At 42.7% G+C, this 60948-nt stretch overlaps 2 protein-coding genes across 2 annotated transcripts; one reads left to right on the top strand and one right to left on the bottom strand.

Annotated features, from left to right (window-relative positions):
* Positions 1 to 608: 608 nt before the first annotated feature.
* Positions 609 to 10875, bottom strand: LOC308299171 (GTPase IMAP family member 7-like; the record flags this gene model as incomplete). Its single annotated transcript, XM_080742889.1, has 3 exons — positions 609 to 621; positions 2705 to 3425; positions 10845 to 10875. 3 exons carry the CDS (start codon positions 10873 to 10875, stop codon positions 609 to 611), a joined length of 765 nt encoding a protein of 254 aa, XP_080599015.1.
* Positions 10876 to 19753: 8878 nt separating this feature from the next.
* Positions 19754 to 26283, top strand: LOC308299170 (Krueppel-like factor 4; the record flags this gene model as incomplete). The annotated part of the gene is made up of 4 exons (XM_080742888.1): positions 19754 to 19817; positions 20329 to 20345; positions 23801 to 24453; positions 26157 to 26283. 4 exons carry the CDS (start codon positions 19754 to 19756, stop codon positions 26281 to 26283), a joined length of 861 nt encoding a protein of 286 aa, XP_080599014.1.
* Positions 26284 to 60948: the final 34665 nt, after the last annotated feature.

Raw genomic sequence — 60948 nt, 5'->3', positions numbered from 1 at the left:
ACCCCTGAGACAACCAAATCTTATTGTAATGTTGTTTGTGAGATAATAAACACACTCCTGGGGTTCTTATGTGTTCAAAATGTGTTTTTAGAAATCTTAGTATTTCATGACATTCTGTGTTTGACTGAATAACTCCAACTCCCAGATTGCTTTGCATATCACCATTCCTCGACTCCTCTTAAATTCCCTTTGACCACCACTCCTCTGCTGTCTGCATCTATTGCACTTCCTGCTGTACTGATGAGGATCCGGGGACTTCACAATGGGAAAGGAGGCTAAACCTGTGATGAACTCAAACATACAATGCCTCAGTTGTTGATTCATCCAATCAACAACTATCAGCTTTTGACTGTCTCATCACCCAGTGCCTGCCTGCTACATTGACTTGTTTCATTTAACTGTTGTCAAAGGATGTGAACTGATTAATACAATCAACAGCCTCAGCTTTCGACTGTCCCACGACTGCTTGTTGATAGCCTATAACCTGTGTCTTTCTGTATTCGGGAGAACTTCTTTGAATAAACCATGCAACACTTTTTACCCTCCTGATATCTGGCCTGGCGTCTTTTCCTTTTCAAATAATGTTTCTGAGTTAAAGGTCTCATTTCCTAGTTATCAACTCTGCCCACACCAAAAACAAAAAAAAAACACACATGTAGTAGTCACATGGTGTCGAAGTGTGTTATGGATTGGATGGCAAAGTATTCACGTCAAAACTTAGTTTTACAACTGAGATATATGCCTTATTGTTGTGTTAAATAGGCTATTGTTTGCTCAGATGTAAATTAATTTCACTGACGACTCTGAAGATAAAACATGATGGTCCTGTCCATTGAAGCCTTCCTCTGTTGCGAGATGGCCGGCCTGGGTCCTGCACTGGAATTCCATCATGCACCGTTCAGCACACCAAAATGTATATTGTAAAATGTATATTGTATGAACCAAAACATGCTTTACTATGTACAGTATAGACAGACTAAGACTTCTAAGTCCTTCTAAATCAGTGGTTCTCAAACGTACGTGTATTTGTTGTTCCAGGAACCCCCCAGAAGCAAATATTTGAGTTACAAATGTTCGCTTTTAAAAAGATATATTCAAAGATTAGGTGCTACCTTTTTTCACTGACGAAAACAAAAACTAAGCTATGATGACTAAAACTGACTAAATATATTGACAATTTTGTCAACAAATAAAAAATGTTAGGGAGGGGCTAGTGGAGAAGAGAATACATACTGTAGAAAGGTATTTTTTCAGCATGCAACCAAGTGTAAAATCAGGCATAAGGCCCCACAAGGGCCACCAAAATACATTTTATCGACAAAATCAACTAGTCTAGAATAACACTGAAACATTTGAGACGACTAAAATGTGACTAAAACTAAATTACATTTTATTCAAAAGACCATGACTAAAAATTTGCTAAAAATAAACAGTGGTCCACAGTAGTCAAATGTGATTAAAAACCATCTAATTGCAAAGCCCTCACTGTGAATTTCAGGAGAAAGTTGATGGATCCTGTTTGGTTAATATTATTAATATAATATTAATATAGCAGTGTGTACCAATTTGTGTATAACGGTCAAATATCATAATTCTTTGTGTTCCAAAACAAACCCTTATTATGTTTAACACGGTATAGATATCATTTTCAGTGTTAAATGTCAATGCCATCCTGTGTTGGGACAAATAACTAATGTATGTGATGAGATCTGTCCACTGCAGGTCATAATGCCCAGGACACAGGATAACACAATGATATTGCCAAGCCATACTATCTGGCCTTGCTACTGGGCCCAACGACACGAAAACATCTGATATCCATTGTTATGTTTAATTGTCCAATCAGAATGTGACTAATGTCTGTGAAATGATGTTTTGTATAGGCAGAGAAGCAATGATGGGTGATTTTGCTGTACTGTACGTTGCTGTACTGTACAATTTGAACTCTGAACTATTATTTCATTACAACTAACAGAAAACGGACTTACACTGTGTGGACTCATTTCTTGTGTGCGAGTACTTTAATATTTTGGGGGAAACTGTCTATTCATATGGAATATAATAATCTTTCCATCAAAAGTCATTCCTCTTTTCCTGTGTGGCCAACGGCTACTATCATACCATGTGACAGTGTCAAAGTGAAATGTAAGATTACAACTAATTAACTAATGTGCGTAGCATGATGGTTTACAGGAGTAGGTAAGAGTTGAATAATGATAATATTTGTGCAATTCTGGGAAATAGCAATAATAATGGAACAAATACACAGAATAATGAGTTTTATTCATTTCAATACATTATGTGAAACATTGTGAACTAAGCAGTGATATGGAATCAGTTCCTGAGAAACATTTGCAAGACGATCAATACAAACAGAAATCCTTATTTGTCGCGTATACATGTGTTCAAGTAGGCTACCATGATACCATGATAAAAGCAGTTCATGAGACATCTTTGAACACAAACACACACAGCACATAATTATACTAGCCTACCGGGTACCGACATTTCCATTGCTGTTGCCGCTGTGGGATTACGACACTGCCCTTTATACATGACAAATCCAACTATGAGAGAAACAACTCCCAATAGGATTAATGTAACTCCTACATACAGGCCTATCCCTTCTACCACTACTGTAATGAATACTCCGGCGATAAACAGCAGTAACCCCAGCACAAACGCAAATTTCGCACCACCTAACCTCGTTCTCTTCTCATCTCGCCTCATTCTCTCCTCATCTAGCCACCTTTGCCTTTCCTCCGCTTTCTCTCTCTCCTTCTCCCGTACCCTCTTCTCCTCCTCCTCCCGCAGCTTCTGCTGAGCCTCCTCGAACATCTTGTGGGTGTAGTGCTTCCCGTCGTTGTCGTCGACCATTTTCCTGATCATCTCGATGAGGTCTTTGACCTGTTGGTGGTCGTCTTTGTCGTTGTTGTTGAAGGCGAGGTACCGGTTTCCAAACTTGTTGACGATCCTCTGTATTTCCTTGCACTCCCTAATAGCCTCTTTAGGAGGGTGTTGCTCTTTGCACGTGAACAGCACAATGCTGTACAGGGAGGAGTCCTCTCCAAAGTTCTCCTCGATCCATGTAACGGCATTCTGCTCCTCTTCGGTGAACCTCACCCCCAGCCTTATCACCAGCAGGAAGGCGTGAGGCCCTGGGACGGACTTCTCAACACACTCCCCTATGATTGACTTCAGGTCTTCATTGCTTATTCCTGTGTCAAACAGGCCTGGTGAATCAATGACATGCACCGTTGTCCCGTCCACTTCCCCGCTGTATTTAATACACTTTTTGGTCACAGATATTGCATTACCGCCCACTTTATAGACATTTGTTCCAAGGATTGTGTTCGCTGACGAACTCTTCCCTGTGCCAGTCTTGCCCACCAGGACTATCCTCAGCTCTTCCAGCAAATCTGAACCTGCAAAAGCAGAGCTAAAATTAATGTAGCTGGTAGTGATAGGGGAGAGTGGGGTAAACTGAGACACCGGGTAAACCGAGACGGTAACACTTTATAATAACTATTCGTTATAAGTAGTTAATAAACTATTAGTTAATGAGTTATTAATGCCTTGTTAAGCATTTGTTAATAGTTAGTTAAGGATTATTAAGAAGGCCCTATATCCAGTTAATGGATATTTTTTACAAAACATTTATTAATGATTTATTAATGTCTTTTTCAATATTTGTTAACAGTTAAGGACTTATAAGTTATATAGTAAATCACTTACTAATAGCTAGTTATGTATTTGCTACTTATTTAAGTGACTTTACCCCCTTTACTTATCTGGGCTGTCTCAGTTTACCCCGATGCTGGGGTAAAGTGAGACACACAAGACCACTTTTTGGAGCTGTGTGAAGCACAGGCTCCCTATACGTGGCTCTGTGGGTCTGTGTGTGTGTGTGTGTCTGTATGTCTGTGTGTGTGTCTGTCTGTGTGTGTGTATGTAGCCTGAACTTCCTAAAATTCGGCACGCCACTAATCCCACAGTTTTGCCACCACACACTCGCGCCATATGTCAAATCGACCGGCTTACTCGGGAATCGTGGGCTATTACTTTTCTAAGAGAAAGGTTCTATAGTTTAATTGATATTAATTTATTAGTGAATTAATTTTCCCCATTGACTTATAATGGGAATCGCAAAAACTCACATTCAATTATTTGTCTCTCGCAAACCATAGGGGCTAGAGTTTCAAGACTTGGAGAGGAGGTTCATAATGATTTCAAGGATTAAATGAAAAATAATTGTGTCATTTGGCTGCATGGTGGCGCCATAACACCCCACTTTACGCTTTGGCCTGTAACTCTTGAACCGTAGGTCGGAAAATTAAAAATATTTTTTCCCTGGATTCCTTGGGTCATGACGCATCTCCCCATATAGGCCACGCCCATTTGCGCCATGATAGATTTTCCGCCATCTTGAATTTTCTCCAAAACACACTTTTTGCTCCTTTTCCTACATATTTTCTTCAAATGTCACAAAAATCGGTACACATGATCCACACACACACAAACACACACACACACACACACACACACACACACACACACACATACACACACACACACACACACACACACACACACACACACACACACACACACACACACACACACACACACACACACACACACAGCTCCACTTCACACGGGTGTGATTTTTAAAAAACAATCATATTTTCACTGCCTTTTGACTTGAATACATTCTGATCCACATGTCGCATCTCAATGGGGGAGGGAGTTACCGAGAGTGAGCGAGAAGATGGCCGCCAGGAAAAATAAGGGTAACACTTTCTATGAAGCCTACATTTATAATGCATTATGAGGGCATTCATAATGCATTATAATGCACTCATAATGCTTCATAACTACACTCATAAACACACATAATGCTTTATGATGCACTATATCAACAGGCATACAACATTATAATGACACTTATAATGATTAAGTCCAAGTGTTCTATGGATGCTCTTGAATACTTATGAAGACCACATCTATAATGCATTATGAGGACACTCATAGTGCATTATAATGCACTCTTGACTGACTGCTTGTAATACATTATGATTACCTATACACACAACTCAAGTCAACTGTAGTAATGACTCATAGTATGTTATAATAGCCCATGAAGTATCATGAGTCATCATTGTATGTGTTAAGTAAAGTGACAAACATACGGATGCATTTATAATCATGCATAATTCATCATAACGCTTCATTGTCAGGGCTAAGTAAAGTGTGATGCATTTACATGCATTTATAAGAATCTATGCTGCATCTTAAGTGATTATTAGGCACAGATAATAATAATACCGTAAAATGTGGGCGCTGCATGTAGGAATGGAAACTCAAGGTAAGAAAAAGACCAAATACATTTTTGTCAAGTTTATTTGACACAATGGGTGATCAGACAGATAAACAGGAAAGTGTGAAACTAAAATGACAGAAACAGGAATAAGAATGATATACAACATTAAGGAGTAGATAGACAAAAATAGTATGAGGCCTACACAACATTTCACCAACACAAACATACAAGGCCTAATTAGCTGTTGTATACAAAGTGAAGTCTACAACTTCTCATAAAGACCATACTGTAAGTGTGGGTACATGTCAGCATTACAAACACTTATAATGAAATAAAAACAAACTGCCACATGAATTAGCAAGCATGATTATAGTTAGCATGGCAGCATAACAGTTAGCATATGAACCAAATATAAAACAGTGTACAGTTCACACATGAGAATGATACACCTACTGTACGAACTATCAAACAAATGCCCACTTCTATGCTAAAAATCAGCTTACAGACAATGCCATGTGTAAATGATGCACAGCAGCAGCAACATGTAGCTGCCTCTAGCAAGATCTTGAGAATGAATGAGAAGCACTTCCTGCTTGCGAGGTTATCAAAATAAAAGTATGCAAATACACAGAACAACCACCATGGGTGTCAAACATAATACAGACAAATACAATAAGAATGTTATTACATAACAAGTATAGTGCAAAATTTAAGGTATACACAACCTGCCTGCTGCTTTGAAAACCAAGTAGTTAGGTTACATTAGATTTTTTCAAGAGCTCAAACATTATGAATAGGCCTACACAAGTTTCAGTCAAATGCCAGCTTCAAATTAAATGGGCAGGAAGTTACAATTATTCTTAAAATGATGTGACAATACACACGTTTTTCTAAATCTAATCATAGCAGTCTAATTAATTAATGCAACCTTACAATCGAATGACACCCTAAATAAAGCAATACCACTAAAATGCCCATTTAATATGAAACTTCTGGAGAATACGTTTGTCAATAATTAACACTTTTATTGACAAAAGTATTGTCCTATTCTATTTTGTACGGCCAGTTTCATATTAAATGGGCATTTTAATGGTATTATTTTATTTAGGGTGTCATTAGAATGTTCGATTGAATTAATTAATTAGTTTGACACCCTCTGGTGGTTGTTCTGTGTATTTGCACACTTGTATCTTATTTTGATAACCTCACAAGCAGGAAGTGCTTCTAATTCATTCTCAAGATCTTGCTAGAGGCAGCTACATGTTGCTGCTGTGCTTCATCATTTACACAACACAAGGCATTGTCTGTAAGCTGATTTTTAGCATAGAAGTGTACATTTGTTTGATATTTCATACAGTAGGTGCATAATTCTCATGTGTGAACTGTACAGTATGTTTGGTTAATATGCTATTGCTATAACTGCTATGCTGCCATGCTAACTAGGCATGCTAATTCATGTTAGTCTACAGTTTGTTTTTATTTCATTGTTTAGCTGCATGTTTAAAAGTGGTTATAATGCTGACATGCAGACACACGTATGGTCTTTATGTGAAGTTGTAGACTTGTAGATGCTTGTGTTATAGATATCATTCTTATTCCTTTTTCTGTCATTTTACAGTTTCACACTTTCCTGAGTAAAGCTACTCAAATCAACACACCTGCCTGTTCCTTGGAGCTTGAGTAGGAACTTGTTTAACTGTCTGAGCACCCATAATAACCAAATAAATTTGGCAAATGTATTTGGTCGTTTTCTTACTTTGAATATGTATGGCTTGTTATACCATTGAGTTTCCACCCACATTTTACTGTATTATTATTATCTGTGCATAATAATCACTTAAGATGCAGCATAGATTCTTATAAATGCATGCAAATGCATCCCACTTTACTTAGCCCCGACAATGAAGCGTTATGACGAATTATGCATGATTATAAATGCATCCATATGTTTGTCACTTTACTTAATGACTCATGATACTTCATGGGCTATTATAACATACTATGAGTCGTTACTACAGTTGACTTGAGTTGTGTGTATAGGTAATCATAATGTATTACAAGCAGTCAGTCAAGAGTGCATTATAATGCACTATGAGTGTCCTCATAATGCATTATAGATGTGGTCTTCATAAGTATTCAAGAGCATCCATAGAACACTTGGACTTAATCATTATAAGTGTCATTATAATGTTGTATGACTGTCACTACCACAGACACCGGGAGTTCCCACACAGCAAACTGGGTGCTGCGGGAGCCAACACGCTGGCATCAATCATGAGGGGGCGTCATATGTGGACGGAAAGTAGTGGCGGTCCTGGGTCCATCAGCCAGATGTATGGAGGAGGATCAACATGACTGGGAAATGCCTGGGCTACTGGAGCAGCGGTCCAGGCACCTAGGCTCAGTGTAGCCTGAAAGTGTGTCGCTGGTTCGAGTCCCGATCCCAATGGCCTTTGCTGCATGTCACTCACTCCCCATCTCTCTCTCCCATTTCCTCTCTATCCCTATCAATAAAGGCATTAACAGCTGAAAGAAAATGTATTTAAAGAAAAAGGACTGGAAATGGCACGGGAGGTCTCTTACGAGGAATTCTTCAACAGGGGGTCCGGGACCCCCAGGGGCTCCTCAGAGTAATGTCAGGGCATCTGTCAAATCTTTGTGTGATGGGGAACATTAGCTGAAAAATAGCAGATCCACAAGTTCACAATGCCTCGCGCTGCGAGGTGATGTGAGCTTGTAGATTGGCTACTTTCGGAGAGTCGGTACAGAGGGGATTTGGGGAAAAGAGCAGACCAAGTGCAGAGCCAACAGTCAAGTTGACTAAATGTTGAGTGTTATGGACGCTAGGTTGAATATGGACGCTAGGGTTCAAGTGGTTAATATAAAAAACACACACGTTTCTATCACTCAAAGATTTGGAGGACCCCCTGTAGTAACTCTGGGGACCCCGGACCCCCTGTTGAAGACCCCTGCTCTATATATCTTGTTTTGTTTTGTTTTGTTTTTTTTACAAATATGTCACAAAGTCCTGTAAAAAAAACTTAAATTAAAAACAAACTATTAAGAAGAGTGAAAAGTGATTTACTCCAGCCGATGGCCAAAACGTAATCATAGCCATGTTTCTCGTCCTGCGTATGCATGTATTTATGTGGAAAGTTTTAGCAGTTAAATAATAATATAACAGTACTATCAAGGTTTTTCTGTGTTTGATTACAGTACTGTAGTTTACAAGCAATAGCATGAATAGTCATTAATTGCTGGTGAAATGAGTTTAGTTCCTTCAAAGCCCCCTATTGATCACAGTTGGTATGAAATCAAAAGTCTCTGATGTCTGTTCAAAAAACCTCCACAAATGAAGAGGGTTTTTCCTTTTTCCTTTTTTTCCCTCTCGATGTGGCAAAACTCCCATCAGGGTTATAAAGACGTCCATGTGAACTTACTAATTTAACGTTTCTAACAGCCTGTGCTCCTTTCACACACATTAAACCCATGTGTCTAATGAACTGTGTGTGTGTGTGTGTGTGTGTGTGTGTGCGTGTGCGTGTGCGTGTGCGTGTGCGTGTGTGTGTGAGCGTGCGTGCATGTGCGTGGTATGAACACAAATCTTTAAGGAACTATAACCTTTGTGACACATTTTTTACAACATTTGATATGAATTTGTGGTTTGAAAATGAAAATAAATTGATACTTAAAGTGGATCCATTAACGAGAATTTGAAGAAATGCTCAGGTTTCATGAGCTTTTTCTTTTCTTTTTTTTTTTACATTGTTACAATATTTCATGGAGACCGCTCTCATATTATCACTATGGGTGGAAACCTTGAATGTAAAAAAAAAAGAAAAGATTATTGTCATTTAAAAATCTTTTTTAAAGCTCACAAGGCATCGCATTGCAATGCCTTGTGAGCTGGTATCTGCTATATTTTCACTACTTTTGTGCGACACTCTTGTATGATGGAGTAGGGCATTAATTTACCAAAAAACACGAGTTGAAATATGGATATGCTGTACGAGGTCTCTGACAGCTATACGATATACTGTATGTATGGAATAATTAGAATGGTGTGTGATGGAAAGACAGACAGACAGACAGACAGACAGACAGACAGAGAGCGAGCGAGCGAGCGAGTGTGTGTGTGTGTGTGTGTGTGTGTGTGTGTGTGAGAGAGAGAGAGAGAGAGAGAGAGAGAGAGAGACAGAGCCAGAGAGAGAGCGAGCTGAAAGGAGGGGGGGGGGGGGGGGTTGTTGCTAGTTCCTGGGCTGGTGGCCCATCTGGTTTTGGTTATGTAGTCCCCCCCCCCCCATCCCACCCCAACCCCCCTCTCCTCAATTAAACTCAGCATGATGTCAATAAAATGTCAGACTGGAGAAGCCATCACTTATATTAGGCCTGTCGTGTATTGTTCTTTTCCTTAACATTCCAGCTGGGCTAATCAATTTTGCAATGATTTGTAGTTTGATTAAGGTTACCACAATATGCCATTTGTGATTTCATTTGGTCACTTGGGCCTTGAAAACGTCCTCCCCCCCCCCCCCCCCAAGCTGTGAACCTGATGATGATACCACGTCTAAATGAAGGACAAATGTGTTGAGAGAGAGAGACAGACAGACAATATATCGTTGTTGACGGGCGGAAACCTTGTATGTCCAAAAACCTTGTATTTATCATTTAAAATGATTTAAAATAGTCACAATAGACGATCGACAAGCACACGACGCCTCGCACCGCAAAGCGTTGTGTGCTTGTAGATCTGCTTTTTTCCACTACAGTTTTGTGTGACAGTCTTGTATGGTGAAGCAGGTCTTCACTTACGAAAAATAGGTACAAATTTTGAAACTATGTGATACGAGGTTTCTGTCCGAGAGAGACGATATGTATGTAATGTAAGTACAGTACCATATATACAATATGTACTATGCATATAGGCTGTATATAGATGTATGTAATGTAAATACAGTACCATATATACAATATGTACTATGCATATAGGCTGTATATAGGTTACACTGTTTATTGTCAAAAAACCGTCTTTTTTGATGCATTGTGAGCTTGGAGATCTACTATTTTCACTACTTTTTTTGTGACACTCTTGGTATGATGAATTAGGCAATTAATTTACAAAGAAAAAAAAAACATGTTGAAATATGGAAAGAATAGATTTCTCCCCGACTACGATATACACACTGTGTATAACAATTTCTCAACTGAACAACATTTTCCATGCCTTTTCTTGTGGTCCTTCACTTTTCATAACGTTCCTTTTTCCCCCCCCACGCTTCACCTTTTGTCGTTTTTTCTCTTTCCACCAAGACATGCATGAAATGGTCCAAGGTTCACCCTCATACCGGAGCAGAGCTTATACAAACTGTGGTGACATTTCTATTGCTCCTCGCTCATTAAACCACTGATTTATTAGGAGTTCCCTTGTCTGAGTTTGAGGGAGTTTCTCAACAGGGTAGAAAACCATGGATCATCCAGAAAAACCTCGACGTGTTGATGTTTGGGATTATTATTGTCATCTTACATCTCTGGATGGTTGCACCGAATCCAGGCATGTTTCCAGCAGTGGTGGAAAATGTACACACATTCTTTACTTATAAGTATAAGTACCAATACCACATTGTACAGTGGAAATACTCCTTTAGGGTGCCCTCACACCAAAATGCTATGAGAGTGGAATCCGCGTTCCACCAATGCATTTCAATGAGAAGGGAGCGTTTTTTGCTGAAATCCTCTGCTGGCATGAAACCGCTTCACTCTCATTGGAATGCATTGGCGGAACGCGGATTCCACTCTCAGTCATAGGTATTTTGGTGTGAGGGCACCCTTATAAGTAAAGGTCCTGAATACAACATGTACTTGAATAAAAGTTCAAAAGTATTGGCATCAACATACTGTACTATACTTAAAGTACCAAAAGTGAAAGTACTCATTATGCATAATGTCCTGTTTAAATCTTTTTGGAAAATAGCATATCTACAAGCTCACAATGTGTCGTATTGTGAGCTTATATATCGTCTATTTTCAAATGGCCGAAATGTATATACTGTAGGGCTGAAGTGGTTTTGTGATAATAATCAAAATCTACAAAGTAACTAGTAACTAAAGTTGTCAAATAATTGTAGTGGAGTAAATGTATAATATTTGCCTCTGCAGGTGTAGTGGAGTTGAAGTAAAATTGTGAAAATCAGACAGACTCAAGTAAAGTAAAGAATACCTAAAAGTTTTACTGAAGTACAATACAAGAGTACATGTACTTGGTTACTTTACACCACTGGTTTCCAGATATTTGAGTGCGGGCCTGAAAACCGGTGGATCCCCATACAGTAAAAGGTCACACATTGTGCACCTCTCCCAGTGGGAAAACTAGGAGAGCTCCACACCTTCTCCCAGGCAGGAACGCACGCCTGGTACCCAGAAATCTGACAACAATTACCACGCGCATTTCAGCAAATTATAACGCCAAGCTCTATATGTGTGGACCTCAGTCAGCGCACTGTTCTTCTGTCTGGAGTTCATCATGACAGACAGGGTGAAGAACGACGTATTATTGGTTATTCACTGTTCCAGAACCACTGGAACAAACTGTAGCAAATGCTCTATAATCACTTTTGACGCAACCAAATAACCAGTGGCGTCAGTTCAGCAAAAGCTAAAGTATGGCAACATGACTGGTGTCTTGCACACAAGGCTTCGCGCGCGTGCAAGACGCCATACCGTAGCAACATGCATGATGAATTTATTTTAAGAAGCACATTTTTTTTTCTTGTAGCCAAGGTATTGCAGCTTCCATACCTTGCCATACCCAATTGACGCCTCTGCAAATCACCCAATTGATTGACTGATTGATTGAATACTTCTCGTCTGAGAAGTCAACAGCACGTGGTACGTGGTAATTGTTGTCAGATGGAGATATCTGTCTATTTGCGTCCATTTCACGCCCATATATGGAGATCTCTGAATCTGTTATGCCCATATATGCCCATATATGGAGATATCTGTCTATTTGCGTCCATTTCACGCCCATATATGGAGATCTCTGAATCTGTCTGTCTGTGTCCCTTTATCCATTTTATGCCCATATATGGGGGCATTCATTTTATGCCCATATATGGAGAACGCACGTGCCCGTGGGACGAACGGTTCTCATATGGGGGCATTCATTTTATGCCCATATATGGAGAACGCGCGTGCCCGTGGGACGAACGGTTCGTCTCGACCCGACCCGACGCGCGGTTTTCCCGAACCGGCGCGAAACGTTCGGAATCTCCTTATGCGGGGTTGATTGTTGACATCAGGCTGTTCCGGAGGAATCGGCGAAAGCTCTGACTCATTGTGACATCACTTCTCCATATATGGGCGTGAAATGGACGCAAATAGACAGATATCTCCATCTGACAACAATTACCACGCGCATTTCAGCAAATTATAACGCCAAGCTCTATATGTGTGGACCTCAGTCAGCGCACTGTTCTTCTGTCTGGAGTTCATCATGACAGACAGGGTGAAGAACGACGTATTATTGGTTATTCACTGTTCCAGAACCACTGGAACAAACTGTAGCAAATGCTCTATAATCACTTTTGACGCAACCAAATAACCAGTGGCGTCAGTTCAGCAAAAGCTAAAGTATGGCAACATGACTGGTGTCTTGCACACAAGGCTTCGCGCGCGTGCAAGACGCCATACCGTAGCAACATGCATGATGAATTTATTTTAAGAAGCACATTTTTTTTTCTTGTAGCCAAGGTATTGCAGCTTCCATACCTTGCCATACCCAATTGACGGCTCTGCAAATCACCCAATTGATTGACTGATTGATTGAATACTTCTCGTCTGAGAAGTCAACAGCACGTGGTACGTAGACATTAAAGCGAAAAGGATAACACAAAAAACTCCTGATGACTTTTTTCAATCAACATCACAGACAATTGGGTATGGCAGGGGTATGCAGCTGCCATAACCTGGGTCCAGGGGGGGAAATAAAAGTAACTTTTAAATATAAATGTCTATTGTCTATCTGCGCTGTTATTATCTATCTATAAATGCGAGAAGTCTCTGCGTGTGTGCGTGTGTGTGTGTCTGTAATCCGCGTATCTCGAGAACCGTTCGTCCCACCGGCTTCAGATTCGGCACGCGCGTTCCCCGCCGCGGCACGGAGTGCAGTGCCGGGTCTCGACCCGACCCGACGCGCGGTTTTCCCGAACCGGCGCGAAACGTTCGGAATCTCCTTATGCGGGGTTGATTGTTGACATCAGGCTGTTCCGGAGGAAATCGGCGAAAGCTCTGACTCATTGTGACATCACTTCATAAAAGGCTCTGACATCACGTACGCCACATGAGTCAACAAAAAATCTCTGTGAGTGTGTATGTATGTATGTATGTAATCCGCGTATCTCGAGAACCGTTCGTCCCACGGGCACGCGCGTTCTCCATATATGGGCATAAAATGAATGCCCCCATATGAGAACCGTTCGTCCCACGGGCACGCGCGTTCTCCATATATGGGCATAAAATGAATGCCCCCATATATGGGCATAAAATGGATAAAGGGACACAGATAGACAGATTCAGAGATCTCCATATATGGGCGTGAAATGGACGCAAATAGACAGATATCTCCATATATGGGCATATATGGGCATAAAATGGACCCAGAACTATATGGACGCAAATGGCATATATGGGCATAAAATTTACGCAGAATCACAAAGATCTCCATATACGGGCATAAAGGGACACAGACAGACACACAGACAGACGGATACAGAGATCTCCATAAATGGGCATAAAATGGACGCAAATGGCATATATGGGCATAAAATTTACGCAGAATCACAAAGATCTCCATATACGGGCATAAAGGGACACAGACAGACAGATTCAGAGATCTCCATATATGGGCGTGAAATGGACGCAAATAGACAGATATCTCCATATATGGGCATATATGGGCATAAAATGGACCCAGAACTATATATGCAGTGATCTCCATATATGGACATAAAATGGACGCTGACAGACAGACAGACAGATAACAGATATCTCCATATATGGGCATAAATGGACACAGGCAAACAGATGGTCAAAACGGGTCCTATGACAACAGGTATAATGGGGTTTGCATTAAAGGGCGGGGCATTCATTCCCTATTTACATTGTTCCGAGTTGGCCAGGTCGCCGACTAGACGCTGGGCCGCCCAAAGGGCGGCCCAGCTTCTAGTGTTGTTAAATTACAGTAAAACTACAAATGCACAATTTAACAAAACGGTCACTTTAACAAGTATTATAATTATATTCTCCACACTTGTATTCTCCCCATCTTACAAAATGGTGTTGGAACAACAGAAGTTCAGGAGAGAGAGAAACACACCATGACTCCTCCCCCCTCTCCACCTACCTGCTCTCACGCCACCTACCTGGCCTACCTGGCCCTTGGCTCCGCCCCCCAGACTTCTACCTAGCTCTATTTATCCTCACTCTAACTTCCCAGAACCCCTCTTGCTTTTTCGTATGAGGCTCAACAAGCAACAACGTTCGCTCTTACCTGCCTCGCCATGAGCTTGAGTTTTTCGCCTCGGATGGGAACCAGCCCGGTCGATTCCCCCGACACCCAGCCATGCCAGCCTCCCGTCCGGACAGCCCAACAACTCCTCCAGCCAGCCCAGCCATTCCCGCCGCTCCGGCACCGCCATCAACCCAACCGGCCAGTTCGCCTCTTCCCGCGCCTCCGGTTACTCCCGCCGCTCCTCCATTCCTGCCATTCCATCCATCCAACCCAGCCCGGTCCGATCAGTCCCATACAGCCACCCAAAACCGCCCGCTTCGCGGGACAGGGGCGATCAGACAACAACCAGCGACCGGCACGACGCTCCACGACCCGTAGCCGGCTCAGCCAGCGGTCCCAGGCTAGCGAGCGCCGCAACAACGGCCGCCGCTCGTCCCCACTCTCCTCAGGGGCTTCCCGCCAACAGCCACAAATCCCGCGCCACCGAACATCGGTGACCGGACCGTACCAGGACTCTAGCGGCAGCTGCAAGCCCGCAAATCTTCTCCACACAGAAGCTGGCCACCACAACAACAACACCGGGGCATCATCCAGCCGGGCGCGCAACGATGACGTCACCCGCCAACCCGAAGGACCCGAAGTTCCCACGGCTGCCCAGGCCGCGCCCGACCAGAAACAACAACCAAGCCACCATATCCTTTCATTATCATCCCTTCCTCCCTTTCCTATTCATTATCGTCCCTTCCTCGCATTTCCTTTATCATCATCCCTTCTTCCCATTTCTTTCCTTTCATTATCATCCCTTCCTCCTATTCCATTATCGATTCACCATTCATTGCTCATAATCTATTCACTAATTCCCTACAGCAACCTACTACCAATACCATTACTACCAATCCTACTTCTAGCTATTATCATTCCAACTAATTAACACCTGAATTAATGTAATACTCGACAATCAATCTATAACATTACTAATCCTTGCATACATTTCAAATGTATTTTCAAGTATTTTCAAACTACAAAATATGCATTCGATTTCAAATACATTTCTCTGGCCCGTATTTATATTTTGTATTGATACATTTCGACCCAGTACTCGTACTTGCATCAAAATACTTTCAATGTCTTTGCCATTATTACCATTCCACTTCTACTTACCATCCCCACCTCAATGTCTAATGCCATTTTTCCGTCTCATGACATTATTATCATTTCTACTTGCCATAGTATGGTCAATTTATTCTCAGACATACTGCCAGGCATTTAATTTTATACTTGACAATCAATCTATAAATTACTCATCATTGCATACATTTCAAAAAATGTATCTTCATGTATTTTTATAATACAAAATACGTATTTGAATCTCAATACATTTCTCTGGCCCGTATTTATATTTCGTATCTTGATATCATCCTTTCCTCCCATTCCTTCCTTATCGTCCCTTCCTCGCATTCCCTTCATCATCATCCCTTCTTCCCATTTCCTATTCATTATCATCCCTTCCTCCTATTCATTATCGTTTCATCATTCATTGCTCATAATTTATTCACTAATTCCCTACAGCAACCTACTACCAATACCATTACTACCAATCATTCTAGCCATTATCATTCCAACTTCCGTGTCTAATGTCATTATCCTGTGTCTAATGCCATTATTACCAATTCTATATATCAAAATTAATTTAATACTTGACAGTCAATCTATAAAATTACTCATCATTGCATACATCTTTATAAAATGCTCTTTAATGTATTTCACAATACAAAATACGTACTTGTTTTCAAATACATTTCTCTGGCCTGTATCTATATCTTGTACCTTGATAAATATTTGACCCAGCTTGTATTTCGTACCAAAATACTTCAACGTATTCGCCCACCTCCGACCTCTACCATTCCTACTTCCGTGTCATGTCTTTAACCCCGTGCCTGCCACCCACCCATTAACATCTCTTGTCTATCTTATCATCCCTTATCCAGCAGGTTGCACTTTCATCCCCTACCTGCACCCTCATCCCTACATCCCACTCAACTTTCCTCTTTTCTGTCCTCCCCTTCAACCGGCAACAACAACAGCACTGCCGTGGCCACACCTGGCACCAGCGCACCTCAGGCCCCGCCTGCTTCACTTTCCCTTCTCCCGGGCATGCCATCCCACAACCAGCGATGGCACTGCCCAACCCTCCCCCCCTGTTCTTTCCTGTCCTCCTCTTATCACCCCACCCCCCCTATCCCCCCCCCCCCCCCCCCCCCCCGTTCTCTCCCCACAGCCCGCCCACCATCCAACGCCACCACCCGGAACCCACAACCCATCCCAGCATCCCTCCGCAACCAGAACCTACAGGGCATTGACACAGACCTGGCTTCCCTCCTCCGTCCATCCGCTGCAAACACCGAATTCCGCTTCCTGGACTGCTGATACATCTCCATCCAGCCCCGCAGCTCCACCCCCACCAGATCATCATTCCTCACCGTAGCCCTGGCTTTCTCCATCCTCCGAGACGTCACCTGCTCCGCATTTCCCAACAGACGTCAGGACCTGGAGGACGACCTGGCGGTGGTGCTTGACCTGTCCGTCAGGTTTGGAGGGTCCCTCCTCCAAGAGTACCACCGCCAGTCCTCTGCCATGGCCTCCGCGAGGTTAAGGCAATGGAACCTGGCCACATACCGGGGCTACCTAGACCAGCCCACCAAGCCAGTCAGTGCAGCTTTGCCGCACCCCGCCCCTCCACCTCCCGAGACACCACTTCCCCTGCCCCAGCCAACAACCCACCCTCCCTACTAGGCGCTCAACACACAGCACTCCCCTAACAACGCTCAACACACATCAATCAGCACACTGCGTTCCCTGTGCTGATTGATGTGCGAACGCTGTGTACAGCTCAACACACAGCGTTCCCTACTACAGCGCTCAACACACAGCGTTCCCTACTACAGCGCTCAACACACAGCGTTCCCTACTACAGCGCTCAACACACAGCGTTCCCCCCACAGCGTTCCCTACTACAGCGCTCAACACACAGCGTTCCCTACTACAGCGCTCAACACACAGCGTTCCCTACTACAGCGCTCAACACACAGCGTTCCCCTCACAGCGTTCCCCACTACAGCGCTCAACACACAGCGTTCCCCCCACAGCGTTCCCTACTACAGCGCTCAACACACAGCGTTCCCTGCTACAGCGCTCAACACACAGCGTTCCCTACTACAGCGCTCAACACACAGCGTTCCCTGCTACAGCGCTCAACACACAGCGTTCCCTACTACAGCGCTCAACACACAGCGTTCCCCTCACAGCGTTCCCCACTACAGCGCTCAACACACAGCGTTCCCTACCACAGCGCTCAACACACAGCGTTCCCCTCACAGCTTTCCCTACTACAGCGCCCAACACACAGCGTCCCCTTCACAGCAGTCCCCACAGCGTTAAACACACAGCACTCGACACATAATGCTCAACACGCATCGCTCAACATCCTTCAACGGCCATCAATCAGAGCATCTGAGCGTCCACAACCTCAGAACCGCCACAACGCCGTAGTCCAGCAGTGGCCCTTCGTCTCTCAGCCCACATCCCATATTACCACAATGCCATAGCTGACTCACGTTACCGCTGCATGCTTCAGAAATCCAAGACACTGGCTCCACACTCAGATCCCCATCCAGTCCCGGTCCCACCATTTTCGGACATCATCTTCCCTTAAACCACCCCTCCACCACCCCATCCCGCAGTCCCAGCAGTCCGTCCTCCAGGGCGTTGCCGACTCCACCATATCGTCCTACTGGACCGCGTGGACCAATTTCAGGTCGTTCCACCACACACAACATTGAATCCCTTCCTTGACCCCATAACATTTCAGCCTACATCAGCTACAGCCAATCCACACACTCCCCCAGAGTTTCCACAATCAGAGCTTACCCCCGTGGAATCTCTCCTTTCACCAAACTCATCACTGGCTCGTCCCATCTGTTCACGCATTACCCACAAATCACCCTCTAACTGAAAGGCCTGCAGCGCCTCAACTCCCAACTCGAAATCTCGACCCCAGCATCGATCCTTGCTTATCAGACCTAGCTATCCACGACCACAACACCCCCGTGTTTACAATCAAAAAGAGCAAAGCCTCCCAGTGCCGTTTAACCCCCTTCTACCTATTCCGCCTCAACCCCCCCAACCAGCCCATACGAACCCCTAGCCAACCATATCCAAGCCAGTCTCTCCCTTAATGCCTGACCCTCAGACCCCTTGTTCACTACCGAAAACGGAACAGTAGCCACCAGCAGCTGGTTCCACCTCCGCCAAATTCTCACCATATCAGGGTTCTCGGCAGAGACCTTCCCGGGCCACCCTTTCCGCATCGGCGCCGCATCCACAGCCGCTAGCCAGCTACAAGATCACACCGTCCAACTGCTAGGCAGGTGGACCTCACAATCCTTGCGCTACACATGCACTAGCGTCCACGACCTCAGAGCAGCCGACCATGCCCTAGCGTAGTCCTGAAGTTGCCCTTCGTCTCTCCTTTTGGGGGTCAGTCCACACCGTCCCAACATCCAACGTAGTGGCCCTTATGTTTACTTTTTGGGGGTTCAGTCCACGTCGCCACTGACGCCGACGGTGCAGACGATTACGCTATACGACCCCTACCCCAAGACTCCAGGGTCTGCGACCCTCCCCGGAACCTACGCCCTCCCCAATCCCCCCTTTCCACTACTGACTCATTACTGCTTGATTTCATTATTATCATTGATCGATTTCATGATCGTTTACACCATAGATCCATGTCTGCTCATCGATCACTGCTCATTACTTATCTGCCCTTACTTCATTAAAACCCTTAAACCTTCATGGTGTGTTTCTTGTTTAGCTAGTGAAATGGTGTTGGAACAACAGAAGTTCAGGAGAGAGAGAAACACACCATGACTCCTCCCCCCTCTCCACCTACCTGCTCTCACGCCACCTACCTGGCCTACCTGGCCCTTGGCTCCGCCCCCCAGACTTCTACCTAGCTCTATTTATCCTCACTCTAACTTCCCAGAACCCCTCTTGCTATATTCCCAGGTTCCGCAGGTCAGCTGCACAATGCATTATTGTTAATTGTGGCACTTTTACTAATATGCCAAGTGTAGCTGCACTTGTGCACTTGAACAACCGTTCCAGGCTGCCATATCCAGCCCAAGAAACTGTAGAAACCCGGTAAAAAACGGACAAAACCCGATTTCTCGCGTACTCCCATCTTTGCCATACGCTAGCTTTTGCTGAACTGACGCCACTGCAGATAACATAGATCTACAAGATCACAACGCATTGCAACGGCTATTTTCACTGAAGATATTTAGTGTGGAGACAAAACCGGAGCGGGCCCACTAGTTTAGATCCCTGGGGGACTCTGGTCAAGTACTATCTATAAGTTCAAGTGGTTAAAGTTACATTTAGGCTACATTTCTATAGCAAGCGAACCGCTGAAACTCTCATACAGCGTCTCGTGTTTCAGTGTGCTTGGAAAGCACGGTGGGATAAAAAATGAAAATGTAATGGCAGTGGTCTAAAGGCAATGTGTTGAGCATGGGGAGGGACATGCTGGGCCCCTGATTCAGCCCGGGAAAAAGAGTTGGAGAGGCCCTCATTGCACGCTATAGAGAGAGATCTATCTCTATAGCGCTGCTGCTACTCAAAGATTTGCCATTTCAGATCATGACAAGTGACAAGCCAGTGGGCCAATTACATGAGTTTTATTTCGTTGTTGTTGGGTTGAAACCTTATATGTCCAAAACCGTTTGTTTTGTATTTATCATTTAAAAAATGATTTAAACTAGTGAAAACAGCCGATCTACAAGCACACAACGCCTCGCGGTGCGAGGCGTTGTGTGCTTGTAGATCTGCTGTTTTCACTACTTTTGTGCGACGGCCTTGTATGATGAAGCAGGGATTTGCTTTGCGAATAAAATTACAAATTTGAAACTTGGAGATTAAGGTTTCTGCCCGACAGTGACGATTTACTTTGTTGGCCGCCCAGCCCCCAAAATGGAACGAAGGCCGACATTTTTTATAGATTTTTTTCCTAATGGCCGGCCTGAAGGCCGACATTTTATTTCATTTTTTTTTCCTAATGGCCCGCCTGGACCGGCCGGGAATGAACCGGACGTTTGGGAGTTGTCCGGCTTTTCCCAATGGCCAGCACGTCCCTGTCTAAAGGCAATGTGTTGAGCATGGGGAGGGGATAGGTGACCTACTGGCTGCCTGTGAATATATGCCAGCATGCTCTGGAAGACCTCACATAGTTGGTGATCGCAATAATTGCCCGTGCAGTTTGGGATCTGATTTCTGGGACTGTTAAAAACTTTAATGTTCGTTTGTTTCTCCGGGAACCTTTTCTAGGTGTAGCCTGGGAGTCATATAGAGCTGTATTTGACACTTTTAATGAAGAACTTGAGGTTTATGTTACAATCGTGACTGTATATCGTCGCTGTCGGTTGGAAACCTTGTATGTCCAAAACCGTTTGTTTTGCATTTATCATTTAAAAAATGATTTAAACTGGTGAAAACAGCCGATCTACAAAATGATTTAAACTAGTGAAAACAGCAGATCTACAAGCCCGACTTATACTATGACAGCTAGAAGATTATGTTAAACTGCAATATGAATTCATTTAGTGTGGACAAATGTTTTGGGGTTGTGTCTAGTTCTATGTTCCTTCTGTTGGCAATAGTGTATGCCGGCTGTGGTCCTCAAAGTGGACCCTCCAGGGATCCTTGAGGGGGTTCCAAATAGACCCTTAAAGGTCTGTGACTCTGAAGAGTGTACGGAGCGTACCAGTTTGTACACTCTCAGTGTTATGGAGGTCTTTGCCCTCATTACTGAACAGGGCCGGATGTAAGCTCTAGTAGTAGGTGGGGCGAGAGGAAATGCCAGGGGGGCAACCTTTTTAGGGGGTCATAACGCCAGAAATGCATAAAAACCTATGCATTTTGGCACACTTATACCTATAACACAATACAGGTGTTGCCTTTTGTCTGTCCTCTACCCTGAAAATCTATCTATCTATCTATCTATATAGTGTCATGACACTAGACTAGATACTGAGACTAGATACTGACACTGATATGACACGAGACTAGATACTGGATGGATAGATTGATACATGTATCAATCTATCCATCCAGTATCATATCTATCATCCATCTAGTCTCATATCAGTGTATCAATCTATCCATCCAGTATCATATTTATCATCTATCTAGTGTCATATCAGTGTATCAATCTATCCATCCAGTATCATATTTATCATCTATAGTATCATATTTATCCCTAGTTCCATCACTTTTAATGCAAAACCCAGCATGATCTGCTTTGTTATATTTATATTTTACCTTATTTAAAACCATTTTTGCTAGTGTATCAATTATTTCATTTTGGATGTTGTGAGATTTGTATTTTGCAAATTCTGGGATGTTTTTGTTAATTTCATTAAATTTGGGGTCCTTTGCCAGAGTGTATTCAACCATTTTTGAGCGGTGGTCACAACGCTCCTATACGTGGCCGTGTGTGTGGGTCTGTCTGTCTGTCTGTCTGTCTGTCTGTCTGTCTGTCTCCGGGTATGTAGCCTGCAGTAACCTTTTCTGACCACACATGTTAAGGGAGGGGCGCTGTTGTTCAGGATAGGCCAGGCATAGGCCAGGCACACTCACACACAAACACACACAGGGGGCACACACACACACACACACACACACACACACACACACACACACACACACACACACACAGGGGGCACACACACACACACACACACCACCGCTCAGTTCACACAAGTGTGATTTTTAAGAAGAGTCCTGCAGAGAATTCCAATTCTTGTTCATCATGTGAACTTTTCCAGAGTGCCACGAAGTGGGAGTTCATTAACTACAAGGAACTGAACTACTTCTCCTATGATTTTAATGTAGTACCTATTTTTTTCTATTTGGGTTGGCCCTAGGAGATTTTCAATGTAGATTCTCTTTTTATCATTTCAGACCAGGCGTTGGCATTTTTCACGTGACATAGACTAGATTCGTGTTTTGTGAATCCCTTGTCTTTCTCCAATGCAGTTTTCCAATTATTAAACCCTTGTTTGGTGAAAACCAAATCCCTGTCATTATTTCCTCCAAATTTGCGACAAGGAAAACAAAAGCACGCATCTAACTTCACTGAATATTCCAGCCATGGTCTTCCACGGTACCAGCCCGGGCTGAATGCGCGTGCTGTCTTGCCAAAATGACGTTTGGAAACACAAGATTAGCGGGCTGTGATGGTGCTGTTGTGCTCAACCAAGTGCTGTTAGCAGCGGCATGGACGGATTAACCCCCGCGAGGGCCCCTGGCCGATTTTTTTTTAGGGGCCCCCGACCCCCAAATTTTTTTTTTTTTTTTTTTTTTTCAAATTTTTTTTTTTTTGGGTTTTTGGGGGGGGGGGGGGGGCGCAGTTCAGGCCAAAGGTGGTACTGCAGCTGGAAAATGCTCTGAGAGCCATTCAAAAATGAGAGGCTCTCTATTCCTTGCCTATGGGGAGATCCGGCCCCGTTACTGAAGCATCATTAAAGTCCATGTGTAGGGGGCGGGGCTGTCACAATTATTACATAATAATAGTCTAATCGCAGTTATTTGAGGTAATCGCAATTATTTTGCATACTCGTCATAATCGTTTCCATGTTGAGAAATGTTCATATAGTTTCAAACACTTTCAAAAAGTTGTGGAAATAGCACATCTACAAGCTCACAACGTGTCGCGATGTGACGCGTTGTGAAAACAGCAGATCTGATGTGACGCGTTGTGAAAACAGCAGATCTACAAGCACACAACGCCTCGCGGCGCGAGACGTTGTGTGCTTGTAGATCGGCTGTTTTCACTAGTTTAAATCATTTTAAAAATGATAAATACAAAACAACGGTAATCGTGACAGCCCTATGTGTGTGTGTGTTTCGTGTAGAGATGGAAGGAGGAGCTGTGCCACCCTAAGAGGCCCAGCATGTCGACGGGGAGCAGCTGCTCGGACCCAGACCTGGCCGCCAGCAGCAGCCCTGGCATGCAAGCCAAGAAGGACTCTGAGCAAGACCTGGACCTGCTGGACTACGACTTCATCCTGTCCAACTCCATGCTGCAGCAGCAGCAGCAGCAGCAGCAACAACAACAGCAACAACAACAGCAACAAGAGGCTGCCATGGCGTGCAGCTCGTCCCAGGCCCTGTCCCCGTCCCCCGGCTACCCCTCGTCCTACGCCCTCCCGTCCCCGCAGGGCAGCGAGCTGCTCTACACCATCCCGGACATCAACGACGTCTCCCCGTCCGGCGGCTTCGTGGCGGAGCTCATGAGGCCCGAGCTGGACCCCGCGTACCTCCACGCCACCAGCCTCCAGGGCAAGTTCGTGGTGAAAACCACGCTGGACGCGGGCGGCGACTACGGCCAGGGCGTGAGCGTCGTGAGCAAGGCCTGCGTGAGCGCCGCGCCGTCGGAGCCCGGCTCGGCGGCGGCGGCGTCGCTCCCGTTCCCGTGCCACAGGATAAAGCAGGAGAGCCCCAGCGACTGCTGCCTCCCCAGGGCTTCCATCACAGCTCCCCTCAGGGCTACTCCCCCTTCACACAGGCACCGTCCATGCAGTACCAAGGTCAGTGGACTGACCTGTTGTCATAGGCTATTAAATAATAATCATTGTATCTAATTCATATTTAACCACTTGAACCGTCAATACTTAATAAAGTTGATCTTTCACTATGTACTTAGGCTTCTCTTTTTCCCCTCTACACCAAATCTCTTTGCCCAAAGAATAGTCGATCTACAAGCACACAACGCCTCGCAGCGCAAAGAGTTGTGAGCTTGCAGATCTGCTATTTTTGGCTAAAGTTCTCAGAATAAGGACACGAGGGTTCACGTGGTTAATATAAAAAAGGAGAAAAAGGTTTCTATCACACAAAGATTTGGAGGACCCCCTGTAGTAACTCTGAGGACCCCCTAGGGGTCCCGGACCCACTGTTGAAGACCCCTGATCTAATTCATGTAGAAATTGATTCAAGTGAAACCTTTCTCTCTCTCTCTCTCTCTCTCTCTTTCTCTCTCTCTCTCTCTCTCTCTCTCTCTCTCTCTCTCTCTCTCTCTCACTCTCGCTGTAACAGACCTTACACTGTAGACAGATTTTAAAAATAAAAATATCATATTTATTTACCATAATATGGTAAATAAATATGATATTTTTATTTTTCAAATTATGCTCACAACGCCTCGCAGCACGCTGCGTTGTGAGCATGTAGATCTGCTATTTTCACAAGAGAACCAACCGTGTTAACAAAATGTAATGCCTCTTTTCCATGAGGATCATCTTTGCCATACCCTAGCTTTTGCTGAACTGACGCTACTGTGTGGAAGGCTTTCACTGAAAATAGCCGATCCACAAGCTTCTGCTCTGCGAACCGTTTGTCAGCTTGTAGATCTGCTATTTTCTGTGAAAGCTTTTCCCACAATAAGGATGCATGCATTTCATTCATCAACAAAATGAACACAATGATACATGTCATCACCAAATGCAAACACTATATGAGCATGGATGTTTAGTTGACAATTCATTGTTGTATGAATAATTGCAATTAATGGAGCACTTCACCTGTTTTGAACCTCATTATTATAAGATGGCACCATTTCTATCTAGCCAAAGGAGGATTGAGGAGTGTGTATAAAAACAACATCCCGGTTCCAACAATGGAACAAGGGCAGAGCGCTTGTTTTCGGTGGAGATGACGGAGGCGTGCCGGTGTTATATTATAAACACAATCTGATCTAGCTATAACAACAATCATGACATAGGCTATTTATTATACCGGTAATCACTAATTCACTATGAAGTTATAATTAAAGTAAAAATAGTCAAATAACAAGGTCACTGAGGACAGTTCTGAAACCTTCCTACCAGTGACATCACAGATGGGTAGGGCTGTCACGATTATGACATTTTACATGACGATTAATTGTCACTCAAATAATTGCGATTAATGATTTAATTGTGTCTTTGTCTTTGACAATTACATTTCTGTTTGGCTTGTAGGCTTTGAAGTTGCACATGGCAGATATGACACATAACCTAAATATAAAGAGATTACTGACATATTTTGACAACTTAATACTTAGATAATAAACGATAATAAGAGCATTGGTAGTGGAAATAGCCGATCTACAAACCTCCATTGTGGCTCTAGCTATGTCCTGCTAGTCCTGGCTGCTGAAATATCATTTCCCTCTAGGGAATAAACAGGCTAAAATTCTAGCTAATACTTTATCTTTTCCCTTATTCTTTGAAGGTTTGGCATCCTGGACCGGTGTAAAGAGTTGGTGGATGCTGGATATGATGTAAGACAGCCTGACAAAGAGAATGTATCACTTCTGCACTGGGCAGCCATCAACAACCGCTCTGAGCTGGTCAAGTAAGCATTGGAAACTCTGGCTGCATGTTATTGACATATACGCACACACGCACGCAAACGCTTTCCTAGACAGCTCATCCCCTTGGAGCCACGAAAAGTTACCTTCCTTACATAAAGATGAGGAAACCCATTTTAGATGTTGGACACAGAGATACTGACTTTCAGATGTTCAACAAAGCAACCCTCTCTCATGGACATTAGTTCCAACTTCCATGAAATGCATGCGAAGACAACAAAGTTGTTCAATTTGGAAATCAAAATGCAAAGACAATTGAAACACCGGCCGGCCGTCCGTCGGTCGTTCGGTCGGTCACACGTCACACCTTTGCCCTGCTCGCATCACACCACATGTGTACACAAACCTTTGTGTACGTTGCTGTGGCAACAGTCTGTTGTTGCTGGTCTGTTAGTGTACGTTAGCAACCACCTTAGCAACCATGGTTTTACCCTAGCAACCAACTGTTTACCCTAGCAACCAATTGTTTACCATAGCAACCATGATGAGGTCACGATGAGTCATCTATGCCCAAATATAGATTTCTAGGATAGATGGCCCATGGAGTTTGTGATGTCAAACCTAGCAACCCAATATAAACAAACCTGATGTCAGACCTGAAGTATCCTTTTATACCCATATATGGAGATACAGAGATATCCATATATGGGCATATTAGAAAGCCCATATATGGGCATATACGGATGACATCAGGGATATCCATATATGGCTTACAGTTAAGAGATCTCCATATATGGGCATATCAGAAAGCCCATATATGTTCATATACTGATGACATCAGGAATATCCATATATGGGCATAAAAGGGACAAGGACTTACAGTTAAGAGATCTCCATATATGGGCATAAAGGGACAAGGACTGTTACAGTAGATATAGAGATGTCCATATATGGGCATAAATGAACAAGGACTGACAAACACTGAGATCTCCATATAACCTATGGGAATATAAGGGACGAGGACAATGCGTAGCATTGTGAGCTTGTAGATCTATTTTCTAAATATTGTTGTACATTAAAAACTTGAAATGGGTCGTTCTACATAGTACTTGGGATTTGTTGATGTAAATGTTCACATAGAGTGTAATAATTGGTAAAACAAACTTTTGGCCTATTTGTGGAGATAAGCGACCAACGGTCGCTTATCTCCCGATTAGGGAGTCTTGTTAGTAAAGCCATGCAGGGCATTGGCGAGTTAGGGCCTGGGTTTGATGCCTGGAGATCTCCATATATGGGCATAATGGGGTACCCTAACAGCGCATTATCTGGGAATGCCCAGTTAGGGCCGGGGATTGATGACATCAGAAATCTCCAAATATGGGCATAAAAGGGATTTTGTTTCCGGGAATGCCCATATACAGTTTATTGATTTGATCCTTTATTAATAATAATATGTGGCAATCTGGATGTCATCAGTCTGTCATATTACTGATGTCATACAGTGACCTAGACTCCATATTTGGGTATGCCTGACACAGAAATCCATATATGTGCTTTTATGCCCATATATGGAGATGTCTGTATCTGTTTGCCCGTGCTTCTTTTATGCCCATATATCCAGGCATTCTCCATATCTTGGGATTTGCGGGTGTATTTTTAAGCGGTGCTAACCGCTCCTACATCTGGCTTTGTCTGTACTAGAGGTTTGTGACTCGTGTCAGGGCAACCACGCTTGCCAGAATTGCATCCTTCTAGTTCTTCTCTCCTCCAGTTAGTTGCATCAGGCGTATCCCATTATTCTCCTCTAGTTCTTCTCTCCTCCAGGTACGGTAGTTGTATCAGGCGTATCTAGTTATTCTTTCCTCCAGTTAGTTTCTTCTTCTTTCGTGTATCATTGGCATTGATGATTGGTTGACGACATTTTATTTCACAAGATTTCTTGTTACTTAGGGGAGGCCATGGAGCTGGCTGTCGTCTCCTCCCCCTTGTATCAAGCCGATCCCATTATTCTCCTCTTTGAGGTGCATGCAGTAGAGTGCCATGGAGGAAGCCATGAGCAATGCCTCCAAAGCTGTGACAAAAGCAATCACAGATAGAGTGAAAACCGCGTTCTCATCGATCAGTTTCACTGCTTCGGGGCCCAGGAGGTCGCTCAACACCCCCGGGACCCTCATGAAGACCGCCGCTGCGACCACCTGTGCCAGGATGGCCATCAGTGCTGTGACGAAGAACAGGAGCCACAGACACCTGCTGTATCTGAAAGTTGCCACGCAGCCCAGGATGCCCATGAGGACCAGGACCGGCCCCGTAGCCTTCAGCAGGCCTGAAGCACCTAACCCTATGAGCAGGGAACTGAAGCTACACGTGAATACTCTGAGGATCCCGGTTCTGCTTTCCATCTTGGTTCTGCTTTCTTTCTTTACTGGTGCTATTTAAACACTTCGAGGTTGTAGTAGATTCTGTCTGTCTATCTGACGCTATCTACACAGCTTTTATAGTATTTTGCTTTTGTCATCATGATGATGTCACGATGAGTCACAAGTGAAGTCCAAATATGGACTCCATATTGTGTCAACAGTGGTAACCATGACAACGTGGACTCAGACTCACTCTGACATGCTGAGTAACCATGGCAGTCTGATGTCATAGTAATGACATCATACAGACCTAGACACCATATTTGGGTATGCCTGACACGGAAATCCATATTATGTGCTTTTATGCCCATATATGGATATCTCTGTATCTGTTTGCCTGTGCCACTTTTATGCCCATATATGGAGTTGTCAGGCATGCCCATATATGGAGTTGTCAGGCATGCCCAAATATATAGTCCAGGCCAGTCATGACGTCCGTTCTATGAAGTGATATTAATGACATCTGGATTGGCCACATCTTTGGATTTGTGGGTTTATTTTGAAGCTTTGTCTATAATCGAGGTTATGGCCCGCTACTAGTAAGAAGTAACCTTCTTCTTCTTCTCTGTCCTAACCTATCTCTGTCTGTGGGAGCAGTCATTGACCAGCTGAAATCTACTCCTCTGCATTGGGCTATAAGGTGACGTCGACAATAGAAGTACATGTATTTTTAGGTTCATGCACTTTTAAGGATACACAACACTGATCACCCATTTAGTTTTGTCCTCAGGATTGGCTTAAAAACAAGTAGCAGTAGTTTCATTCTTTTGTCTGGGGTGATGGACGGTGGAGGCTGATGGGAACCGCCGTGGTGGTGTCGAGCTAGCCTTCATTCCTGTGACAAAAACTGAACTTTGTTGTTTACACTTTAAGAATTATTTTCCGGAGGAATGAATGACTTTATCAACTGAAGAATTACAAATATAAAGTTGGCTTGGAAAATTTACACTGTAGCTGGTCACGCTATCTTAGCATAACTAGAAAATATTGTTCCTTCGAAACAATTGTGGGCTCGCTTCAAGCCAGAAAACAATGGCTATAAAAGTACAAAATGTCAAGATCGCAGGTAGTGCTCTCTTTGACGTTACTGATGTCAAAGATTGGTCCATTTTGTTCCAAAAATGTGTTGTGCAAAAGTTGACCAAAGTTCACAGCATGGTGCATCACTCATGCTGTTATCAATACTATGTAAAAGTCTGGAATTCAAGATTTACTTGAGTAAAAGTACAAAAGTTGTCTTAAAAAATACAAAAGTGAAAGTGAGTATGTCCCAGCCATTTCAGAAGATTTCAAATGTATAAAGTGTAAATGTATTTAGGGCTGAAGTGATTAATGTATGTTTTGTAATAATAATCAAAATGTACAACTATAGTAACTAAAGACAGTTTTCAAACGATTGTAGCGGAGTAAAAGTACAATATTTGTCTCTGAGATGTTGAGATGTGATAGTAGTAAAATAAAAGTATAACATGTGTAAATAATCCAGTAAAAGTAAAATATACCTCAAAATTATACTTGAAGGGATATTCCACTTTCAAAAAAAACATTTGGTCACTTTATCATTTAATCAGGCATTTGTGAACTCCCTGAACAGTTTTTAATTTACTTCATTCAATATTTAGATATTTGATGTAAATGTTATCTGCCCCCCAGGCTCAGGGCCTCTCCACATACACACCCATTGTAACTTCAAACCTAATTTTAACCATGATAGATTCATTAAAAACACCCATTATTTTTTCTGGTGACTCATACTACCCTCCTAATACGTGAGCAGGCTTGTGTTTTCTCAATAACCTTTTTAATTTATCTTTAATAATTCTTTATACAGAAAAAGTAAATACAAATTAAATACAAACCAAAATAATTAAAAATAAAAATGTTATGGAAAAAACACGGTCTGCTCACGTATTAGGAGTGTAGTATGAGTCACCAGAAAAAATAACAACAACAACTAATCAGGACAAATGTAGGAATATTATCATTATTTAGTGCAATAAAAGTTCTTTAATCTTAACGCAACATTACAACTGATATCATACATTAACAATTGAACAGCAGCAGCTCAACTCAACCTGTCTAGATACATTTGTCATTTAGTTTCCATTTTAATGCAAATTCTAAATGGGGGGGAAACGAGGAGAACCCACAAAGATAAGGCAACAGATACTTTAAGACACCGGAAAATCAAATAATGTTGGCATCCTCAATAAATATGTTGTGTCAATTGTTGTGGAATCTGTATTTGATCGGACCAGACTCCATCTTTCCCACACTCAAGGCTGTGATGTCAGGAGTGGAATAAGTCCACGCCTGGTAAACTCACCCAAAATCCCTGTAGACAAATACAATGATACTTATATCATCAATATACATTTAATTTAACATTTAACAGTAAAAAAGAGGAAGAAAAAGAAAAGTTCCAGAACACCTTAAAAAGAAAACAGACATTTACAATGTAAATATCGTCGTTGTCGGGTGAAAACCTTGTATGTCCAAAACTGTACGTTTTGCATTTTTCATTTTAAAAATGATTTAAACTAGTGAAAACAGCCGATCGACAAGCACACAACGCCTCGCACCGCGAGGCGTTGTGTGCTTGGGTGCGAGGCGTTGTGTGCTTGTAGATCTGCTGTCTTCACTTGTGCGGCGGCCTTTTACGATGAAGCAGGGCTTTACTCTGCGAAAGAACATACAAATTAGAAACTTGGAGATACGAGGTTTCCACCCGACAACGACGATATAATAGGCTCATGTGATAAGTACTGTCAATACAGTATGTACACCTAGCAACGTCCTCCACTCACAATGTCATGATTATTCTTTTCAGGACTTCATTCATTTCCATATAATTGTATATTCAAAGAAAGAAAGCAACTGACATAGAGGGTATGCGTGTGACATCATCATCATACCCAGAAGTTACGCGGGAAAGCCTACTGAGTGGCAAAAAAAATACTTTCTGGCCTTGACAGCCCATACATCCAAACAGAAAAGTGATTGCATTAAACAACGTTAAATGACTTTAAACTCACTTTGCCACTCGATTTGCCACTCCCTCTATGCATGCGCATACCTCTATTGTTGTCTAGATATGTCGTAGTAAGATCTTATCTGTTGCCCTATCTACAAGAGGTCCTCAAAACCAGTGGTTCTCAACCTGTGGTCATGATTTGGGGGTGGGGTGGGGGCAGATGACATTAAAGTGACAATTTAAGGACTTTTAAGACCTTTTTAATAAAAAGAAAAGGGGAAAAAAAGAAAGAAGACCATTATGGCACCAAAGGTAATCAACAAACTATGCTATAAAAACTGGCAAAACATTGGCCAATAATTATTTGCAAATAATATAAGAAAGAGGCAAAACGTTCCAAAATAGCTACATTATGAGCTTGTAAATCAACTATTTTCACAATATTTATCTGTTGTAATGCCTCAACTCCTACAATTCCAAGTGCTTGTTAGGGTTGGGGGGTCCCAGGTTCAAAAATGATTATTTTAGGAGGGTCACGGCCTGAAAAGGTTGAGAACCACTACAGTAAACAATACAGCAAGAAACACATGTAAGACTGGGACTAATGGGTGGCAGAGGCAGACAGGATGTATTTATACCTACTATTGTTGATTAATAACTTAGCTGGGCACAAAAACGTTCTTTGGGAGAAAGGAAAACATGAAAAGGAGCAAATGTACCTTTTCTATAAAGTCAGAGACTTAAGGCTTGGCATGCTTGGTTGCATAAAAACACAAACGTTTTATGTCTAGTCTGCGACTAAAGGATTCCAGAACCACCTTCAGTGCAGGGACCAGGGTTCGATTTGCTGGGGGGGAGTGCGTTGTGTGCTTGTAGATCTGCTGTTTTCACTACTTTTGTGCGACGGCCTTGTATGATTTGCGAAATAACGTACAAATATGGAGATATGAGATTTCCACCCGACAACGACGATATACTAGTGTATATGCTCTTATACCACCATTATTACTGGGGTTGGTGGGGGCCAGACAGTAGCCCCCGCGGGCCGCAAATGGCCCACGGGCCGCCTATTGGGGAACCCTGCACTAGAGTAACAAAGTCCTGACAACACTCCTTCATCCTGCTGACGTTATTCTCTATGGAAAACAACATTGGGTCATCTTAAAATCTCATATAAGTCTCATATATGCATTGTGGTCCACAAATAAACAAACTGTCTCTTGTCAGAGAGGTTCAGGCTCTGTATCGTTTACAATAGTCAGTCACTCATATTTGATACAGCCTGTTTCTGGCAAAACTTTAACTAACTCGGCGGCAGTAACGTTAGCGTTTCCTCGCTGTCAGTTGATTCTTCTATATCCGTACGTGTCACAGTGCCGAGATAATTTGTTTATTTTTGGAACGCAGTTCTTATATGACACGGTATGAAAAAAGTCTATGGGAATTTGGGGAAAAAACGGGACCCAGGTAGGATGTGTAAATGACGTCAGACTTCGCTGCTCTATCGGCTGCCTGTACAACAGGATGGGGGTACCACTACAGACAGATAGAAAGAGTCCTCGCTACCAACTGCTTCCAACAGTAAGCCAGTGTATCCCAAACAGCGTCACATTTCTTTTTTGGGTCACATTTCCTTTTTTTAGTTTTTTTTTTTTGCATTATTATTTGAATTGTACATAAATAAATAAAATAAAAATCAAAGAAATTCCATGAATAAATAATAATAATAATAAGTTGTGATCTTGTAGATTTGATATTTTCACTAGTTTGCGTCCTGGAGAGACATAACATTTTGGGGAAAAACAGGTTTGGGAACCAGCGGGGGCCAAACAAAGAACTCTCTTATTTTTTTCCAGTTTAACCTCTTTCAACCTGGTGTTCCTATTTTGGTTCGACAGTTTGGCCAGTCCTGTCGAATATTCGAATACTTTGAGGTCGAATAATTCGGATACTAAAAATCACTATTCGTGAATGCCCTAGTATGTATTATGTACATTTTCAGGAAATACTTATTGCAGGTTTCATTAAAACCTTTCTTCCTCTCTTCTTCAGGTCTTCGGCACCACTCCAACACTCTGACCAGTGGCAAACGCCACAGCGAGGACTCCGGGGATGGTGTTGGTACCAAACTCCAGAGACAGAGCACCCATTAAACTGGTCAGTTGGAAAGACAATACGACAATACATACCTGCATTACTTACATAGCACTGTAACAAATTGTATTCCCATTTTATATCAAATAAGCATTTCCCCCATTTTCAACCCTGTCTTCATATAATTGGTCCTGGTCATCTTAACCCATTTAGGCCTGAACACATTATGACGCAATATTTTATGCTTTAAATATAAAAAAATTGCAGATATACAAGCTCACAGCGCGGCACAGAGTGCCGCGCTGCGAGCTTGTAGATCTGCTATTTTTGAAAAATCGTGAAAATTAGAATTTTGACCCGATTCTATAAGTGTCTTGAATGCTTCTAAGGTTTTTTGAAAAACCTATGTTTCTATGTGAGCAATCTGGCCAGCCATCGTCAAAGAAAAGGTCCTTTTCACTTAACTGGAGCTCAGTTAGTCTGTTCTTGAGAGACTACTATGTCAGTGGCTCTCAAACCTTTTCATGTGAAGGACCCCCAAAATGATATTTATTTGGCCACGGACCCCCATCTCAAAATATTTAGTTCCAGGGACCCCCCAGAAGCAAAATTTGAGTTACAAACGTTCGCTTTGAAAATACATAATACACTCAGAATATACACAGACACAGCCTATAGATACTGTGTATAGGTCATTAAATTTTTCTCAAAAGGATTTTTGTTTTTACATTGTGAAATGATTTTAAAAAAATGATTTAAAAAATGTTGGCAAAAAGAGAGGGAAAAGAAATGCTGACATTGACGTGACTCCTTTCTAAATAATAGGACTTGTTATTGCATTGGGTTCCGCCCTCTGTTCAACTGCAGTGAGTTGAGAATGGAAACACTGCCCTCATGTGGATTCTTTCATATCACACTGTAACACTGTTAGTGAACAAAGACTCGGTGGGAACGATTCCTGTCACAATATAGAGCCGTTTAACACTGTTACTGAACAAACACTCTATAGCAATGATTAGTGAACACACATACTGTATGAGTGATTCCTACCTCGAGGCAGCAGCAGCAGTGCAACATGCATGTTGCTTCTCCAACACAGACTGGTGCACTGCACTTCCTGGTGTGTCAGGTGAGTGACTGGGGGAGAATTCCTTGGCTACAGCGCCATCTATGGATGGGGACCTACTGATAGGTTCTAGAGGCATGCAGTCTACCGCACTTCCAGGGGGTTGGGGGGGGCAGCGGCCTTCGGCCGCTGCCTGGGCTCGCAAGTCCGGCTTGGTGCCGTCCCCCCACCTCGGCGCCTGACTCTGGCTGGAGCTTTACAAAAAAAAAAAACAAAAAAAAAAAGCCAGCTGCTGAGCTGAGCTGACCTGCGCAGCGTGCGTGCGTGCGTGCGTTCGTTCAGTGCAATGTGAATGCATGTGACTTAGGAAGATAGATAGATAGATACGTAATAAACATGATTTGGTACAAGCTCAACTAAAAGGAGATCCTAGTAATGTTTTTGGCTTATTTCCACAGGGAAGTCATTCACGAATGAACTAATTATTGATATAGGACTGTATACAGTGTCATTGACAGTACAGTTCACTGGTACAAGCTCAACTAAAAGGTGATCCTAGAAAAGACTAAGTCAGGGGGAAAAAAGGGGGAAACAATTTAATAACTAAAACAATAAAAACAGCCGATCTACAAGGCTGCATGTGGGCTTGTGGATCAGCTGTTTTGGGTAAATGTGGGTTATTTATCTAATGCAGTATTGATCCCTTTATCGAGTGATTGATTGAAGACTTTATGACAAGTTTCATGACAGTACAGTTCACTGGTACAAGCTCAACTAAAAGGAGCTTTATTCGTTTATTGCAGAGGCGTAGCCATGGGTGGGCCTGACTAGGCCTAGGCCCACCCATTTCGTTTTTTGTGCCCACCCAAAAAAAAAAAAAAAAAAATTATATATATTTTTTATTTATTTTATTTTATTACATATATTATATTTTTTATAGCATATTAAGTCATTTTGATGATAGTCGCATCCTTACAACAACTAAAATAACATAACATCATCATGTGGACGCTAGTGATATACAGTATAATATATAATGTGCAACAAGCGTCCTTCCCTGCTCGCAGCCAAGCATGTCTAGACTAGTGTGTCATGTAATTCTAATTTAGTCCATTTACTTCCTGTAAGTAGTCGACTTAAAAATAAAACCAATTGCTTATAAATCATCATATTACGGCAGGGTCTTATTTTGAAATCCACCGTTACAGGAAATGCTTAAGCGTGTTGGGCTACTTGTCAAGAGTTGTTGCAGCCTGCACAATGTATACAGGATTCACGTGGATTACTGACACAAGCTTTTTGACTAATCTAAAGTTCATATTCATGATATGAAAACCATGCTCCTGGGACTTAAAACAATACACAGCGTTTGAAAGCAGCAATAGGTGAGTGAGACTGGTTAATTACGTTCTGCTGGCTTGGCTGTTTTTGTTGTGGGAGAGGGAGAAGCGTCAGAGCTCTGATAAAAAGTTGACGGTGCAATTAAACATTTCGGTCTTTTCTCTTCATAGTTGTTTATTTTGTCTTGCACCAGTGACAAGGCTACTGGGTCAGTCTGCAATATCTCTCTGTGATACATTAGCGTTGTGCTCCGTGTGTATAGTCTTATACTAACAGGAGTGTTGTCAATTAAAATAAGCATCTCATGCCTGATCGGCTTCTTTTAAAGGGATTTTTTAAAACCCATTTTTGGACACTACTCCTACAGATTTTGCCCTAAAATCACGCAAATCGCTACGCAGTCAGTATATATTAGGGAGTCTTACTGGTTTAATTATTTATTTATCTATTTATTTATTTACTTCCCGACTATGTTTCCGAGACTGATTATTTATTTATTTATTTCCCGACTGTTTACGAGACTGATTATTTATGTAATTAATTATTTATTTATTTCCGCCCCTGGACTCCGCCCCCCCCCCAGGCGTCTGCCTATCGATCGGCTGGGCTTTAAAGAGCCATAACTCCGCTTTGCAGCGTGCTACCGTCTCCAAACTCGCTGTCTGGCTTCTCGTGTTACTGGTATTAAATAACACATACAAGCTCACGGAAGCTCCATCCAACTTCTGCGCAATGCATTATGGGATGTTGGAAAGTTGTGGATACTAGCAACAGAGTATTTAAATAAATAAATAAATAAATATATAATGAATGAACGAACACATGAATAAATAAATAAATAAAGAAAGTGTGTGTGCATGCATGCATGCGTGCGTAATTACTGCCTCCTCGTTAAGAACCCCACACATTTAGGCAAATTCTTTCTTTCTTTCTTTCTTTCCTTCCTTCCTTCCTTCCTTCCTTCCTTCCTTCCTTCCTGTAAATGAGGCCGCATGACAAGCGTTGTCGTCACCGCGCTGACGTGCTAATTACACGCAAATACAAGGGGTGGAGTCGAACTTAACGAGTGGGCGTGTTTTCAACTACAAGCTCACAACGCGTCGCATCAAGACGCGTTGTGAGCTTGTAGATCTGCTATTAACGAGTGGGCGTGGTTTCAACAAGAGGGAGGAGTCTGACTTAACGAGTGAGTTTTGTGGGCGTCGCACGCATTAATTATGTAAATTAAGCCGACTTATGCAAATGGGGGGGGCAGGGCATGGTTTGGAAATGCGTGTGGGCGTGGTTTGCATACATTATGCTCGCATACATTATGCTAATGAGGGCGTTAAGGTGGGTTTTCCAGCGCGTAAAAAATGCAGACGACCGTATGTAAATGAAGGGGAGGAGCTTAGTCGACGTATGCAAATTGGGGGCGGGGCATGGTTTGGAAATGTGTGTGGGTGTGGTTCGCATAAATTATGCTAATGAGGCTGTTAAGTGGCGTTTCCCAGCGCGTAAAAAATGCAGACGACCGTATGTAAATGAAGGGGAGGAGCTTAGTCGACGTATGAAAATTGGGGGCGGGGCATGGTTTGGAAATGCGTGTGGGCGTGGTTTGCATACATTATGCTCGCATACATTATGCTAATGAGGGCGTTAAGGTGGGTTTTCCAGCGCGTAAAAAATGCAGACGACCGTATGTAAATGAAGGGGAGGAGCTTAGTCGACGTATGCAAATTGGGGCGGGGCATGGTTTGGAAATGCGTGTGGGCGTGGTTTGCATACATTATGCTCGCATACATTATGCTAATGAGGGCGTTAAGGTGGGTTTTCCAGCGCGTAAAAAATGCAGACGACCGTATGTAAATGAAGGGGAGGAGCTTAGTCGACGTATGCAAATTGGGGGCGGGGCATGGTTTGGAAATGCGTGTGGGCGTGGTTTGCATACATTATGCTCGCATACATTATGCTAATGAGGGCGTTAAGGTGGGTTTTCCAGCGCGTAAAAAATGCAGACGACCGTATGTAAATGAAGGGGAGGAGCTTAGTCGACGTATGCAAATTGGGGGCGGGGCATGGTTTGGAAATGCGTGTGGGCGTGGTTTGCATACATTATGCTCGCATACATTATGCTAATGAGGGCGTTAAGGTGGGTTTTCCAGCGCGTAAAAAATGCAGACGACCGTATGTAAATGAAGGGGAGGAGCTTAGTCGACGTATGCAAATTGGGGGCGGGGCATGGTTTGGAAATGCGTGTGGGCGTGGTTTGCATACATTATGCTCGCATACATTATGCTAATGAGGGCGTTAAGGTGGGTTTTCCAGCGCGTAAAAAATGCAGACGACCGTATGTAAATGAAGGGGAGGAGCTTAGTCGACGTATGCAAATTGGGGGCGGGGCATGGTTTGGAAATGCGTGTGGGCGTGGTTTGCATACATTATGCTCGCATACATTATGCTAATGAGGGCGTTAAGGTGGGTTTTCCAGCGCGTAAAAAATGCAGACGACCGTATGTAAATGAAGGGGAGGAGCTTAGTCGACGTATGCAAATTGGGGGCGGGGCATGGTTTGGAAATGCGTGTGGGCGTGGTTTGCATACATTATGCTCGCATACATTATGCTAATGAGGGCGTTAAGGTGGGTTTTCCAGCGCGTAAAAAATGCAGACGACCGTATGTAAATGAAGGGGAGGAGCTTAGTCGACGTATGCAAATTGGGGGCGGGGCATGGTTTGGAAATGTGTGTGGGTGTGGTTCGCATAAATTATGCTAATGAGGCTGTTAAGTGGCGTTTCCCAGCGCGTAAAAAATGCAGAAGGCCGTATGTAAATGAAGGGGAGGAGCTTAGTCGAAGTATGCAAATTGGGGGCGGGGCGTGGTTTGGAAATGCGTGTGGGCGTGGTTTGCATACATTATGCTCGCATACATTATGCTAATGAGGGTGTTAAGGTAGGTTTCCCAGCGCGTAAAAAATTCAGACAACCGTATGTAAATGAAGGGGAGGAGCTTAGTCGACGTATGAAAATTGGGGGCGGTGCATGGTTTGGAAATGTGTGTGGGTGTGGTGCGCATACATTATGCTCGCATACATTATGCTAATGAGGGCGTTAAGGTAGGTTTCCCAGCGCGTAAAAAAAGCAGACGACCGTATGTAAATGAAGGGGAGGAGTTTAGTCGACTTAAAAAAATTGGGGGCGGGGCATGGTTTGGAAATGCGTGTGGGTGTGGTCCGCATAAATTATGCTAATGAGGCTGTTAAGTGGCGTTTCCCAGCGCGTAAAAAATGCAGACGACCGTATGTAAATGAAGGGGAGGAGCTTAGTCGAAGTATGCAAATTGGGGGCGGGCATGGTTTGGAAATGCGTTTGGGTGTGGTTCGCATACATTATGCTCGCATACATTATGCTAATGAGGGTGTTAAGGTAGGTTCCCCAGCGCGTAAAAAATTCAGACGACCGCATGTAAATGAAGGGGAGGAGCTTAGTCGACGTATGAAAATTGGGGGCGGTGCATGGTTTGGAAATGTGTGTGGGTGTGGTTCGCATAAATTATGCTAATGAGGCTGTTAAGTGGCGTTTCCCAGCGCGTAAAAAATGCAGAAGGCCGTATGTAAATGAAGGGGAGGAGCTTAGTCGAAGTATGCAAATTGGGGGCGGGGCGTGGTTTGGAAATGCGTGTGGGCGTGGTTTGCATACATTATGCTCGCATACATTATGCTAATGAGGGTGTTAAGGTAGGTTTCCCAGCGCGTAAAAAATTCAGACGACCGTATGTAAATGAAGGGGAGGAGCTTAGTCGAAGTATGCAAATTGGGGGCGGGGCATGGTTTGGAAATGCGTTTGGGTGTGGTTCGCATACATTATGCTCGCATACATTATGCTAATGAGGGTGTTAAGGTTCTGTCTGTCTATCTGACGCTATCTACACAGCTTTTTTAGTATTTTGCTTTTGTCATCATGATGATGTCACGATGAGTCACAAGTGAAGTCCAAATATGGACTCCATATTGTGTCAACAGTGGTAACCATGACAACGTGGACTCAGACTCACTCTGACATGCTGAGTAACCATGGCAGTCTGATGTCATAGTAATGACATCATTACAGACCTAGACACCATATTTGGGTATGCCTGACACGGAAATCCATATTATGTGCTTTTATGCCCATATATGGATATCTCTGTATCTGTTTGCCTGTGCCACTTTTATGCCCATGATATATGGAGTTGTCAGGCATGCCCATATATGGAGTTGTCAGGCATGCCCAAATATATAGTCCAGGCCAGTCATGACGTCCGTTCTATGAAGTGATATTAATGACATCTGGATTGGCCACATCTTTGGATTTGTGGGTTTATTTTGAAGCTTTGTCTATAATAGAGGTTATGGCCCGCTACTAGTAAGAAGTAACCTTCTTCTTCTTCTCTGTCCTAACCTATCTCTGTCTGTGGGAGCAGTCATTGACCAGCTGAAATCTACTCCTCTGCATTGGGCTATAAGGTGACGTCGACAATATAAGTACATGTATTTTTAGGTTCATGCAGTTTTAAGGATACACAACACTGATCACCCATTTAGTTTTGTCCTCAGGATTGGCTTAAAAACAAGTAGCAGTAGTTTCATTCTTTTGTCTGGGGTGATGATGGTGGAGGCTGATGGGAACCGCCGTGGTGGTGTCGAGCTAGCCTTCATTCCTGTGACAAAAACTGAACTTTGTTGTTTACACTTTAAGAATTATTTTCCGGAGGAATGAATGACTTTATCAACTGAAGAATTACAAATATAAAGTTGGCTTGGAAAGTTTACACTGTAGCTGGTCACGCTATCTTAGCATAACTAGAAAATATTGTTCCTTCGAAACAATTGTGGGCTCGCTTCAAGCCAGAAAACAATGGCTATAAAAGTACAAAATGTCAAGATCGCAGGTAGTGCTCTCTTTGACGTTACTGATGTCAAAGATTGGTCCATTTTGTTCCAAAAATGTGTTGTGCAAAAGTTGACCCGCTGGTGGCGCTATAACAGGCCAATGTAAGAAGGGTGATATCTGTTCCTTGACCTATTGGGAATGTGCTTGCAAGATTTCACGCACATTGCAGGCTGTGTTCATGATTTGAGGTGTTTTTGGCTTTGGCCACTTTATCGCTGCTTGCAGCTATATTCATTATTATTATTTTTTGTGTGTGTGTGCACTTCATAGGCATATTAGATAAAGGTCCTTAGATTGTTTGTAGAATGTTTCATGCAAATTGCAAAAAAAATATCCTAACGGGTTTAAGCGTTTCACAAACTGCTCAAAATGATATAGCGCCCCCCTTTGGCCAATTGGGGTAAGATTGGTTTTAGTGATATTTGGACTAACACTACATCTTTGCCAAATGCCATGAACATGTTACTTTGCATGTATGATTTAGAGGCAGAAGAATAATTTGCATAAAACTGCAATATTCATTGAATTTATTTAAAAAAGCATGTTTCAATTTTAAAGAAATCTGATATGACAGATCTTTAGATATCGGTCCAAAGTTCACGTAAAAAACGTTTTGTGCACGTGGAGCGAAAATTCCAGAATAAAAGCGGGTTTACGCGTTTTACAAACTGCTCAAAATGGCGGAAAATCGAAGGGCGGAGCTTACTTAACAATGACACAGATGTCTTCCGCTCGAGTCAAAGCACGCGTGTAACAAGTTGCATGTCTTCAAACGAAACGAGTCATGACTAGAGATGCACCGATCAGGTTTTTTGGGGCCGATACCGATCACCGATCAGCTGGAATCAATATCTGCCGATACCGATATTACCGATCGATCAAAGCACCGATATTACCACCGATATTACCGATCGATCACAGCGTGAAATCCATAAATTCTTCTATTGTGTCACTGTCGGAGCATTTATATATTTAATGATTCCTCTTACACAACATTGACATTGTATATATTAATTCAATTCAACTTTATATTTTAAGGTCATGATTTGATTCGATTCTCAATATGATATATTATCGTAAATCATTTTAGTCCTAGGAAAATTCCTCCTCAAGAAAAACAAAACAAAAAGGTTTTCTCATAAAGACAGTGGCAATATTGTCTATCCTTCATTATTTTCAAGGTTATTTGGCTATAATGGTTAATAGCAACAATAATAGGCCAAATAGGCCCTTAAGATTTTCTGTACACTATATACATATTTGGGGTCCTTGCTCTTGGCATGAAAATGTTTGAGAACCACTGTTCTTAAACAATATCAGACAACAACATTTCTGTTTGACTGACCTTCCCAGTTTTTTATTTTTATAGACCTGTTTGCTGGAAAAAACAGGATATGGCAACACTTTTTATAGACCTGTTTGCTTGTTTCTGTCGCAGAAACTAAATGGCAACGCGTCATCCTCCTTACATCTAGTGCTAACGGTTAGCACCTGTGGAAATGACTGTTTTAAACTATATAAGGGAACTACAAACGTTATCCTTAGATCGACAACAACTACCTCCAACTGTTGTCCTCCAATGACTTTGGAATTATGTTTTTTGGAATTAAGTTTAACATCAACGTTACAGCCTCTCTCTCTTCTCTCACGTCGCAGAGAGAGAGAGAGAGAGAGAGAGAGAGAGAGAGAGAGAGAGAGAGACGAGCAGAGCCTCGTTAACCCAAAGAGAGAGAGAGAGAGAGAGAGAGAGAGAGAGAGACACGAGCGGAGCCTCGTTAACCCAACACAGCTGAAAACGCATTCATCTGATCACTCAAATCGTGGATTTTACTTTGAGAAGTCAACACCTACAAAGGTAGAAGTAGGCTACTATTCCAATGGTGTATCCAATATGTTTAAAACAAACAACTTTCATCTCACTCTGTCCCCCTTTCTTCGGTGCATGTCTGTGTGTGGTGTGGGAGGAGGGGGGGGATTAAGTGGCTCACAGACAGAAGTGAACATGGAGCCGCACGCACGCACGCACACACACACACACACACACACACACACACACACACACACACACACACACACACACACACACATTTTAACCATTTATTTATGTCCACACAAAGGAAATGCATACAAGGACACAAATAATATAGGTGCAGTAGAGTTACATTTACAAAATCATGGCATATGTCCTTCATGATACAATAGCAAGTCACTCAGTACTCTACGGGTATAAGTAACAGCGTCTCCGCCATATGTGGCGGCTGCCGATTATAGCGGAGACGGCACAATACTTTGCCAGCCTTTTTGCCTCTTTTTTAGGCACTCCAAGTTGTTGAAACCCTCTAACAACCAGCCTGTGGGTATGTCCTAGGCTGCCAAATATAAAAACAAATAGTCTGCACCTGTACCCCAGCTCTGAGATGGTATGTAGGAGAGGTTGATATTTAATGACCTTAGTCATGAAAGCTTCCTCTAGGCTAGGGTCAAAGGTACAGGCCATCTCTAATACAGACACTTCCATGGACTCTTCATCAACCACAACAACATCTGGTGTATTAGCTGTCAAAGATGCAAAAATGTCAGAGTTATCACAGAGATGAAACATGGATGGAATGACACGGGAATGTTTGTACATTCTCACTGAGGGTGCATGATATTTTGATATGTCCTTTGCTATGAGTTCCACTATTCTATCATGGCGTGCTATGTACATCCCTTTGTATGCATAGCAGCCATTCAAGATGTGTGACAGTGTTTCAGTGATCTGTTCTGTGGTGTGATGCAAGCAATGAGGAACCTGAGTGCTGGGGAACCAGATGGAAAGATTGAGTCTGGTGGGAAGGACTTGTAATCTGGCTTTAACTGTGAATGTGATGATGTCCTCATTGAGTGCAGTGTTCTTTAGGAATGAGTGTGAGACAGAGTGGTCAGCATAGGGGAGACATGCAAGTTTCCCTTGGAGTTTTAGTCCAGTCCAGTGTTGTTGTTGTTGATGCTGGTGTAGATCCATAAGGGCCCGTCTGGCACCTGTAGCTGTTAGCAGGTGACTGTGACCAGCATAGGTGGCACACACACACACACACACACACACACACACAAGAGAAGAGAGGAGAACAGAGCTCTCCTTCGTCCGAAGCACGCATGCACAACGCGCACGTGAATCGAACGTCAACGTCCCTTTTGCTTCAATCCCTTGATCGGCTCGCTTTGATCCAATTATGGAAACACCGATCAAAACCGATATGGCCTTGATCGGCCGATCTGATATCGGAACCGATCAATCGGTTCACCTCTAGTCATGACTTATGCCCGTTTGAAGTTTGAATTTTCAAACGCTTCGTATAGCGCCCCCCTTTGGCCGATTGGAATAAAATTGGTTTCAGTGATACTTTGACTAACCCTCCACATCTTTGCCAAATGCCATGAACGTGTAACTTTGCATGTATGATTTAGAGGCAGAAGAATAATTTGCATAAAAACGCAATATTGATTGAATTATTAAACAATTATATTTCACTTTAAAAGAAATCCGCCGATACTAGTTTGACCGTATTGGTCCAAAGTTCATGTGAAAAAAGTTTCATGCGCGTATCGCAAAATTCCCAGGAGGAGATAGATTTTTACTGTTTTTCATATAATTCCAAATTCTGGGGGATCTAAAGGTCAGAGGTCAAAAGTCAGAGCGTAAAAGTTGTTCGGCATGAGGAGACGCATACGTGTATACAGGTTTCATGGCTGTACGTATAACAGAGCATGAGCTATACCTGTTCAAAGTTCGCACTTTCGAAGGCTTCCTACAGCGCCACCATTTGGCCGATTGCTGTAAAAAGTAATAGCACACGTCGCCACAGTAAGCTGAACACATTGATGTTTTTATTTTCATTTTCTCACTAAGTATGTAGGAGTTGAAAGGGGACAAAGTATTGAGGAGAACTTGATATGCTCTGGTCTGGTTGATAGATAAATAATGACAATATCTAAAGTGTGCTCGCCTTATAGGCGAGCCCACAATAATGACAATATCTAAAGTGTGCTCGCCTTATAGGCGAGCCCACAATTACATGCAAAACTGCATATCTTTTGTTTCAGGCAACTCGGACATGTTTGTTCGTTTAGGGGCATCTTTCATCACCATTGATTTGTTTGATTAAATACTTTGTCAGAAATGTAAACAGCATGAAATTTAAAAAATTACACAAAACAGTCGTGGGGACTTATTTCCATTGTGGTCCTATCTATCTGTATTATCAATGTAGCATAAAGAAAATGTACACAATAGCATTGTACATGCATGTCATCAACAAATAACAACACTCTGGGCCCTATTTTGCCTTACCCCTTATCCCTAATATCTTTTGCCATTTTTTACTATTTTGAAAAACATGTTTTTTATTATTTCAAATGGCTGATCTACAAGCTCACAACGTGTCGATGTAGATCAGCTGTTTGAAGTTTTCTTTTTTTGAATGTTTTTCAAAATTGTAAAAAAAATAAAGCAAAGAAGTTTAGGGGTAAGGCAATATAGCTCTATATGTACAGTACACAGGAGATGGGACATTTACATTTACTTCCTCTTGTGGTGTCCTAGATGTTTTAGTTTAGAAAGAAACCAGTGTTTCATATCCTTTAATGGATGGTGGCACTGGCAGAGGAGTAGTAGTAGTAGTTGTAGTAGTAGTATTAGTACAGGGTTCCCACGGTCATGAAATTCCTGGAAATGTTTTGAAATTAGAAAAATATTTTTCCAGTACTGGAAAAGTTTTGGAATTGATCAAGGGTCCTGGAAGGTCCTGGAAAAAATAGCTATGCATTGTCTTTGGTTATTCTGGAAAAGTTTTGGAAAAGTTTTGGAAATGAATTGGTAAAGATGTGCGGGAACCCTGGTAGGCCTAATAGTATTAGTAGAATTGAAGAGGAGATGATGTTGACTTATGTTTCCTGTGCAGACAAGGTCATCTGTCCATTGTCATCCAGCTGTTGAGGTACGGAGCAGACCCCTGCATAGCAGATGGAGAAGGCTACAGAGGTCTCCACCTGTCTTGTTCCAGCACATGGCCATAGCAGCGTATCTCATGGCTAAAGGCCAGGTTGGTCCTCCTCTCCTCACTGTGCTTTTACACTGATTTCCTATTGTGCCTTTTCTTTATGTCTTGTGCCTCCATGAAGGGACGTTGCATTTTGATTTGTATTCTATGCTGTACGTCATGGTTCCCCAATTAGTTTTCCCCAAGGGCCGAATTATGTCTCGGGTACCAAGCCGAGGGCCACAACATTGCAGGGGGCGACGGTGGCGTTCCCGCTACTCCAGCGACAGGTTTCGTCGTTGTCGGGTGAAAATCTTGTATGTCCAAAACCGTTCGTTTTGAATTTATCATTTTAAAAATGATTTAAACTAGTGAAAATAGCCGATCTACAAGCACACAACGCTGTGCTTGTAGATCTGCTGTTTACACTACTTTTGTGCGACGGCCTTGTATGATTTGCGAAAGAACGTACAAATTTGGAGATACGAGGTTTCCACCCGGCAACGATGATATACTAGTGTTGTTGCTGCTCTTATACCACCATTATTACTGGGGTTGGTGGGGGCCAGACAGTGCAAATGGCCCGTGGGCCGCCTATTGGGGAACCCTGCTGTACGTGCTTGTTACCATGTTGAATGTGTATGTGATAAACAAGAAATCACATTACCTTTTCCGCCGTATGATGCTTACTGTAACTCGTGTTCACTATTTAAATCACAATTATAGTATTTTCTCCAGTGCTGCTTGTGATTTTTATTTATTTATTTTATAGTCATTTTTGTCCTGATTATTCTCTTTTTTTGTGTTTCCAGGAAGTGGATGCCCCTGATTGTAATGGTCAGACCCCGTTGATGTTAGCAGCTCAGAAGATTATTGGGTAAAGTAAATTGCTGGGGGAAACTCGGGCCTGGCCACCCAAAGACATCGGGAATAACTCGGGTAAACTCAGGCTTGGCAGTCAATGAGTCGGTGTTGCATGTCTCCTATACTCCCTCCTCTATAACCTTGCGGTTAAACACCGGGCGAAAAGATGCCTATATGTGTATCAGAGGAGACATGTCTATCTATAGGTCAGTATATACTCCACTTTTAGAGCCAAACTTTTTCGATTCGGCTCTGTCTAAACTACAATATGAACTCATTCAGAGGTTTGGGCTCATACCGTCATTAAAGGCTTTATCATAGTCCGAGGTGAAGAGCTATCACCTAAAAATGAGAAAACAAGTGGAGGCCATCATAGTCACAGACTCACGATGAAGTCCTATCATCGCGAGTCTGTGCCTCTGAAACCAGGGGGCACACTGATTGGTCAAGATCGACCAATCAGTTAACGGGGAGATGGTAAAGTAAAAACAGAGGAGAGATGTCTAGGTCCGCGGTGATGGCTCTTCACCGCGGCCGATGACGTAATGTTGAAGTTTTCTGACTTTAAAAGACTACACCGCGGTGATAGCTTATCACCGCAGACTGTACTATGATACCCCCTTAATTCGGCTGTTCGGTGCTGCCGAGATTGTGTGACTCCCCGAACCGAACCGAAATAAATTCATCTCTATAAGTGGAGTACGGTATGCATCGGCTCTTATGCTGACTGAGTGAGTATACTGTAAGTCAGCGTTTCTCAACCTTTTTTCTGCATGGGCACACTTTTCATGTCCCAAGAATCCATGGGCACACCAACATAATACAGGGGTGTAAATATCGTCACTGTCGGGAAGAGACCTTGTATCTCCAAGTTTCAAATTTGTACGTTTCTTCGCAAAGTAAAGCCCCGCTTCATCATACAAGGCTGTCGCACAACAGTAGTGAAAACAGCAGATCTACAAGCAAGCACACAACATGCTTGTAGATAAATTTGTAAGTTTCTTCGCAAAGTAAAGTCCTGCTTCATCATACAAGGCTGTCGCACAACAGTAGTGAAAACAGCAGATCTACAAGCACACAACGCCTCACGATGCGAGGCGTTGTGTGCTTGTAGATCGGCTGTTTTCACTACTTTTGTGCGACGGCCTTGTATGATTTGCGAAATAACGTACAAATATGGAGATATGAGATTTCCACCCGACAACGACGATATACTAGTGTATATGCTCTTATACCACCATTATTACTGGGGTTGGTGGGGGCCAGACAGTAGCCCCCGCGGGCCGCAAATGGCCCACGGGCCGCCTATTGGGGAACCCTGCACTAGAGTAACAAAGTCCTGACAACACTCCTTCATCCTGCTGACGTTATTCTCTATGGAAAACAACATTGGGTCATCTTAAAATCTCATATAAGTCTCATATATGCATTGTGGTCCACAAATAAACAAACTGTCTCTTGTCAGAGAGGTTCAGGCTCTGTATCGTTTACAATAGTCAGTCACTCATATTTGATACAGCCTGTTTCTGGCAAAACTTTAACTAACTCGGCGGCAGTAACGTTAGCGTTTCCTCGCTGTCAGTTGATTCTTCTATATCCGTACGTGTCACAGTGCCGAGATAATTTGTTTATTTTTGGAACGCAGTTCTTATATGACACGGTATGAAAAAAGTCTATGGGAATTTGGGGAAAAAACGGGACCCAGGTAGGATGTGTAAATGACGTCAGACTTCGCTGCTCTATCGGCTGCCTGTACAACAGGATGGGGGTACCACTACAGACAGATAGAAAGAGTCCTCGCTACCAACTGCTTCCAACAGTAAGCCAGTGTATCCCAAACAGCGTCACATTTCTTTTTTGGGTCACATTTCCTTTTTTTAGTTTTTTTTTTTTGCATTATTATTTGAATTGTACATAAATAAATAAAATAAAAATCAAAGAAATTCCATGAATAAATAATAATAATAATAAGTTGTGATCTTGTAGATTTGATATTTTCACTAGTTTGCGTCCTGGAGAGACATAACATTTTGGGGAAAAACAGGTTTGGGAACCAGCGGGGGCCAAACAAAGAACTCTCTTATTTTTTTCCAGTTTAACCTCTTTCAACCTGGTGTTCCTATTTTGGTTCGACAGTTTGGCCAGTCCTGTCGAATATTCGAATACTTTGAGGTCGAATAATTCGGATACTAAAAATCACTATTCGTGAATGCCCTAGTATGTATTATGTACATTTTCAGGAAATACTTATTGCAGGTTTCATTAAAACCTTTCTTCCTCTCTTCTTCAGGTCTTCGGCACCACTCCAACACTCTGACCAGTGGCAAACGCCACAGCGAGGACTCCGGGGATGGTGTTGGTACCAAACTCCAGAGACAGAGCACCCATTAAACTGGTCAGTTGGAAAGACAATACGACAATACATACCTGCATTACTTACATAGCACTGTAACAAATTGTATTCCCATTTTATATCAAATAAGCATTTCCCCCATTTTCAACCCTGTCTTCATATAATTGGTCCTGGTCATCTTAACCCATTTAGGCCTGAACACATTATGACGCAATATTTTATGCTTTAAATATAAAAAAATTGCAGATATACAAGCTCACAGCGCGGCACAGAGTGCCGCGCTGCGAGCTTGTAGATCTGCTATTTTTGAAAAATCGTGAAAATTAGAATTTTGACCCGATTCTATAAGTGTCTTGAATGCTTCTAAGGTTTTTTGAAAAACCTATGTTTCTATGTGAGCAATCTGGCCAGCCATCGTCAAAGAAAAGGTCCTTTTCACTTAACTGGAGCTCAGTTAGTCTGTTCTTGAGAGACTACTATGTCAGTGGCTCTCAAACCTTTTCATGTGAAGGACCCCCAAAATGATATTTATTTGGCCACGGACCCCCATCTCAAAATATTTAGTTCCAGGGACCCCCCAGAAGCAAAATTTGAGTTACAAACGTTCGCTTTGAAAATACATAATACACTCAGAATATACACAGACACAGCCTATAGATACTGTGTATAGGTCATTAAATTTTTCTCAAAAGGATTTTTGTTTTTACATTGTGAAATGATTTTAAAAAAATGATTTAAAAAATGTTGGCAAAAAGAGAGGGAAAAGAAATGCTGACATTGACGTGACTCCTTTCTAAATAATAGGACTTGTTATTGCATTGGGTTCCGCCCTCTGTTCAACTGCAGTGAGTTGAGAATGGAAACACTGCCCTCATGTGGATTCTTTCATATCACACTGTAACACTGTTAGTGAACAAAGACTCGGTGGGAACGATTCCTGTCACAATATAGAGCCGTTTAACACTGTTACTGAACAAACACTCTATAGCAATGATTAGTGAACACACATACTGTATGAGTGATTCCTACCTCGAGGCAGCAGCAGCAGTGCAACATGCATGTTGCTTTCTCCAACACAGACTGGTGCACTGCACTTCCTGGTGTGTCAGGTGAGTGACTGGGGGAGAATTCCTTGGCTACAGCGCCATCTATGGATGGGGACCTACTGATTCTTCTAGAGGCATGCAGTCTACCGCACTTCCAGGGGGTTGGGGGGGGCAGCGGCCTTCGGCCGCTGCCTGGGCTCGCAAGTCCGGCTTGGTGCCGTCCCCCCACCTCGGCGCCTGACTCTGGCTGGAGCTTTACAAAAAAAAAAAACAAAAAAAAAAAGCCAGCTGCTGAGCTGAGCTGACCTGCGCAGCGTGCGTGCGTGCGTGCGTTCGTTCAGTGCAATGTGAATGCATGTGACTTAGGAAGATAGATAGATAGATACGTAATAAACATGATTTGGTACAAGCTCAACTAAAAGGAGATCCTAGTAATGTTTTTGGCTTATTTCCACAGGGAAGTCATTCACGAATGAACTAATTATTGATATAGGACTGTATACAGTGTCATTGACAGTACAGTTCACTGGTACAAGCTCAACTAAAAGGTGATCCTAGAAAAGACTAAGTCAGGGGGAAAAAAGGGGGAAACAATTTAATAACTAAAACAATAAAAACAGCCGATCTACAAGGCTGCATGTGGGCTTGTGGATCAGCTGTTTTGGGTAAATGTGGGTTATTTATCTAATGCAGTATTGATCCCTTTATCGAGTGATTGATTGAAGACTTTATGACAAGTTTCATGACAGTACAGTTCACTGGTACAAGCTCAACTAAAAGGAGCTTTATTCGTTTATTGCAGAGGCGTAGCCATGGGTGGGCCTGACTAGGCCTAGGCCCACCCATTTCGTTTTTTGTGCCCACCCAAAAAAAAAAAAAAAAAAATTATATATATTTTTTATTTATTTTATTTTATTACATATATTATATTTTTTATAGCATATTAAGTCATTTTGATGATAGTCGCATCCTTACAACAACTAAAATAACATAACATCATCATGTGGACGCTAGTGATATACAGTATAATATATAATGTGCAACAAGCGTCCTTCCCTGCTCGCAGCCAAGCATGTCTAGACTAGTGTGTCATGTAATTCTAATTTAGTCCATTTACTTCCTGTAAGTAGTCGACTTAAAAATAAAACCAATTGCTTATAAATCATCATATTACGGCAGGGTCTTATTTTGAAATCCACCGTTACAGGAAATGCTTAAGCGTGTTGGGCTACTTGTCAAGAGTTGTTGCAGCCTGCACAATGTATACAGGATTCACGTGGATTACTGACACAAGCTTTTTGACTAATCTAAAGTTCATATTCATGATATGAAAACCATGCTCCTGGGACTTAAAACAATACACAGCGTTTGAAAGCAGCAATAGGTGAGTGAGACTGGTTAATTACGTTCTGCTGGCTTGGCTGTTTTTGTTGTGGGAGAGGGAGAAGCGTCAGAGCTCTGATAAAAAGTTGACGGTGCAATTAAACATTTCGGTCTTTTCTCTTCATAGTTGTTTATTTTGTCTTGCACCAGTGACAAGGCTACTGGGTCAGTCTGCAATATCTCTCTGTGATACATTAGCGTTGTGCTCCGTGTGTATAGTCTTATACTAACAGGAGTGTTGTCAATTAAAATAAGCATCTCATGCCTGATCGGCTTCTTTTAAAGGGATTTTTTAAAACCCATTTTTGGACACTACTCCTACAGATTTTGCCCTAAAATCACGCAAATCGCTACGCAGTCAGTATATATTAGGGAGTCTTACTGGTTTAATTATTTATTTATCTATTTATTTATTTACTTCCCGACTATGTTTCCGAGACTGATTATTTATTTATTTATTTCCCGACTGTTTACGAGACTGATTATTTATGTAATTAATTATTTATTTATTTCCGCCCCTGGACTCCGCCCCCCCCCCAGGCGTCTGCCTATCGATCGGCTGGGCTTTAAAGAGCCATAACTCCGCTTTGCAGCGTGCTACCGTCTCCAAACTCGCTGTCTGGCTTCTCGTGTTACTGGTATTAAATAACACATACAAGCTCACGGAAGCTCCATCCAACTTCTGCGCAATGCATTATGGGATGTTGGAAAGTTGTGGATACTAGCAACAGAGTATTTAAATAAATAAATAAATAAATATATAATGAATGAACGAACACATGAATAAATAAATAAATAAAGAAAGTGTGTGTGCATGCATGCATGCGTGCGTAATTACTGCCTCCTCGTTAAGAACCCCACACATTTAGGCAAATTCTTTCTTTCTTTCTTTCTTTCCTTCCTTCCTTCCTTCCTTCCTTCCTTCCTTCCTTCCTGTAAATGAGGCCGCATGACAAGCGTTGTCGTCACCGCGCTGACGTGCTAATTACACGCAAATACAAGGGGTGGAGTCGAACTTAACGAGTGGGCGTGTTTTCAACTACAAGCTCACAACGCGTCGCATCAAGACGCGTTGTGAGCTTGTAGATCTGCTATTAACGAGTGGGCGTGGTTTCAACAAGAGGGAGGAGTCTGACTTAACGAGTGAGTTTTGTGGGCGTCGCACGCATTAATTATGTAAATTAAGCCGACTTATGCAAATGGGGGGGGCAGGGCATGGTTTGGAAATGCGTGTGGGCGTGGTTTGCATACATTATGCTCGCATACATTATGCTAATGAGGGCGTTAAGGTGGGTTTTCCAGCGCGTAAAAAATGCAGACGACCGTATGTAAATGAAGGGGAGGAGCTTAGTCGACGTATGCAAATTGGGGGCGGGGCATGGTTTGGAAATGTGTGTGGGTGTGGTTCGCATAAATTATGCTAATGAGGCTGTTAAGTGGCGTTTCCCAGCGCGTAAAAAATGCAGACGACCGTATGTAAATGAAGGGGAGGAGCTTAGTCGACGTATGAAAATTGGGGGCGGGGCATGGTTTGGAAATGCGTGTGGGCGTGGTTTGCATACATTATGCTCGCATACATTATGCTAATGAGGGCGTTAAGGTGGGTTTTCCAGCGCGTAAAAAATGCAGACGACCGTATGTAAATGAAGGGGAGGAGCTTAGTCGACGTATGCAAATTGGGGCGGGGCATGGTTTGGAAATGCGTGTGGGCGTGGTTTGCATACATTATGCTCGCATACATTATGCTAATGAGGGCGTTAAGGTGGGTTTTCCAGCGCGTAAAAAATGCAGACGACCGTATGTAAATGAAGGGGAGGAGCTTAGTCGACGTATGCAAATTGGGGGCGGGGCATGGTTTGGAAATGCGTGTGGGCGTGGTTTGCATACATTATGCTCGCATACATTATGCTAATGAGGGCGTTAAGGTGGGTTTTCCAGCGCGTAAAAAATGCAGACGACCGTATGTAAATGAAGGGGAGGAGCTTAGTCGACGTATGCAAATTGGGGGCGGGGCATGGTTTGGAAATGCGTGTGGGCGTGGTTTGCATACATTATGCTCGCATACATTATGCTAATGAGGGCGTTAAGGTGGGTTTTCCAGCGCGTAAAAAATGCAGACGACCGTATGTAAATGAAGGGGAGGAGCTTAGTCGACGTATGCAAATTGGGGGCGGGGCATGGTTTGGAAATGCGTGTGGGCGTGGTTTGCATACATTATGCTCGCATACATTATGCTAATGAGGGCGTTAAGGTGGGTTTTCCAGCGCGTAAAAAATGCAGACGACCGTATGTAAATGAAGGGGAGGAGCTTAGTCGACGTATGCAAATTGGGGGCGGGGCATGGTTTGGAAATGCGTGTGGGCGTGGTTTGCATACATTATGCTCGCATACATTATGCTAATGAGGGCGTTAAGGTGGGTTTTCCAGCGCGTAAAAAATGCAGACGACCGTATGTAAATGAAGGGGAGGAGCTTAGTCGACGTATGCAAATTGGGGGCGGGGCATGGTTTGGAAATGCGTGTGGGCGTGGTTTGCATACATTATGCTCGCATACATTATGCTAATGAGGGCGTTAAGGTGGGTTTTCCAGCGCGTAAAAAATGCAGACGACCGTATGTAAATGAAGGGGAGGAGCTTAGTCGACGTATGCAAATTGGGGGCGGGGCATGGTTTGGAAATGTGTGTGGGTGTGGTTCGCATAAATTATGCTAATGAGGCTGTTAAGTGGCGTTTCCCAGCGCGTAAAAAATGCAGAAGGCCGTATGTAAATGAAGGGGAGGAGCTTAGTCGAAGTATGCAAATTGGGGGCGGGGCGTGGTTTGGAAATGCGTGTGGGCGTGGTTTGCATACATTATGCTCGCATACATTATGCTAATGAGGGTGTTAAGGTAGGTTTCCCAGCGCGTAAAAAATTCAGACAACCGTATGTAAATGAAGGGGAGGAGCTTAGTCGACGTATGAAAATTGGGGGCGGTGCATGGTTTGGAAATGTGTGTGGGTGTGGTGCGCATACATTATGCTCGCATACATTATGCTAATGAGGGCGTTAAGGTAGGTTTCCCAGCGCGTAAAAAAAGCAGACGACCGTATGTAAATGAAGGGGAGGAGTTTAGTCGACTTAAAAAAATTGGGGGCGGGGCATGGTTTGGAAATGCGTGTGGGTGTGGTCCGCATAAATTATGCTAATGAGGCTGTTAAGTGGCGTTTCCCAGCGCGTAAAAAATGCAGACGACCGTATGTAAATGAAGGGGAGGAGCTTAGTCGAAGTATGCAAATTGGGGGCGGGCATGGTTTGGAAATGCGTTTGGGTGTGGTTCGCATACATTATGCTCGCATACATTATGCTAATGAGGGTGTTAAGGTAGGTTCCCCAGCGCGTAAAAAATTCAGACGACCGCATGTAAATGAAGGGGAGGAGCTTAGTCGACGTATGAAAATTGGGGGCGGTGCATGGTTTGGAAATGTGTGTGGGTGTGGTTCGCATAAATTATGCTAATGAGGCTGTTAAGTGGCGTTTCCCAGCGCGTAAAAAATGCAGAAGGCCGTATGTAAATGAAGGGGAGGAGCTTAGTCGAAGTATGCAAATTGGGGGCGGGGCGTGGTTTGGAAATGCGTGTGGGCGTGGTTTGCATACATTATGCTCGCATACATTATGCTAATGAGGGTGTTAAGGTAGGTTTCCCAGCGCGTAAAAAATTCAGACGACCGTATGTAAATGAAGGGGAGGAGCTTAGTCGAAGTATGCAAATTGGGGGCGGGGCATGGTTTGGAAATGCGTTTGGGTGTGGTTCGCATACATTATGCTCGCATACATTATGCTAATGAGGGTGTTAAGGTTCTGTCTGTCTATCTGACGCTATCTACACAGCTTTTTTAGTATTTTGCTTTTGTCATCATGATGATGTCACGATGAGTCACAAGTGAAGTCCAAATATGGACTCCATATTGTGTCAACAGTGGTAACCATGACAACGTGGACTCAGACTCACTCTGACATGCTGAGTAACCATGGCAGTCTGATGTCATAGTAATGACATCATTACAGACCTAGACACCATATTTGGGTATGCCTGACACGGAAATCCATATTATGTGCTTTTATGCCCATATATGGATATCTCTGTATCTGTTTGCCTGTGCCACTTTTATGCCCATGATATATGGAGTTGTCAGGCATGCCCATATATGGAGTTGTCAGGCATGCCCAAATATATAGTCCAGGCCAGTCATGACGTCCGTTCTATGAAGTGATATTAATGACATCTGGATTGGCCACATCTTTGGATTTGTGGGTTTATTTTGAAGCTTTGTCTATAATAGAGGTTATGGCCCGCTACTAGTAAGAAGTAACCTTCTTCTTCTTCTCTGTCCTAACCTATCTCTGTCTGTGGGAGCAGTCATTGACCAGCTGAAATCTACTCCTCTGCATTGGGCTATAAGGTGACGTCGACAATAGAAGTACATGTATTTTTAGGTTCATGCACTTTTAAGGATACACAACACTGATCACCCATTTAGTTTTGTCCTCAGGATTGGCTTAAAAACAAGTAGCAGTAGTTTCATTCTTTTGTCTGGGGTGATGATGGTGGAGGCTGATGGGAACCGCCGTGGTGGTGTCGAGCTAGCCTTCATTCCTGTGACAAAAACTGAACTTTGTTGTTTACACTTTAAGAATTATTTTCCGGAGGAATGAATGACTTTATCAACTGAAGAATTACAAATATAAAGTTGGCTTGGAAAGTTTACACTGTAGCTGGTCACGCTATCTTAGCATAACTAGAAAATATTGTTCCTTCGAAACAATTGTGGGCTCGCTTCAAGCCAGAAAACAATGGCTATAAAAGTACAAAATGTCAAGATCGCAGGTAGTGCTCTCTTTGACGTTACTGATGTCAAAGATTGGTCCATTTTGTTCCAAAAATGTGTTGTGCAAAAGTTGACCCGCTGGTGGCGCTATAACAGGCCAATGTAAGAAGGGTGATATCTGTTCCTTGACCTATTGGGAATGTGCTTGCAAGATTTCACGCACATTGCAGGCTGTGTTCATGATTTGAGGTGTTTTTGGCTTTGGCCACTTTATCGCTGCTTGCAGCTATATTCATTATTATTATTTTTTGTGTGTGTGTGCACTTCATAGGCATATTAGATAAAGGTCCTTAGATTGTTTGTAGAATGTTTCATGCAAATTGCAAAAAAAATATCCTAACGGGTTTAAGCGTTTCACAAACTGCTCAAAATGATATAGCGCCCCCCTTTGGCCAATTGGGGTAAGATTGGTTTTAGTGATATTTGGACTAACACTACATCTTTGCCAAATGCCATGAACATGTTACTTTGCATGTATGATTTAGAGGCAGAAGAATAATTTGCATAAAACTGCAATATTCATTGAATTTATTTAAAAAAGCATGTTTCAATTTTAAAGAAATCTGATATGACAGATCTTTAGATATCGGTCCAAAGTTCACGTAAAAAACGTTTTGTGCACGTGGAGCGAAAATTCCAGAATAAAAGCGGGTTTACGCGTTTTACAAACTGCTCAAAATGGCGGAAAATCGAAGGGCGGAGCTTACTTAACAATGACACAGATGTCTTCCGCTCGAGTCAAAGCACGCGTGTAACAAGTTGCATGTCTTCAAACGAAACGAGTCATGACTAGAGATGCACCGATCAGGTTTTTTGGGGCCGATACCGATCACCGATCAGCTGGAATCAATATCTGCCGATACCGATATTACCGATCGATCAAAGCACCGATATTACCACCGATATTACCGATCGATCACAGCGTGAAATCCATAAATTCTTCTATTGTGTCACTGTCGGAGCATTTATATATTTAATGATTCCTCTTACACAACATTGACATTGTATATATTAATTCAATTCAACTTTATATTTTAAGGTCATGATTTGATTCGATTCTCAATATGATATATTATCGTAAATCATTTTAGTCCTAGGAAAATTCCTCCTCAAGAAAAACAAAACAAAAAGGTTTTCTCATAAAGACAGTGGCAATATTGTCTATCCTTCATTATTTTCAAGGTTATTTGGCTATAATGGTTAATAGCAACAATAATAGGCCAAATAGGCCCTTAAGATTTTCTGTACACTATATACATATTTGGGGTCCTTGCTCTTGGCATGAAAATGTTTGAGAACCACTGTTCTTAAACAATATCAGACAACAACATTTCTGTTTGACTGACCTTCCCAGTTTTTTATTTTTATAGACCTGTTTGCTGGAAAAAACAGGATATGGCAACACTTTTTATAGACCTGTTTGCTTGTTTCTGTCGCAGAAACTAAATGGCAACGCGTCATCCTCCTTACATCTAGTGCTAACGGTTAGCACCTGTGGAAATGACTGTTTTAAACTATATAAGGGAACTACAAACGTTATCCTTAGATCGACAACAACTACCTCCAACTGTTGTCCTCCAATGACTTTGGAATTATGTTTTTTGGAATTAAGTTTAACATCAACGTTACAGCCTCTCTCTCTTCTCTCACGTCGCAGAGAGAGAGAGAGAGAGAGAGAGAGAGAGAGAGAGAGAGAGAGAGACGAGCAGAGCCTCGTTAACCCAAAGAGAGAGAGAGAGAGAGAGAGAGAGAGAGAGAGACACGAGCGGAGCCTCGTTAACCCAACACAGCTGAAAACGCATTCATCTGATCACTCAAATCGTGGATTTTACTTTGAGAAGTCAACACCTACAAAGGTAGAAGTAGGCTACTATTCCAATGGTGTATCCAATATGTTTAAAACAAACAACTTTCATCTCACTCTGTCCCCCTTTCTTCGGTGCATGTCTGTGTGTGGTGTGGGAGGAGGGGGGGGATTAAGTGGCTCACAGACAGAAGTGAACATGGAGCCGCACGCACGCACGCACACACACACACACACACACACACACACACACACACACACACACACACACACACATTTTAACCATTTATTTATGTCCACACAAAGGAAATGCATACAAGGACACAAATAATATAGGTGCAGTAGAGTTACATTTACAAAATCATGGCATATGTCCTTCATGATACAATAGCAAGTCACTCAGTACTCTACGGGTATAAGTAACAGCGTCTCCGCCATATGTGGCGGCTGCCGATTATAGCGGAGACGGCACAATACTTTGCCAGCCTTTTTGCCTCTTTTTTAGGCACTCCAAGTTGTTGAAACCCTCTAACAACCAGCCTGTGGGTATGTCCTAGGCTGCCAAATATAAAAACAAATAGTCTGCACCTGTACCCCAGCTCTGAGATGGTATGTAGGAGAGGTTGATATTTAATGACCTTAGTCATGAAAGCTTCCTCTAGGCTAGGGTCAAAGGTACAGGCCATCTCTAATACAGACACTTCCATGGACTCTTCATCAACCACAACAACATCTGGTGTATTAGCTGTCAAAGATGCAAAAATGTCAGAGTTATCACAGAGATGAAACATGGATGGAATGACACGGGAATGTTTGTACATTCTCACTGAGGGTGCATGATATTTTGATATGTCCTTTGCTATGAGTTCCACTATTCTATCATGGCGTGCTATGTACATCCCTTTGTATGCATAGCAGCCATTCAAGATGTGTGACAGTGTTTCAGTGATCTGTTCTGTGGTGTGATGCAAGCAATGAGGAACCTGAGTGCTGGGGAACCAGATGGAAAGATTGAGTCTGGTGGGAAGGACTTGTAATCTGGCTTTAACTGTGAATGTGATGATGTCCTCATTGAGTGCAGTGTTCTTTAGGAATGAGTGTGAGACAGAGTGGTCAGCATAGGGGAGACATGCAAGTTTCCCTTGGAGTTTTAGTCCAGTCCAGTGTTGTTGTTGTTGATGCTGGTGTAGATCCATAAGGGCCCGTCTGGCACCTGTAGCTGTTAGCAGGTGACTGTGACCAGCATAGGTGGCACACACACACACACACACACACACACACACAAGAGAAGAGAGGAGAACAGAGCTCTCCTTCGTCCGAAGCACGCATGCACAACGCGCACGTGAATCGAACGTCAACGTCCCTTTTGCTTCAATCCCTTGATCGGCTCGCTTTGATCCAATTATGGAAACACCGATCAAAACCGATATGGCCTTGATCGGCCGATCTGATATCGGAACCGATCAATCGGTTCACCTCTAGTCATGACTTATGCCCGTTTGAAGTTTGAATTTTCAAACGCTTCGTATAGCGCCCCCCTTTGGCCGATTGGAATAAAATTGGTTTCAGTGATACTTTGACTAACCCTCCACATCTTTGCCAAATGCCATGAACGTGTAACTTTGCATGTATGATTTAGAGGCAGAAGAATAATTTGCATAAAAACGCAATATTGATTGAATTATTAAACAATTATATTTCACTTTAAAAGAAATCCGCCGATACTAGTTTGACCGTATTGGTCCAAAGTTCATGTGAAAAAAGTTTCATGCGCGTATCGCAAAATTCCCAGGAGGAGATAGATTTTTACTGTTTTTCATATAATTCCAAATTCTGGGGGATCTAAAGGTCAGAGGTCAAAAGTCAGAGCGTAAAAGTTGTTCGGCATGAGGAGACGCATACGTGTATACAGGTTTCATGGCTGTACGTATAACAGAGCATGAGCTATACCTGTTCAAAGTTCGCACTTTCGAAGGCTTCCTACAGCGCCACCATTTGGCCGATTGCTGTAAAAAGTAATAGCACACGTCGCCACAGTAAGCTGAACACATTGATGTTTTTATTTTCATTTTCTCACTAAGTATGTAGGAGTTGAAAGGGGACAAAGTATTGAGGAGAACTTGATATGCTCTGGTCTGGTTGATAGATAAATAATGACAATATCTAAAGTGTGCTCGCCTTATAGGCGAGCCCACAATAATGACAATATCTAAAGTGTGCTCGCCTTATAGGCGAGCCCACAATTACATGCAAAACTGCATATCTTTTGTTTCAGGCAACTCGGACATGTTTGTTCGTTTAGGGGCATCTTTCATCACCATTGATTTGTTTGATTAAATACTTTGTCAGAAATGTAAACAGCATGAAATTTAAAAAATTACACAAAACAGTCGTGGGGACTTATTTCCATTGTGGTCCTATCTATCTGTATTATCAATGTAGCATAAAGAAAATGTACACAATAGCATTGTACATGCATGTCATCAACAAATAACAACACTCTGGGCCCTATTTTGCCTTACCCCTTATCCCTAATATCTTTTGCCATTTTTTACTATTTTGAAAAACATGTTT

The sequence above is a fragment of the Nannobrachium achirus genome, assembly GCF_963921795.1.
Source record: "Nannobrachium achirus genome assembly, chromosome: 15".
NCBI classification, from domain to species: Eukaryota; Metazoa; Chordata; class Actinopteri; order Myctophiformes; family Myctophidae; genus Nannobrachium; species Nannobrachium achirus.
This window is presented reverse-complemented; position numbering and strand designations above follow the sequence as displayed.